This window comes from Arachis hypogaea, chromosome 19 (assembly GCF_003086295.3).
Source record: "Arachis hypogaea cultivar Tifrunner chromosome 19, arahy.Tifrunner.gnm2.J5K5, whole genome shotgun sequence".
NCBI classification, from domain to species: domain Eukaryota; kingdom Viridiplantae; phylum Streptophyta; class Magnoliopsida; order Fabales; family Fabaceae; genus Arachis; species Arachis hypogaea.
The window spans coordinates 43,580,848-43,652,936 of NC_092054.1; the positions used below are offsets into that span (position 1 = coordinate 43,580,848).

General features: G+C 38.1%; 2 non-coding genes across 2 annotated transcripts; both read right to left on the bottom strand.

The window, feature by feature from the left end:
• Positions 1–13,223: 13,223 nt before the first annotated feature.
• TRNAS-GGA (transfer RNA serine (anticodon GGA)) lies at positions 13,224–13,311 on the bottom strand. Its single transcript has one exon. It is a non-coding gene; the product is annotated as a tRNA-Ser (tRNA).
• A 23,033-nt stretch (positions 13,312–36,344) lies between these two features.
• LOC112780835 (small nucleolar RNA R71) lies at positions 36,345–36,452 on the bottom strand. Its single transcript, XR_003191646.1, has one exon. It is a non-coding gene; the product is annotated as a small nucleolar RNA R71 (small nucleolar RNA).
• Positions 36,453–72,089: the final 35,637 nt, after the last annotated feature.

The window sequence follows — 72,089 nt, forward strand, 5'->3', positions numbered from 1 at the left end:
TGCAGTGAAGGACCAGCAAAAAGGTGGTTGGATAACCAGCCTAAAGCTAGTTTAGAAACTTGGAAACAGTTAGTGAACAAGATTTTAAACCAATACTTCCCCCCAAGGAAGATGACCCAGCTGAGACTGGATATCCAAAGCTTCAAACAAGGAGATAGTGAATCTCTTTATGATGCCTGGGAGAGGTATAGGAGGATGCTAAGAAAATGTCCCACTAAAATATTTTCTGAATGGGTACAGTTAGACATCTTCTACTATGGGCTTTCAAACATGGCTAGAATGTCCTTGGACTATTCTGCTAGTGGTTCCGTACACATGAGAAAGACCATTCAAGAAGCCCAAGAGCTCATTGAGACAATATCCATTAATCAGCATCTGTACTCATCTCTTGAGGCCTCTATAAAAGGAGAGGTTAAGGCAGTAGTTTCTGGACCTAATCCTCCAAAGCAGGATGGCCCACTGACTCAGCAACTGCAAGCCCTTGCCCAACAAATGCTGGAATTGTAAGAGGCTCTGTGAGAAACTCAGGCTTCTAACAGAAATGTAGAAGCACAGTTGAGTCAAACAAGACAGCAGTTATCTAAGCAGATAACAAATGAATGCCATGCCATTCAACTAAGGACTGGAAAAACCTTAAGCTCCCAACCTCAGTCCAATAAGAACGAAAAGCCCATAAAAGATAACCAGATTTCTGCACAAGATGGTTCTGGGCATTCAAATGCCCAGAGAAATACAACTCCTGGAGTTGAACGCTAGGAAAGGGCAGAGACTGGGCGTTCAAACGCCCAGAAAGGTATCCCTCTTGGCGTTAAATGCCAGGATTGGGCAGGGACTGGGCGTTCAAACGCCCAGAGAGGTATCCTTCATGGCGTTGAACGCCAGGAATGGGCAGAGACTGGGCGTTCAAACGCCCAGGGGGCGATAGCTTGGGCGTTGAACGCCCCAGCAAGGGAAGACAGTCACCTAATGACAACAACCCTACTAAACAAGGTAGAACCCCCCTTCCAACATGCATGGAATTCGGCCTCCATCAACCAAGGTTGATGATTACAAGGCTAAGATGCCATTTCCTCAGAAACTCTGTCAAGAGAAAAGGGATAAACAGTTTGCCCGCTTTGCGGAGTATCTCAGAACATTAAAGATAAATATCCCTTTTGCAAAAGCTCTTGAACAGATATCTTCTTATGCTAAGTTCATGAAGGACATCTTAAGTCATAAGAAGGATTCGAGAGAGACACAAACAGTCCTCCTTACTGGGGAGTGCAGTGCAATCATTCAGAACAGCTTACCAGAAAAGCTTAAAGATCCTGGAAGCTTTATGATACCCTGCACTCTAGGTGATGCTTGTACAAGGACAGCTCTATGTGACCTTGGGGCAAGCATCAACCTAATACCTGCTTCACTAATAAAGAAGCTTAGTTTGACTAATGAAGTCAAACCAACCCGCATGTGCCTTCAACTTGCTGATGTTGGGCTAGCGTTAGTGGAAACAATAACAACTAACAACCCAAGAATTATCACTAAATGTTGGACATTATGGCTCTAGTAATCCATACAATCATTTTCCCCAAGCCAAGGGGTGGAAATTTACCCCATAATCACAATTGACATTTCATCGAACACATAATGGGCATAAACATAAAACATGGCAAAATTGGTACATTAATGAAAGCTGTGAATCATAAATGCTCAAAATCAATAAAAGCAACTCAAACAAGCATGCAATAATCAATCAAACATCAAATTAACCAACTAGAAATCCAAAATTGAAAAACTATGTATATATTGACAAGAGAGATGAAAATAAAAGAAAGTGTAGAACAAGTGGTATAGTAAAAGAGAGAATTAAAGAAATACTTACAATAAAATTGCTATAATCCCAAATCAAAACTTGAAGTATAAAATGCTACAAACCCTAATTAAACCTAAGAGAGAATTTCCTAATCTACACTACTCCTACTCCTAATGTGTTTTTATACCCTACTAAGACCTAATGCCTTCATATGAGATGTTGCCCCCTTCATATAGCCTTTGATTTCAGCCTCCTAGCCTTCAAAAATGGGCCAAAAAGCCCCTAAAACACGAGTCCACGTGACTTTTCAATGGAGGCATGCACTGGTACCTGTGCGTACGCATAGATGTGTGCGTACGCATACTTTGCTGAATTTGCACTTGTGCGTACGCACACATGGCTGTGTGCTTTTCCTTTGTTTTGATCATATTTTCTCCCTTTGTACATGCTTTCTTCCACTTTTGCCTTGCCAAACTTGCCTCTAGGACCTAAAATCACTCAACAAACATGTCATGGCATCGAATGGCATAAAAGTGGGATTAAATCACTAATTTAAGCTCAAAAACGCATGTTTTCACATTTAGGCACAATCTAGAGAGAAAACACAAAAGCATGCTATTTAGGTGAATAAATGTGGGTTTATATGATGAAATTGATGAGCGGATAATTTATACGCTTTTTGGCATTGTTTTTAGTATGTTTTTAGTAGAATCTAGTTACTTTTAGGGATGTTTTTATTAGTTTTTATGTTAAATTCACATTTCTGGACTTTACTATGAGTTTGTGTGTTTTTCTATAATTTCAGGTATTTTCTGACTGAAATTGAGGGACTTGAGCAAAAATCAGATTCAGAGGTTGAAGAAGGACTGCTGATGCTGTTGGATTCTGACCTCCCTGCATTCAAAGTGGATTTTCGGGAGCTACAGAACTCAAAATGGCGCGCTTCCAATTGCGTTGGAAAGTAGACATCCAGGGCTTTCCAGCAATATATAATAATCCATACTTTGGCCGAGTTTAGATGACGTAAAAGGGCGTTGAACGCCAGTTCTACGCTGCTATCTCGAGTTAAACACCAGAAACACGTTACAACCTGGCGTTCAACTCCAGAAAGAGCCTCTGCACGTGTAACATTCAAGCTCAGCCCAAGAACACACCAAGTGGGCCACGGAAGTGGATTTATGCATCAATTACTTACTTCTGTAAACCCTAGTAACTAGTTTAGTATAAATAGGACTTTTTAACTATTGTATTTGTCATCCTGGATTGTATTTTTGATCCTGTGATCACGCTTTGGGGGCTGGCCATTCGGCCATGCCTGGACCTTTCACTTATATATTTTCAACGGTAGAGTTTCTACACTCCATAGATTAAGGTGTGGAGCTCTGCTGTTCCTCATGAATTAATGCAAAGTACTACTGTTTTTCTATTAAACTCAACTTATTCCGCTTCTAAGATATTCATTCGCACTTCAACATGAATGTGATGAACGTGACAATCATCATCATTCCCCCACGAACGCGTGCCTGACAACCACTTCCGTTCCACCGTAGATTGGATGATTATCTCTTGGATCTCTTAATCAGAATCTTCGTGGTATAAGCTAGATTGATGGCGGCATTCATGAGAATCCGAAAAGTCTAAACCTTGTCTGTTGTATACCGAGTAGGATTATGGGATTGAATGACTGTGACGAACTTCAAACTCGCGAGTGCTGGGCGTAGTGACAGACGTAAAAGGAGGGTGAATCCTATTCCAGTATGATAAAGAACCTCAGATGATTAGCCGTGCTGTGACAGAGTATTTGGACCATTTTCACAAGAGGATAGGATACAGCCATTGACCACGGTGATGCCTCCAGATGATTAGCCATGCAGTGACAGCGCATCGGACCATTTTCCAGAGAGGATGAAAAGTAGCCATTGACAATGGTGATGTCCTTACATAAAGCCAGCCATGGAAAGGAGTAGGACTGATTGGATGAAGACAGCAGGAAAGCAGAAGTTCAGAGGGACGAAAGCATCTCTATACCTTTATCTAAAATTCTCACCAATGATATACATAAGTATTTCTATCTTTATTTTCTGTCTATTTATTATTTATTTTCGAAAACTCCATAACTATTTTATATCCGCCTAACTGAGATTTACAAGGTGACCATAGCTTGCTTCATACCAACAATCTCCGTGGGATCGACCCTTACTCACGTAAGGTTTTATTACTTGGACGACCCAGTGCACTTGCTGGTTAGTTGTATCGAAGTTGTGAATGAAAAACAATTTATTAAGACGTGCGTACAGAGTTTTTGGCACCGTTGCCTAAGATCACAATTTCGTGCACCAGAAATCCACTCAAATCAAACCAAAATATATCATTAAATATGGATTCATCATGCGTTTAAACGCCCATGGAGGCAGCAGGCCTGGTGTTAAACGCCAGCCAGGAGGCCCTGGCTAGGCGTTTAAACGCCCTGAAGGGAGCACATGCCTGGCGTTTAAATGCCAGCCAGGAGGTCCTGGCTGGGCGTTTAACGCCCTACAAGGAGGACTACTCTGGCGTTAACGCCAGAATGCTATCATTCTGGGCGTTTAAACGCCAACATGGCAAAATGGAGGTAACTTCAATTTTTCAATCTCATCTTGATTCAACTCATCTTCATCCAATTTAATTTCAAAAATGCTTTGATTTTTAAATCAAATTTTGTTCAAATAATTTAATTTCAATTTAATTTCAAAATTAAAACAATTTTTTTATTCTTTTCAAAATTGCATAACTTTTACAACTTGTTTTCAAAATCTTTCAAAATCTTTTTTTCACCTTGTTCATATCCTTTTCAAATCCTTTTCATATCTTGCCTTTTTCTATCCTCTTAAAATATTTTCTTATCTTTTAAATTTAACAACTCATATTTTTTATATTTTTCAAAAATCTTTATCTTTATCTTTTATCTTTTATCTTTTATCTTTTATTTTTTTTGAAAATCCCTCCCCCCTCCCTATTTATATGATTGATCGTGCCCCCTCCCCATTACTCATCACCTCTCATTCGAATTCTCCCCTCTCTTTCCCTCTTTTATTCTTTTTTCTACTTCTTCCTTTCTTACTCTTTGCTCGAGGATGAGCAAATTTTTAAGTTTGATGTGGCAGGAGCCCTGTTCTCTCATCAAGAATTCAATCTCATGGCTCCAAGAAGTGGCAAAACTGCCCCAAAGAACAAGAAAAAATGACAACTCAATAGTTATTTTCAAACTTGTTCGATTCTTCACCAAGCAGCATGAGGAACATTATCATAAGATAATGAGCAAAAGGCCAGTAATCCCTGAAGTGAGATTCAACCTTGGAGAAGAAGAATACCCAGAGATCCAAGATCAGATTCGAATGAAAGGCTGGGAGATTCTAAGTAATCCAGAATTAAATGTTGGATACAACATGATCCGGGAATTCTATGCAAATTTGTGGATGACAGATAAGCAAAAGAAAGATGGAACAACCATCCATACTTATCGTACCATGGTCAGAGGGAAGATCATATACTTTCACCTAGACAGGGTAAGAGAGGTCTTCAAACTACCTCTGCAAAGAGATGACCGTGAGTCATACAACAGGAGGGTTGTAGCCAACCGAAAGCTAGATCAAGTCCTAGAGGACATATACCTGCTTGGAACCCAATGGATTGAGAATACCAAAGGGGAGCCATGCCAACTGAAAAGGGTGAACCTCAAGCTTATTGCTAGAGGATGGCCAGACTTCATTGGGCATTCTATCCTCCCCACAAGTAATCGCTCTGAAGTCAATATTGCAAGAACTGTGATGATTCACCGCATCATAGTGGGGAATAAGGTGGAAGTCCACCAAGTAATCCCCCAAGAAATTTACAAGCTATCAAACAAAGATTCCACTAAGGCCATGCTGGCTTATCCAAATCTAATTTTCCGCCTATATCAAGAAGCTAAGGTTCTGATCCAAGTGGATAACTTTATTCCAGTAAAAAATCCAATCACCAAGAAGGTGATAGAGAGTTTCAAGATAGAAGATGAAAACCTAAAGAGGAAGGAACCTGAACAATCCCAAGAGATCCCTCAATGCAATATTAGGAACAGCTGAAGGCATCTATAATTCACCTACAGAGCACGTTGGATCAGCTCAGAGAGGAGCAGAGAGATCAGACTAGCATGATTTACAAACTGATAAAGGAACAGGAGAAGCAATAGCATGAGCTGGAGGAGCTGAAGCGCCAGAAGCTCTCTCCTGAAGAGCCTAGTGCCCCACAAGCTGAAGAATCATGCGCCCCTCAAGAAGAGCCATGCGTCCCACAGCCTAAAGAAACCAGCATCCCCCAAGCTAAAGGTTGTTGAGTTTTAACTTTGTAGTTATTCTAATTCTTGTGTCTCATATTTCTGTTATTCCTATTCCTGTCTCACGTATTTCCATCCTAATTTAGAGTTGCATGATCACTAGTAGTAATTGAGTCTTTATTATATTTTTATTAGTTTTTATGCAAAAATCACATTTCTAGACTTTACTATGAGTTTGTGAGTTTTTTTGTAATTTCAGGTATTTTCTGGCTGAAATTGAGGGACCTGAGCAAAAGTCTGATTCAGAGGCTGAGAAAGGACTGCAGATGCTGTTGGATTCTGACCCTCCTGCACTCGAAGAGGATTTTCTAGAGCTACAGAATCCCAATTGGCGCGCTCTCAATTGTGTTGGAAAGTAGACATCTTGGGCTTTCCATCAATATATAATAGTCTACACGTTTTCCAAGATTTGATGGCCCAAACTGGCATCTAAACGCCGGCTAGAGACCCTTTTCTGGAGTAAAACGCCGGAACTGGCACCAGAACTGGAGTTAAACGCCCAAACTGGCACCCAAGCTGGCGTTTAACTCCAAGAATGGCCTATGCACGTGAAAGCTTCAATTCTCAGCCCAAGCACACACCAAGTGGGCCCCTGAAGTGGATTTCTGCATTATCTGCACTTAGTTACTTATTTTCTGTAATCCCTAGTAACTAGTTTAGTATAAATAGCACTTTTTACTATTGTATTCGGAGACTTTGATCCTTGGAACACATCTTATGTTACGTTTTGGAGGCTGGCCATTTGGCCATGCCTAGACCTTTTTCTCTTATGTATTTTCTACGGTGGAGTTTCTACACCTCATAGATTAAGGTGCGGAGCTCTGCTGTTCTTCACGAATTGATGCAAGTACTATTGTTTTTCTTTCAATTCAAGGATACTTCTTCTCCAAGATATACTCTCGTACTTAATTCAGTTAAGTCAGAATGAAGGGGTGACCCGTGACAATCACCCACTATCTTCGTTACTCACTTAGCCAAGATCCGCGTGTCTAACAACCATAGGCGGTCTACATGATGTTCAACATAGTCATTGGACGACGGTCGGAGTATATTCTCTTGGGTCTCTAAGCCACGATTCGCATCGTCTCTCCTGACAACAGAGCATTCGAATCCGTGATTAGAACCTTCGTGGTATGGGCTAGAACCATTAGCAGCATTCCTGAGATCCGAAAAGTCTAAACCTTGTCTGTGGTATTCTGAGTAGGATCTGGGAAGGGATGATTGTGACGAGCTTCAAACTTGCAAATGTTGGGCGCAGTGACAGTGTGCAAAAGGATAAGGATCCTATTCCGACGCTAGTGAGAACCGACAGATGATTAGCCGTGCGGTAGCTGTACCTGGTATTTTTCATCCGAGATGAGAAATCCGACAGTTGATTAGCCATGCAGAGATCGTACCTGGTATTTTTCATCGGAGAGGATCATACAGCTTGCCATGGAAGGGAGCACGCATGGTTGGAAGAAGACAATAGGAAAGCAGAGGTTCATAAACAACAAAGCATCTCCAAACGCTTATCTGAAATTCCTACCAATGAATCACATAAGTATCTTATTTTATTTTATGTTTTATTTATCTTTTAATTACCAAAACCTCATAACCATTTGAATCCGCCTGACTAAGATTTACAAGATGACTATAGCTTGCTTCAAGCCGACAATCTCCGTGGGATCGACCCTTACTCACGTAAGGTATTACTTGGACGACCCAGTGCACTTGCTGGTTAGTTGTGCGAAGTTGTGAAAAGTGTGAATCACAATTTCGTGCACCAATTTTTTGGCGCCGTTGCCGGGGATTGTTCGAGTTTGGACAACTGACGGTTCATCTTGTTGCTTAGATTGGGTAATTTTATTTTATGTTTAAGCTTTTTATTTTTATTTTTATTTTCGAAAAATATACAAAAAAAATTAATAAAACCATAAAAACCAAAAAATTTTGTATCTCTTGTTTGAGTCTAGTGTCAAATTTTAAGTTTGGTGTCAATTGCATTTTTTTATTTTCTTAAATTTTCGAAAATTCATGCATGGTGTTCTTCTTTGATCTTCAAGTTGTTCTTGATGATTTTCCTTGTTTGATCTTTAATTTTTCTTGTTTTATGTCTTTTCTTGTTTTTCATATGCATTTTCGAATTATTAGTGTCTAAACATTAAAAATTTCTAAGTTTGGTGTCTTGCATGTCTTTCTTTTCTTAAAAGTTTTCAAAAATATGTTCTTGATGTTCATCATGATTTTCAAAGTGTTCTTGGTGTTCATCTTGACATTCAAAGTGTTCTTGCATGCATTATTTGTTTTGATCTTAAATTCTTATGTCTTGTGTTATTTTGTTGTTTTTTTTCTTTCATCATTAATTCAAAAAAAATAATATCTTTCCCTTATTTTACTCATAAATTTCGAAATTTTGGGTTGAATTAGTTAAAAATTTTCAAAATTTAGTTGTTTCTTGTTAGTCAAGTCAAAATTTCAATTTAAAAACTTTATCTTTTCAAATCTTTTTCAAAATAAAATCTTTTTCATTTTTTCTTTCATGTTTTTCGAAAATTCTTCAAAATAAATTTTCAAAATCTTTTTCTTAATTTTATTTCATATTTTCGAAAACTTTACTAACAATTAATATTTTGATTCAAAAATTTTAAGTTGTTACTTTCTTATTAAGAAAGGTTCAATCTTTAAATTCTAGAATCATATCTTTTAGTTTCATGTTAGTCAAGTCATCAACTTTGATTTTGAAAATCAAATCTTTTTAAATTTCTTTTTCAAATCTTTTTCAAAATAAATTTCAATCATATCTTTTTAAAAATTTAATTTCAAAATCTTTTTCTAACTTCTTATCTTTTCAAAATTTATTTTCAAATATTTTTCAGTTAACTATTTGACTTTTTGTTTGATTTTAAAAGTTTACTATTTCTTATCTTTTTCAAAACTACCTAATTACTTTTCTCTCTCTAATTTTCGAAAATCACTAACCACTTTTTCAAAACACTTTTTAATTAACTAATTGTTTTAAATTCTAACTTTATCTTATTCCGTTTCTTAAATTTTCAAATTCTAACTCATAATTAAAATAAAAATAAAAATATTTTTCTTTTCTTTTAATTAAAATTCGAATACACTCCCTCTCTCATCTCTTTCTATTTATTTATTTATTTACTAGAACTTTTCTTCTACTCATAATTCGAACCCTCTCTCTCTCTCTGTGTTCAAATTTCTTCCTCCTTCTTCATTCTATTCTTCTATTCTTCTACTCATATAAAGGAATCTCTATACTGTGACATAGAGGATTCCTCTTCTTTTTTTTTGTTCTCTTCTTTTTCATATGAGCAGGAACAAGGATAAGGACATTCTTGTTGAAGCTGATCCTGAACCTGAAAGGACTCTAAAGAGGAAGCTAAGAGAAGCTAAAGCACAACACTCTGGAGAGGACCTTACAGAAATTTTTGAAAAAGAAGAAAACATGGCAGCCGAACCCAATAACAATGGTGCAGATGCAAGGAAGATACTTGGTGACTTTACTGCACCAACTTCTGACTTCTATGGAAGAAGCATCTCATTTCCCATCTCATGGGAAACCCTTTTCGCTCCGCTTAGCCCTATCTCCCCCCCCCAGGGGTATTTTAGTGATAGGTTCTATAGGAACTGGACGATCCTATTTGGTCAAATACCTAGCGACAAACTCCTATGTTCCTTTCATTACAGTATTTCTGAACAAGTTCCTGGATAACAAGCCTAAGAGTTTTCTTTTTGATGATAGTGACGATATTGATGATAGTGACGATATTGATGATAGTGACGATATCGACCGTGACCTTGATACGGAGCTGGAGCTTCTAACTATGATGAATGTGCTAACTATGGATATGATGCCGGAAATAGACCGATTTTATATCACCCTTCAATTCGAATTAGCAAAAGCAATGTCTCCTTGCATAATATGGATTCCAAACATTCATGATCTGGATGTGAATGAGTCGAATTACTTATCCCTCGGTCTATTAATGAACTATCTCTCCAGGGATTGTGAAAGATATTCCACTAGAAATATTCTTGTTATTGCTTCGACTCATATTCCCCAAAAGTTGGATCCCGCTCTAATAGCTCCGAATAAATTAAATACATGCATTAAGATACGAAGGCTTCTTATTCCACAACAACGAAAGAACTTTTTCACTCTTTCATATACTAGGGGATTTCACTTGGAAAAGAGAATGTTCCATACTAATGGACTCGGGTGCATAACCATAACTATGGGTTCCAATGTACGAGATCTTGTAGCACTTACCAATGAGGCCCTATCGATTAGTATTATACAAAAAAAATCCATTATAGACACTAATATAATTAGATCTGCTCTTCATAGACAAACTTGGGATTTGCGATCCCAGGTAAGATCGGTTCAGGATCATGGGATCCTTTTCTATCAGATAGGAAGGGCTATTTCAAAAAATGTACTTCTAAGTAATTGCTCCATAGATCCTATATCTATCTATATGAAGAAGAAATCTTGTAACGAGGGGGATTCTTATTTGTACAAATGGTACTTCGAACTTGGAACAAGCATGAAGGAATTAACGATACTTCTTTATCTTTTGAGTTGTTCTGCCGGATCGGTCGCTCAAGACCTTTGGTCTCTACCCGGACCTGATGAAAAAAATGGGATCACTTCTTATGGACTCGTTGAGAATGATTCTGATCTAGTTCATGGCCTATTAGAAGTAGAAGGCGCTCTGGTGGGATCCTCACGGACAGAAAAAGGTTACAGTCAGTTTGATAATGATCGAGTGACATTGCTTCTTCGGTCCGAACCAAGGAATCCCTTAAATATGATTCAAAAAGGATTTTGTTTTATCGTTGATCAGAGATTTCTCTATGAAAAATATGAATCGGAGTTTGAAGAAGGGGAAGGAGTCCTCGACCCGCAACATATGGAGGAGGATTTATTCAATCACATAGTTTGGTCTCCTAGAATATGGCACCCTTGGGGCTTTCTATTTAATTGTATCGAAAGGCCCAATGAATTGGGATTTCCCTATTGGGCCAGGTCATTTCGGGGCAAGCGGATCATTTATGAGGAAGAGGATGAGCTTCAAGAGAATGATTCGGAGTTCTTGCAGGGTGGAACCATGCAGTACCAGACACGAGATAAATCTTCCAAAGAACAAGGCTATTTTCAAATAAGCCAATTCATTTGGGACCCTGCAGATCCACTCTTTTTCCTATTGAAAGATCAGCCTTTTGTCTCTGTCTCTGTTTTTTCACATCGACAATTCTTTGCAGATGAAGAGATGTCAAAGGGGCTTCTTACTTCCCAAACAGATCTTCCTACATCTATATATAAACGCTGGTTTATCAAGAATACGCAAGAAAAACATTTCGAATTGTTGATTCATCGCCTGAGATGGCTTAGAACCAATAGTTCATTATCTAATGGATTTTTCCGTTCTAATACTTTATCCGAGAGTTATCAATATTTATCAAATATGTTCCTATCTAACGGAACGCTATTGGATCAAATGACAAAGACATTGTTGAGAAAAAGATGGCTTTTCCCGGATGAAATGGTTGTTGCTATCTGCTCTAATAACGAATCATTGGTTTAACTGAATAACTAAATCAAATAGATAGACCTTTCTTTCTCTTTGTCTCAGGTCGATAGCTCTTCTCAATTGAAAGATACCCTATATTGATAATACACATTCCAGTTGACCGAGCCTAATTCTAATTGTTTTGTTCCGAAGCAAAGATATCCACGGGGAAATTCGAAATGATAATAAAAGAAATGAAATATATATTTTTTTTCTAATTTTATTTTAATATTCTATTTGTAAAAATTGAATTATGACATATTCATTATGTTCGGAATAGCAAATTTCAAACTGTTAATAACTAAGATCCTATTAGCTTATTTAATTCCTATGCATGCGCATTTTCTTTTATATGAGCCTGCTTAGCTCAGAGGTTAGAGCATCGCATTACGATTCCGATAGCCGGCTTTTCTCTTTTTGTTGTTTTATTTTTAAAAAATGGATAATGTCTTTTTTTTAGGAATCCAAAATTGGTGAAGTTTGATTTCTGTAGAACAACTCAAGAAACAAACCTCCTTTTTTCTCTATAAATAGAATAAGGTTCAGATATTGATAGAATTCATACAATTCTTCTTTGTACTACAATGCTTTTGTGAATTTCGCTTCATTTCTCATATCATATTTGTCATTTAGTTTAGTTTTAATTTCGATTTTTTATTTTTTAATTAAAATAAAAAGGGAGTCTTTATGTCACGCTACAGAGGGCCTCGTTTCAAAAAAATACGCCGTCTGGGGACTTTACCTGGACTAACTAGTAAAAAGCCTACAGTCGGAAGCGAATTTAAAAACCAATCACGCTCCGGTAAAAAATCGCAATATTGTATTCGTTTAGAAGAAAAACAAAAATTGCGTTTTCATTATGGTCTTACAGAACGCCAATTGCTTAAATACATTCGTATCGCCAGAAAAGCCAAGGGGTCAACCGGTCAGGTTTTACTACAATTACTTGAAATGCGTTTGGATAACATACTTTTTAGATTGGGTATGGCTTCGACTATTCCTCAAGCCCGCCAATTAGTTAACCATAAACATGTTTTAGTTAATGGTCGTATAGTAGATATACCAAGTTATCGCTGCAAACCTCAAGATATTATTACAGCGAAAGATGAACATAAATCGAAAGCTCTGATTCAAAATTCTCTGGATTCAGCCCCACGTGAGGAATTGCCAAACCATTTAACCCTTCATCCATTCCAATATAAAGGATTAGTAAATCAAATAATAGATAGTCAATGGGTTGGTTTGAAAATCAACGAATTGCTGGGTGTAGAATATTATTCTCGTCAGACTTAATACTAACTAAAAAAACAAGAGTTTTGATACGAGAATTTTAGCTCATTCAGGTATCATCTACATGGATACAGGACGATTTGCATTCCCTGTCCACTTTTTCCAGTATTTTGCATTTCATATTACCAAAAAATTGGAATTGAAAATTCATAGCAACTAAAGTTGGAATAATGGTATCCGTTGGCATTTGAGATATTGCAGATTGATGAATTAACGGAGAGAGAGGGATTCGAACCCTCGGTAAACAAACAGCCTACATAGCAGTTCCAATGCTATGCCTTGAACCACTCGGCCATCTCTCCCCCATGATGATTATGGCCCATAAACCGGAGCAATAGTGAATGATTCATATTCCATTTTTGGATAGGCGCCCATATAAAATAAATAATCAATTCGACCTATACGAAATAATTTTTTTTTATAAAAAAAAAACCAACTTCTAGGCCGTAGGCTAAAAAAATTCATTAATGAGTCCTTTTTTACGTTATTTCGTACTATTTGTATTGTACAATTCCTTTGTTTGTGGGATTCTTTTTTCTCACGCGATAAAGAATTCAATTTTCGAATGGATTCCTACCTATGCCTAGATCTCGGATAAATGGAAATTTTATTGACAAGACCTTTTCTATTGTAGCCAATATCTTATTACGAATAATTCCGACAACCTCGGGAGAAAAGGAGGCATTTACTTATTACAGAGATGGTGCGATTTGATTATTTTTTTTTACCGATTTCAGTCTTATGAGAAAGACACATTATTTTATTCGTAAAAAAAATGGAAAAAAATTGACGCTTGCTGAAGGTGAAGTTTACAAATAAAAAAGAAATTCCTTCTGTCGTGTATCTGATGAGCGGATATTTTATACGCTTTTTGGGGTTAATTTCATATAGTTTTGAGTATGTTTTAGTTAGTTTTTAGTCTATTTTCATTAGTTTTTAGGAAAAATTCATATTTCTGGACTTTACTATGAGTTGTGTGTTTTTCTGTAATTTCAGGTATTTTTCTGGCAGAAATTAAAGGAGCTGAGTAAAAATCTGATTCAGGCTGAAAAAGGACTGCTGATGCTGTTGGATTCTGACCTCCCTGCAATCAAAGTAGATTTTCTGGAGCTATAGAACTCGAAATGGCATGCTTCTAATTACATTGGAAAGTAGACATCCAGGGCTTTCCAGCAATATATAATAGTCCATACTTTTCACAAGGATAGACGACGTAAACTGGCGTTCAACGCCAGTTCTCTCCCCAATTCTGGCGTCCAGCGCCAGAAAAGGATCAAAAGCTGGAGTTGAACGCCCAAACTGGCACAAAAACTGGCGTTCAACTCCACAAATGGCCTTTGCACGTGGATTGCTTAATTCTCAGCCCCAACACACAACAAGTGGGCCCCAGAAGTGGATCTCTGCATCATCCATCATAGTTTACTCATTTGTTGTAAACTTAGGCTACTAGTTTAGTATTTAAACAACTTTTAGAGACTTATTTTGTACCTCATGACATTTTAGATCTAAACTTTGTATTCTCTGACGGCATGAGTCTCTAAACCCCATTGGTGGGGGTGAGGAGCTCTGCTATGTCTCGATGAATTAATGCAAGTATTTCTGTTTTCCATTCAAACACGCTTGTTCCTATCTAAGATGTTCATTCGCGCTTAACTGTGATGGAGGTGATGATCTGTGACACTCATCACCTTCCTCAAATCATGAACGTGTGCCTGACAACCACCTCCGTTCTATATACGATTGAATGAGTATCTCTTAGATTCCTTAATCAGAATCTCTGTGGTATAAGCTAGAACTGATGGCGGCATTCATGCGAATCCGGAAAGTCTAAACCTTGTCTGTGGTATTCCGAGTAGGATTCAAGGATTGAATGACTGTGATGAGCTTCAAACTCTTGAAGGCTGGGCGTTAGTGACAGACGCAAAAGGATAGTAAATCCTATTCCAACCGGATCGAGGACCAACCGGTGATTAGCCGTGCTGTGACAGAGCACGTGAGCGTAGTTTTCACTGGAAAGATGGAAGGTAGCCATTGACAACGGTGATCCACCAACACACAGCTTGCCATAGGAGGACGTGTGTGCGTGAACAAGAAGACAGAGGAAAGCAGAGATTCAGAAGACAAAGCATCTCGAAAACTCCAACATATTCTCCATTACTGCATAACAAGTAACCTTTAATCCATGCTCTATTGTTTATTTGCAATTCAACTGATAAACATAATTGACTTCCTGACTAAGATTTACAAGATAACCATAGATTGCTTCAAACCAACAATCTCCGTGGGATTCGACCCTTACTCACGTGAGGTATTACTTGGACAACCCAGTGCACTTGCTGGTCAGTGGTACGAGTTGTGAAAAGTGTGATTCATAATTCGTGCACCAAGTTTTTGGCGCCGTTGCCGGGGATTGTTCGTGTTTGAATAACTGACGGTTTATTTTGTTTCTTAGATTAGGAAAATTTTTCTTATTGGTTGAGAGTCTCTTATTATTGTTCTTGGTTAAAAAAAAATTTATTATATATATATATATATATATATATATATATATACTTCTTCAAAACAAGTGTTACATTCATAACTCATTTGGCTAGAGCGTTAATCTGTGTTATTGGTAATTGGGTTAGAATCTTTTATATTCTTTTCAAAACCTTCTTTTTCATAAATAATAATTTCTCTATTAAATTGTGTGCCAAACTTTAAGTTTGGTGTTTTCTTGTTGATTTCCCTTTGGTTTTCGAAAATTTTGGTTTGGTTTTCTAAAAATTTTAAGTTTGGTGTTCTTTCTTCATGTTCTTGTGTTCTTGTGAGTCTTCAAAGTGTTCTTGAGTTTTCCTTGTGTCTTGATCTTAAAATTTTTAAGTTTGGTGTTCCTTGGTATTTTTCCTCCAAAATTTTCAAAAAAACACAAGGAGCATTAGATCTAAAAATTTTAAATCTTGTGCTATCTTATTGTTTTTCTCTTTCCTCACTAAATTCAAAAATATCTTTTCTCTCTATTTTTAAAACAAATTTTCAAAAATTATTTTTTTTAAAAAAAAAATTTCAGATTTTTTTTAAAATTTAAAATCTTTTCCAAATCATATCTTTTTCAAAACTTCCTAACCACTTTCTCTCTCCTCACTTTTTTTCGAAAATCTTCACCTATTTTTATTTATTTTATTTTTGAAATAATTAAATAAATAAATAAATAAATAAAAATATTATTTTTTTTATTTTACATCATCTCCCTTTCTCCATCATGGATCTAAGTGGAAATGAACAGTCCAGGAGGACTCTGGGGTCATATGCTAACCCCTCTACTGCTTCATATGGGAGTAGCATCTGCATACCCTCCATTGGAGTCAGTAGCTTTGAGTTGAATCCTCAGCTCATTATCATGGTGCAACAAAATTGCCAGTATTTCGGTCTTTCACAGGAAGAACCTACAGAGTTTCTGGCACAGTTTTTACAAATTGCTGACACAGTACATGATAAAGAAATAGATCAGGATGTCTACAGACTATTACTGTTTCCATTTGCTGTAAAAGATCAGGCTAAGAGGTGGTTGAATAACCAACCTAAAGCCAGCATAAGGACATGGAAACAGCTGACAGAAAAATTCCTGAATCAATATTTCCCTCCAAAAAGGATGACACAGCTAAGGCTGGACATCCAAGGCTTTAAACAAGGAGATAATGAATCTCTTTATGATGCCTGGGAGAGATACAGAGAGATGCTACGAAAATGCCCCTCTGAAATGTTTTCAGAGTGGGTTTAGTTAGACATCTTCTACTATGGGCTTGCAGAAGGAGCTCAGATGTCTCTAGATTACTCAGCTAGTGGATCTATCCACATGAGAAAGACAATTGAAGAGGCTCAAGAGCTCATTGATACAGTTGCTAGGAATCAGCATCTGTACCTAAGCAGCAACCCTTCCATGAATGAAGAGGTTAAAACAGTAACTGCTGAACTCAGTCCTGTAAAACAAGCTGCTGAATTCAATTAGCAATTGGACTTTCTAACAAAACAGCTAGCCGAATTTAAAGACAGGTTACAAGAGACAAGGATGGCTAATATACATATGGATGAACAGTTTAAGCAAACAAAGCAGCAGTTGTCAAGGCAAAAAGCAGAAGAATGCCAAGCAGTTCAACTAAGAAGTGAGAAAACATTAAATACTTCACCTCAAGGCAGCAAAAAGCTTAGAAATTAGCAAACCACCCAAAATTCACCTGAGGACAGTAAGAGCCCAGGGAAAAATAATTCTGGCGCTAAAACGCCAGAAAATTGGTGGAAGGCTGGCGCTGAACGCCCAGACCATGGCCAAAACTGGCGTTCAACGCCAGAAACAAAGCAGGACTGGCGTTCAACGCCAGAAATGGGCAAGGATCTGGCATTGAACGCCCAAAATGGGCAGGATCTGGCACTGAACGCCCAAAAGGGGCACAATCCTGGCGTTCAAATGCCAGGAACAGACAAGGAGTTTGCTTCTCACGTCACTCCAGCTTCGAACTCTGGCACTCAATTGCCAGTGAGGGATCAGACACACACAAGTGCTGATGACAACACCTCTAAAAAGGCTTCTTCAACCACTTCTGTAGGCAATAAACCTGCAGCAACTAAGGTTGAAGAATATAAAGCCAAGATACCTTATCCTCAAAAAATCCGGAAAGAGGAGCAGGATAAGCAATTTGCTCGCTTTGCAGATTATCTCAGGACTCTTGAAATAAAGATTCCATTTGCAGAAGTACTTGAGCAAATACCTTCTTATGCCAAGTTCATGAAAGAGATCTTGAGTCATAAAAAGGATTGGAGAGAAACAGAAAGAGTTCTCCTCACTGAAGAATGCAGTGCAGTCATTCTGAAGAGCTTTCCTGAAAAGCTTAAAGACCCTGGGAGTTTTCTGATACCATGCATATTAGAAGGTAATTGCACCAAGACAACTTTATGCGATCTTGGGGCAAGCATCAACCTAATACCTGCATCCACTATCAGGAAGCTTGGCTTAACTGAAGAAGTTAAACCAACCCGGATATGTCTCCAACTTGCTGATGGTTCCACTAAATACCCATCAGGCGTGATTGAGGACATGATTGTCAGAGTTGGGCCATTCGCCTTTCCCACTGACTTTGTTGTGCTGGAAATGGAGGAGCACAAGAGTGCTACTCTCATTCTAGGAAGACCCTTCCTAGCAACTGGGCGATCCCTCATTGACGTCCAACAGGGGGAAATAACCCTGAGAGTCAATGATGATGAGTTCAAGTTGAACGCTGTCAAAGCCATGCAGCATCCAGACACATCAACAGACTGCATGAAAGTTGATCTTATTGACTCTTTGGTAGAAGAGATCAACATGGCTGAGAGTCTCGAATCAGAGTTGGAAGACATCTTTAAAGATGTTCAGCCTGATTTGGAGGATTCAGAGGACATGAAAGAGCCTCTGAACTTTCTTCTGAAAGAAGAAAAACCTCCTAAACCCGAGCTCAAGCCATTACCACCATCCTTGAAATATGCGTTTCTGGGAGAAGGTGACACTTTTCCAGTGATCATCAGCTCTGCTTTAAATTCACAGGAAGAGGAGGCACTTATTCAAGTGCTAAGGACACACAAGACAGCTCTTGGGTGGTCCATAGGTGACCTTAAGGGCATAAGCCCAGCTAGATGCATGCACAAAATCTTATTGGAGGATAATGCCAAACCATTGGTACAACCACAGAGGCGGCTAAATCCAGCCATGAAAGAAGTGGTGCAGAAAGAGGTCACCAAATTACTGGAGGCTGGGATTATTTATCATATTTCTGATAGCCCCTGGGTGAGCCCTGTTCAAGTCGTCCCAAAAAAGGGAGGCATGACAGTGATTCATAATGAAAAAAATGAACTGGTTCCTACAAGAACAGTTACAGGGTGGCGCATGTGTATTGACTACAGAAGGCTCAATACAGCCACCAGAAAGGATTATTTTCCTTTACTATTCATAGACCAAATGCTAGAAAGACTAGCAGGTCATGATTATTACTGCTTTTTGGATGGCTACTTAGGCTATAACCAGATTGCAGTAGATCCCCAGGATAAAGAGAAAACAGCATTCACATGTCCATCCGGAGTGTTTGCTTATAGAAGGATGCCATTTGGGCTATGTAATGCGCCTGCAACCTTCCAGAGATGCATGCTCTCTATTTTCTCTGATATGGTGGAAAAATTTCTGAAAGTCTTCATAGATGACTTCTCAGTATATGGAGACTCATTCAGCTCCTGTCTTGATCACCTGAAACTTGTTCTGAAAAGATGCCAAGAGACCAACCTAGTTTTAAACTGGGAAAAGTGTCACATCATGGTGACTGAAGGAATTGTTCTTGGGCATAAAATCTCAAACAAGGGAATAGAGGTGGATCAAGCAAAAATAGAGGTAATTGAAAAATTACCACCACCTGCCAATGTTAAGGCAATCAGAAGCTTTCTGGGGCATGCAGGATTCTATAGGAGGTTTATAAAGGATTTTTCAAAAATCACAAAACCTCTAAGCAATCTGCTAGCTGCTGACACGCCATTTGTGTTTGACACAGAGTGCCTGCAGGCGTGTAAAATGCTGAAAGCTAAGCTGGTCACAGCACCAGTCATTTCTGCACCAGACTGGACATTACCATTTGAGCTAATGTGTGATGCCAGTGATCATGCCATTGGTGCAGTATTGGGACAGAGGCATGACAAGCTTCTGCATGTCATTTATTATGCCAGTCGCGTTCTAAATGATGCCCAGAAAAATTACACAACCACAGAAAAAGAATTACTTGCAGTGGTTTATGCCATTGACAAGTTCAGATCATACTTAGTAGGATCAAAAGTGATTGTGTATACTGACCATGCTACTCTTAAATATCTACTCACAAAGCAAGATTCAAAACCCAGGCTCATTAGATGTGTATTGCTTCTGCAAGAGTTTGATATAGAAATAAGAGACAGAAAAGGGACAGAGAACCAAGTGGCTGACCATCTGTCCCGGATAGAGCCAGTGGAAGGGACGTCCCTCCCATTTCTTGAGATCTCTAAGACGTTTCCTGATGAGCATTTATTTGCCATTCAGGAAGCACCATGGTTTGCCGATATTGCAAATTATAAAGCTGCAAGGTTCATACCCAAGGAGTACAACAGGATACAAAAGAAGAAGTTAATTACTGATGCAAAGTACTACCTGTGGGATGAACCTTATCTCTTTAAGAGATGTGCAGATGGAATTATCCGTAGGTGTGTGCCTAGAGAAGAAGCACAGAGGATCCTGTGGCATTGCCACGGATCTCAATATGGAGGCCATTTCGGAGGTGAGCGAACAGCCACCAAGGTCCTCCAATGTGGCTTCTATTGGCCCACACTCTATAAAGATTCCCGAGAGTTTGTACGTAACTGTGACAGTTGCCAAAGAGCTGGTAATCTGCCTCATGGGTACGCCATGCCTCAACAAGGAATCTTGGAAATTGAGTTGTTCGACGTATGGGGAATTGACTTCATGGGACCTTTCCCACCATCATACTCAAACACTTATATTCTGGTGGCAGTTGACTATGTATCAAAATGGGTTGAGGCTATTGCCACACCCAACAATAATACTAAAACAGTGCTGAAGTTCCTCCGGAAACATATCTTTAGCAGGTTTGGTGTCCCTAGAGTACTAATCAGTGATGGGGGCACTCACTTCTACAATAAACAGCTTTACTCTGCCATGGTTCGGTATGGAATTCGCCACAAGGTGGCCACTCCATATCATCCACAAACCAATGGGCAAGCTGAAGTCTCTAACAGAGAATTAAAGAGAATCCTGGAACGGACAGTAAGTACCCATAGAAAGGATTGGGCACGGAGCTTGGATGATGCTCTGTGGGCTTACAGGACAGCATTCAAGACTCCTATAGGAACATCTCCATACCAACTCTTGTATGGTAAGGCATGTCACCTGCCCGTGGAACTGGAACATAAGGCCTACTGGGCAACCAGATTCCTAAACTTTGATGCCAAATTAGAAGGAGAAAAATGATTGCTCCAGCTAAATGAGCTAGAGGAATTCAGATTCACAGCTTTCGAAAATGCCAAGCTTTATAAAGAAAAATAAAAAAAATGGCATGACAGAAAGCTGTCATCTAGAATCTTTGAACCAGGACAGAAGGTCCTATTGTTTAACTCTAGACTCAGGCTATTCCCCGGGAAACTGAAATCCCGGTGGAGGGGACCATACGTGATTACAAGTGTATCACCATATGGTTATGTGGAGCTTCAAGATATTGATTCTGATAAGAAGTTCATTGTCAATGGACAGAGAATCAAGCATTATCTTGAAGGCAACATTGAGCAAGAATGCTCAAGGCTGAAGCTAGATTAAAAGCTCAGCAAGGTCCAGCTAAAGACAATAAAGAAGCGCTTGCTGGGAGGCAACCCAGCCATGGGGCATCAATCCTCTAAGCATTTTGCCCTATTTCTATTTTTATTTTTATTTGTTTATATAGAGTTCATTGATAACAAGGTAAATAATCATTTACAGAAGACCTCGGCACACAAAACAGAGAAAACGAGCTCACTGGCAAGAAAACGCCAGTAAAAGTGCATTTTGGGCGTTCAACCCAAAATGGGCATCCACTGGGCGCTGAACGCCAGTAATGGTAGCAATCTGGGCGTTCAACGCCAGAAATAGGCACCCACTGGGCGTTGAACGCCAGTAATGGCAGCAGCTGGGCGTTGAACGCCCAGGAAGGCAAGGAGGAGCCAAATTCATTTTTTCCACACGTATTTCCATTCTAATTTCAAATTTTATGTTTCAATGCATGATTTTTACATGAACATGTTAAGAACCCTGATTTCTAAAATCCTTAATTTCAAAAAATCCCTCTTTCCAAATTCAATCCAACTCTTTTCAAATCTTTTCTGAAAACAAATCTATTTTTTTCACTCTAAAATCTTTTCAACTAATCCATATCTTTTTCAAATCTCCATATTATCTTTTTCAAAATTCAGATTTATCTTTTTCAAAAATCTATCATATCTCTTCAAAATTAAACTATATCTTCTATCTTATCTTTTTCAACTCAATCTTTTTATCTTATCTTTTCCAATTTTTCGAAAACCCACCCCCCATCCCTTTAAATTTGGGTTCGGCCTCCCTCCTCCTCCATCAACAATTGCACCTAGCTCTCCTTCTATCCCTCTCCTTTCTTTTCTTTTGCTTGAGGACAAGCAAACCTCTAAGTTTGGTGTGTTTATCCGAGATCACTAAGATCATGGCTCCTAAAGGAAAACAACCCACTCCAAGAGGCAAGAAAGAGAGCGTTCCAAAACCACTTTGGAATCAAGGGAAGTTCTTATCTAAAGAACATTCAGACCATTATCTTAAAATAATGGGTCTGAGATCAGTGATCCCGGAAGTTAGATTCGATCTGAAAGAAGATGAATATCCGGAGATCCAGGAGCAAATTCGAATCAGGAACTGGGAAGTCCTAGCTAATCCTGAAACGAAAGTAGGAAGGAACATGGTCCAGGAGTTCTATGCTAATATGTGGCAGACTGACAAGCAAAAACTATCTAGAACTGCCTTCTATGAATTTTGGACCATGGCCAGAGGAAAGATTGTTCATACCAACCCTGACAAGATCAGAGAGATCTTAAAGCTACCTCAGCTAAAGGACGATCCAGACTCCTTCAACAGGAGGATGATGAGAGCAGACATTGACCTGGATAAGATCCTAGAGGACATATGTATCCCTGGAGCCAAGTGGACCACCAACACAAAGGGTGTCCCGAATCAACTCAAGAGAGAGGATCTCAAACCAGTCGCCAGAGGATGGCTAGACTTCATTGGGCATTCTCTGTTGCCTACTAGCAACCGTTCTGAAGTCACAGTTAAAAGAGCAGTGATGATCCATTGCATCATGATGGGAAAGGAAGTGGAGGTTCATCAGTTGATTTCAGCTGAACTCTACAAAATTGCTAACAAAAATTCTAAAGAGGTCAGGTTGGCTTATCCAAGCGTGATTTCTCTGCTCTGCAAGGACGCTGGAGTGAGGATGGGAATAACTGAGTATATCTCAATTGAGAAGCCAATCACCAAAGCATCAATGGAAAAACAACAAGCACAGGATGATCCCATCAAGAAGAGAGCACAGGAATTCCTCCCAGAGATCCCTCAATCTGAATACTGGGAGTATCTTGAGACGTCTGTTACCAAGATACGGGAAGCTATGGAGCAAATAATAAAAGAACAGAAGGAACACAGTCAAATGCTGACCTATATGTTTAAAGAACAAGAGGAGCAAGGGCGTGACTTAAGGGAATTGAAGCGCCAAAAGTCTTCTCTTGTAGGACTAAGCACCCCAAGGATCAGAGAAACCCCCGTGCCCCCAGAATAAAGGTTGTTAATTTCCAATTTCTGCCTTAACTCTGTGACAGTGTCCTTATAGCAGTTTACCTTAGGAGTCATATAATAGTAATTAGTATCTATTTTGATTTTATCTCCAATTAAGCTATAGTTTATTTTTTCTCATCATCAGCAAACATGAATAAAGTAGTAGATCTTTTGAATAAGAAGCAATAAAATTTCGAGTTTTAATAAGAGAAATTCTAATTAGTTAAATGTGGTGGCAATGCTTTCTGTCTTCTGAATGAATGCTTGAACAGTGCATATGTCTTTTGAATTTGTTGTTTAAGACTGTTAAATATGTTGGCTCTTGAAAGAATGATAAACATAAGACATGTTATTGATAATCTGAAAAATCATAAAAATGATTCTTGAAGCAAGAAAAAGCAGCAAAGAACAAAGCTTGCAGAAAAAAAAAAAAAGAGAAAAAGCAAGCAGAAAAAGCCAAAAGCTCTTAAAACCAAAAGGCAAGGGCAAATAAAAAGGATCCCAAGGCTTTGAGCATCAGTGGATAGGAGGGCCTAAAGGACTAAAATCCTGGTCTAAGCGGCTAAACCAAGCTATCCCTAACCATGTGCTTATGGCGTGAAGGTGTCAAGTGAAAACTTGAGACTGAGTGGTTAAAGTCAAGGTCCAAGGCAAAAAGAAGAGTGTGCTTAAGAACCCTGGACACCTCTAATTGGGGGCTTTAGCAAAGCTGAGCCACAATCTGAAAAGGTTCACCTAATTATGTGTCTGTGGCATTTATGTATCCGGTGGTAATACTGGAAAACAAAGTGCTTAGGGTCACGGCCAAGACTCATAAAATAGCTGTGTTCAAGAATCATCACACTGAAATAGGAGAATCAATAACACTATCTGAATTCTAAGTTCCTATAGATGCCAATCACTCTGAGCTTCAATGGATAAAGTGAGATGCCAAAACTGTTCAGAAGCAAAAAGCTACTAGTCCCGCTCATATAATTAGAATCTGAGCTTCAATCAAAAACTCTGAGATATTATTGCTTCTCAACCTATTAGTCTTCTATTTTATTTGTCTAGTTGCTTGAGGACAAGCAACAGTTTAAGTTTGGTGTTGTGATGAGCGGATATTTTATACGCTTTTTGGGGTTAATTTCATATAGTTTTGAGTATGTTTTAGTTAGTTTTTAGTCTATTTTCATTAGTTTTTAGGAAAAATTCATATTTCTGGACTTTACTATGCGTTGTGTGTTTTTCTGTAATTTCAGGTATTTTTCTGGCTGAAATTGAAGGAGCTGAGTAAAAATCTGATTCAGGCTGAAAAAGGACTGCTGATGTTGTTGGATTCTGACCTCCCTGCACTCAAAGTGGAATTTCTGGAGCTACAGAACTCGAAATGGCATGCTTCCAATTTCATTGGAAAGTAGACATCCAGGGCTTTCCAGAAATATATAATAGTCCATACTTTTCAAAAGGATAGATGACGTAAACTGGCGTTCAACGCCAGTTCTCTGCCCGATTCTGGCGTCCAGCGCCAGAAAAGGATCAAAAGCTGGAGTTGAACGCCCAAACTGGCACAAAAACTGGCGTTCAACTCCACAAATAGCCTCTGCACGTGGATTGCATAATTCTCAGTCCCAGCACACACCAAGTGGGCCCCAGAAGTGGATCTCTGCATCATCCATCATAGTTTACTCATTTGTTGTAAACCTAGGCTACTAGTTTAGTATTTAAACAACTTTTAGAGACTTATTTTCTACCTCATGACATTTTAGATCTAAACTTTGTATTCTCTGACGGCATGAGTCTCTAAACCCCATTGTTGGGGGTGAGGAGCTCTGCTGTGTCTCGATGAATTAATGCAAGTATTTCTGTTTTCCATTCAAACACGCTTGTTCCTATCTAAGATGTTCATTCGCGCTTAACTGTGATGGAGGTGATGATCTGTGACACTCATCACCTTCCTCAAATCATGAACGTGTGCCTGACAACCACCTCCGTTCTATATACGATTGAATGAGTATCTCTTAGATTCCTTAATCAGAATCTCCGTGGTATAAGCTAGAACTGATGGCGGCATTCATGAGAATCTGGAAAGTCTAAACCTTGTCTGTGGTATTCCGAGTAGGATTCAAGGATTGAATGACTGTGACGAGCTTCAAACTCCTGAAGGCTGGGCATTAGTGAGAGACGCTAAAGGATAGTAAATCCTATTCCAACCGGATCGAGGACCAACCGGTGATTAGCCGTGCTGTGACAGAGCGCGTGAGCGTAGTTTTCACTGGAAGGATGGAAGGTAGCCATTGACAATGGTGATCCACCAACACACAGCTTGCCATAGGAGGACGTGTGTGCGTGAACAAGAAGACAGAGGAAAGCAGAGATTCAGAAGACAAAGCATCTCCAAAACTCCAACATATTCTCCATTACTGCATAACAAGTAACCTTTAATCCATGCTCTATTGTTTATTTGCAATTCAACTGATAAACATAATTGACTTCCTGACTAAGATTTATAAGATAACCATAGATTGCTTCAAACCAACAATCTCTGTGGGATTCGACCCTTACTCACGTGAGGTATTACTTGGACGACCCAGTGCACTTGCTGGTCAGTGGTACGAGTTGTGAAAAGTGTGATTCATAATTCGTGCACCAGTATCCTCGATTAATGCAGCCTCATATGCTTCAATTATAGATTTTTAGTATTAAGCGAAAGGTTATACCTATACTATGGAGTTAGATTAACCTTACTCCACTAGTAGCAATAGGCGGCATGGGGGAAGAAGCACTACGATTAGGAATCGACAACACGAAAACTTTGTAAAAAAATTCTTCCTTTCTTTTCGGGATGGGAACTAACAAGAATGGTTGGGACAACAAGCATCCATCTCATTCGTATTTTTGGATACCCGTATAACCACCGAAGGGTGTTGAGGTGACTAATTCCGGGAAATTAAGCGGCGTTGAGGACAAAGATATTGTTGGAGTTATCCTTTTTATCCAGTACCAACAAACTTGATGTTAAGAAAAGATCTTTTACAGGAAGGTTGGCTAGAGATTTCTTGTAAAAACACTAGCCCTGCACAGGTGATAATGAGAGAGAATACTGGAATCTTTTTTTGATTTAATGTATTCATTTTTTTATCATTATACACATAAAGGAGGAGCCGTATGAGATGAAAATATAACGTACGGTTCTGGAGTGGAGATTCTTTGAACTGAATGACGACTGTAACGGATGTCGGCGCAATCTGAAGGAAATTATGCAGAAGCTTTACAGAATTATTATGAGGCTATGCGACTGAAAATTGATCCCTATGATCGAAGTTATATACTTTATAACATAGGCCTTATTCACACAAGTAACGGAGAACATACAAAAGCTTTAGAATATTATTTTCGGGCACTCGAACGAAATCCGTTTTTACCCCAAGCTTTTAATAATATGGCCGTGATCTGTCATTACGTGCGACTATCTCCACTATAGAAAAAAAGGCTTTGTACATATATATCGTTCAAAACTACGATTTTTATCAGCTGTAGCAAACAAAAAAACTTCATAGAATAAAAAAAAAATGAAGAAATAGAGATATGCCTAGATACTTTTTTTCTATGGATAAAAGATCCAATTGATAGAGGAAGCGCCGTAAAGATCAATTGGCGAGGTTTTAGGCCGAGACAATAAGAACTGCTTACAACTTATATCATGATACAAAATCTATCATGATATAAGAGTTAGGAATCCACTTATGTAATAAAGTTGATCCCCTACCCTAAGGTTTTGAGCAGCGGTGTAGTATCAGATCCCATAGATAGTAAGTCTTTTCTTTCTTATGAAAAATAAAAAGAAGTCTTTCTCAAAGATTCTATAGACCATAGAAATGTCATATTAGAAAGTATATGATATATGAAATTGAGATAGTTACCTTTCAGAAAATTAGAGAGTGTTAATGTAGATGTGTTATTCTTCGGAAGGTAGGAGAAAAGATAAAACTATAAAAATAAAAAGAAAAAGAGATGAAACCCTTTTTTAATCAAAATTCAAGTTTGAAACTCATGTAGTTAACCCATTCCATTTTCTTTTGGTTAATTCCAGAAAAATGGAACAATTGACTGCTGAGCCGTATGAGGCAGGAAACTCTCAAGTACGGTTCTAAGGGAAGGAATTTACTCACCTATTCCGACCGCGGAGAACAGGCCATTCGACAGGGAGATTCCGAAATTGCTGAGGCTTGGTTTGATCAAGCCGCTGAATATTGGAAACAAGCTATAGCCCTTACCCCCAGTAATTATATTGAAGCACAAAATTGGTTGAAGATCACAGGGCGTTCTTAATTTAATAAAAACACTCTTTTTTTTTAGTTCTATTTATATTATTCTATATACCCTTATATCTTAATATATATATATATATATATATTATTTCCATATTTATTTTTATATTTCATACTTATCTTACTAAATAATCTTATTTATATATTATTATATTTAATATTTAGTTTAGAATATTTAATGCATATTTCATATAAATGTATATTTAAATGTATATTTAATGTAATTAAATGTTTGTTGTCTACATCAGTCCATCCAATAAAACTGAAAATTTAGAATAATATTCTATATATCTATTATATAAATATATTAGGCTATAGTAATAGTCAATCCAAAAATTCCATTATATCCCTTCTAAAAAAATCGTTCTTTTTCGTCTCGTATTTCGTAGAGATAAATGGTATGTGGATACAGCAGAGAATTTGTCTTTTTTCTGTTATTCAAACTAAAAGTGAAACTCAAAAAAAAAAATAGAACTCAAAAAAACTAAAAAGAAATAGCAGTATGGCCTCTAGCAATGCTGATGACTGCTCACGTAATTGGAAATAAAGTGCATAATAATCTCTTCTATTAAATTATTTAATAAGACATAAAATGAAATAAATTCCATCTTTGAATTTCAAATTCAAATCTGAATCCCCTAGTCTAGGTTGCACAAAAAAATTATTGAATTGAAATTCAAAGTCCAGAAGGAGTTTTAGAGGATTCAAAAAGGTCCGTTGAGCGCCTATATCTTATGTCATAATAGATTCGAACACTTGCCCCGGATTAACTTCCGGATCATAATTGTTCTAGTGAATAACTAAAGAAAAAAATTGGAATAGATAGATGGGAGATAGAATAGAAAGAAACTCAATATAAAAATCTCTCAAAAGTTCACTAATCTTTTTTTTTATATTGGCAGGTCTCTTTGTATGTGTTGTCCGGAAGGAGGAGGACTCAATGATTATTCGTTCGCCGGAACCAGAAGTAAAGATTTTGGTAGATAGAGATCCCATAAAAACTTCTTTCGAGGAATGGGCAAAACCCGGTCATTTCTCAAGAACAATAGCTAAGGGACCCGATACTACTACTTGGATTTGGAACCTACATGCTGATGCTCATGATTTCGATAGCCATACTAGTGATTTAGAGGATATTTCCCGAAAAGTATTTAGTGCCCATTTCGGCCAACTCTCCATCATCTTTCTTTGGCTTAGTGGCATGTATTTCCATGGTGCTCGTTTTTCCAATTATGAAGCATGGCTAAGTGATCCAACTCACATTGGACCTAGTGCCCAAGTGGTTTGGCCAATAGTGGGCCAAGAAATATTAAATGGTGATGTTGGCGGGGGTTTCCGAGGAATACAAATAACCTCTGGTTTTTTCCAGATTTGGCGAGCATCTGGAATAACTAGTGAATTACAACTTTATTGCACCGCAATTGGTGCATTAGTATTTGCAGCCTTAATGCTTTTTGCTGGTTGGTTTCATTATCACAAAGCTGCTCCGAAATTGGCATGGTTCCAAGATGTAGAATCTATGTTGAATCACCATTTGGCAGGATTACTAGGACTTGGATCTCTTTCTTGGGCCGGGCATCAAGTACATGTATCTTTACCAATTAACCAATTTTTAAATGTTGGAGTAGATCCAAAGGAGATTCCACTTCCTCATGAATTTATCTTGAATCGGGATCTTTTGGCTCAACTTTATCCCAGTTTTGCCGAGAGAGCAACTCCATTTTTCACCTTGAATTGGTCAAAATATGCGGATTTTCTTACTTTTCGTGGAGGATTAGATCTAGTAACTGGCGATTTATGGCTGACTGATATTGCGCACCATCATTTAGCTATTGCGATTCTTTTCCTGATAACTGGTCACATGTATAGAACCAACTGGGGGATTGGTCATGGTATAAAAGAGATCCTAGAGGCCCATAAGGGTCCATTTACAGGCCAGGGTCATAAAGGTCTATATGAGATCCTAACAACTTCATGGCATGCTCAATTATCTATTAACTTAGCTATGTTAGGCTCTTTGACTATTGTTGTAGCTCACCATATGTATTCTATGCCTCCTTATCCATACCTAGCTACCGACTATGGGACCCAACTATCATTGTTCACACATCACTTGTGGATCTTTATTATATGATCATCAATGTTTAGTGTCTATATCTTAAAGCTATGAATGTCCTATGAATCCTTCACCTTTCTTAAATGAAAAATGTTTTCTGAAAAAGAAAAAGAAGTACATGAGTTTTGAATTCTATCTTGAAAATAGTTTAATTATTTTGATGTGGTGGTGATGAGCGGATAATTTATACGCTTTTTGGCATTGTTTTTATATAATTTTTAATATGATTTTATTAGTTTTTAATATATTTTTATTATTTTTTAAATAAAAATCACATTTCTGGACTTTACTATGAGTTTGTGTGTTTTTCTGTGATTTTAGGTAATTTCTGGCTGAAATTGAGGGACTTGAGCAAAAATTAGATTTAGAGGTTGAAGAAGGACTGCATATGCTGTTGGATTCTGACCTCCCTTCACTCAAAGTGAATTTTCTGGAGTTACAGAAGTCCAAATGGCACGCTCTCAATTGCGTGGGAAAGTAGACATCCAGGGCTTTCCAGCAATATATAATAGTCCATACTTTGTCTGAGTTTAGATGACGCAAACTGGCATTCAACGCCAGCTCTCTGCCCTATTCTGGAGTTAAACGCCAAAAACAGGTTGCAAAGCAGAGTTAAACGCCAGAAATAGGTTACACACTGGCGTTTAACTCCAAGGAAGATCTCTGCACGTGAAAGCTTCAATGCTCAGCCCAAGCACACACCAAGTGGGCCCGAAAGTGAATTTCTGCATCATTTACTCATTTCTGTAACCCTAGTAACTAGTTTAGTATAAATAGAACTTTTTACTATCATGTTAAGTATCTATCTTTGGGATCATCTTTTTAGATCTTTTGATCATGTTTTGATGATTGAACCCTCTTTGCGAGGCTGGCCATTCGGCCATGCCTGGACCATTATCACTTATGTATTTTCAACGGTAGAGTTTCTACACACCATAGATTAAGGTGTGGAGCTCTGCTGTTCCTCATGAATTAATGCAAAGTACTATTATTTTTCTATTCAATTCAAGCCTATTTCTTCTCTAAGATATTCATTCGCACACAAGAACATGATGAATGTGATGATTATGTGACGCTCATCATTATTCTCACTTCTGAACGCGTGCCTGACAAACACTTCCGTTCTACATGAAAGCAAGCTTGAATGCATATCTCTTAGCCTCCTGATCGTGAGATTAGAGTCTTCGTGGTATAGGCTAGAATTATTGGCGGCCATTCTTGAGATCCGGAAAGTCTAAACCTTGTCTGTGGTATTCCGAGTAGGATCTGGGAAGGGATGCCTGTGATGAGCTTCAAATTCGCGAGTGCTAGGCGTAGTGACAGACGCAAAAGGATTACTGAATCTTATTCCAGTATGATCGAGAACCGACAGATGATTAGCCGTGCGGTGACAGCGCATCTTGGAGCATTTTCACTGAGAGGACATGAAGTAGCCATTGACAACAGTGATGCCCTACACAAAGCTTGCCATGGAAAGGAATATGAAGGATTGGATGAAGACAGTAGGAAAGCAGAGGTTCAGAAGGAACAAAAGCATCTCCATACGCTTATCTGAAATTCTCACCAATGAATTATATAAGTATCTCTATCTTTATTTTATGTTTTAATTATCTTTTAATTATCAAAACTCTATAACCATTTGAATCCGCCTGACTGAGATTTACAAGGTGACCATAGCTTGCTTCAAGCCGACAATCTCCGTGGGATCGACCCTTACTCACGTAAGGTTTATTACTTGGACGACCCAGTGCACTTGCTGGTTAGTTGTACGAAGTTGTGACAAAGAATTAAGATTATGAACGTGCGTATTAAGTTCTTAGCACCGTTACCAAGGAATGAACGATCACGATTTTGCCACACCAGGTGGCAATACTTTTTATTTTCTGAATGAATGCTTGAACAATGCATATTTTTTATAGTGAAGTTTATGAATGTTAAAATTGTTGTCTCTTGAAAGAATAATGAAAAAAGTGAAATGTTATTGATAATCTGAAAAATCATAAAATTGATTCTTGAAGTAAGAAAAAGTAGTGAAGAACACAAAGCTTGCGAAAAAAATGGCAAAAAATAAAAAAAAAAGAAGAAAGAAAAAGAAAAAATAAGCAGGAAAAGCCAATAGCCCTTTAAACCAAAAGGCAAGGGTAAAAAGGATCCAAGGCTTTAAGCATTAATGGATAGGAGGGCCCAAAGGAATAAAATTCTGGCCTAAGCGGCTAAATCAAGCTGTCCCTAACCATGTGCTTGTGGCGTGAAGGTGTCAAGTGAAAAGCTTGAGACTGAGCGGTTAAAGTCATGGTCCAAAGCAAAAAGAGTGTGCTTAAGAGCTCTGGGCACCTCTAACTGGGGACTCTAGCAAAGCTGAGTCACAATCTGAAAAGGTTCACCCAGTTATGTGTCTGTGGCATTTATGTATCCGGTGGTAATACTGGAAAACAAAGTGCTTAGGGTCACGGCCAAGACTCATAAAGTAGCTGTGTTCAAGAATCAACATACTGAACTAGGAGAATCAATAACACTATCTGAATTCTGAGTTCCTAGGGATTCTAATCATTCTGAACTTCAAAGGATAAAGTGAGATGCCAAAACTATTCAGAAGCAAAAAGCTACTAGTCCCGCTCATCTAATTGGAACTAATCTTCATTGATATATTTGAAATTTATTTTATTTTCTCTTCTTTTTATCCTATTTTGTTTTAGTTTCTTGGGGACAAGCAACAATTTAAGTTTGGTGTTGTGATGAGCGGATAATTTACACCCTTTTTGGCATTGTTTTTACATAGTTTTTAGTATGTTTTAGTTACTTTTTATTATATTTTTATTAGTTTTTATGCAAAAATCACATTTCTAGAATTTACTATGATTTTGTGTGTTTTTCTATAACTTCAAATATTTTCTGGCTGAAATTGAGGGACCTGAGCAAAAGTCTGATTCAGAGGCTGAGAAAGGACTGCAGATGCTGCTGGATTCTGACCCTCCTGCATTCGAATTGGCTTTTCTGGAGCTACAGAAGCCTAATTGGCGCACTCTCACTTGCGTTAGAAAGTAGACATCTTAGGCTTTCCAGCAATATATAATAGTCTATAGGTTTTCCGAGATTTGATGGCCCAAACTGGCATCTAAACGCTGGTTAGAGACCCTTTTCTGGAGTAAAATGCCGGAACTGGCACCAGAACTAGAGTTAAATGCCCAAACTGGCACCCAAGCTGGTGTTTAACTCCAAGAATGGCCTATGCACGTGAAAGCTTCAATTTTCAGCCCAAGCACACACCAAGTGGGCCCCAAAAGTAGATTTCTGCACTATCTGCACTTAGTTACTTATTTTCTGTAATCCCTAGTAACTAGTTTAGTATAAATAGCACCTTTTACTATTGTATTCGGAGACTTTGATCCTTGGAACACATCTTATGTTACGTTTTGGAGGTTGGCCATTCGGCCATGCCTATACCTTTTCCTCTTATGTATTTTCTACGGTGGAGTTTCTACACCTCATTGATTAAGGTGCGGAGCTCTGCTGTTCTTCATGAATTAATGCAAGTACTATTGTTTTTCTTTCAATTCATGCCTACATCTTCTCCAAGATATACTCTCGTACTTAATTCAGTTAATTCAGAATGAAGGGGTGACCCGTGACAATCACCCACTATCTTTGTTACTCGCTTAGCCAAGATCCGCGTGCCTGACAACCACAAGCGGTCTACATGATGTTCAACGTAGTCATTGGACGACGGCCGGAGTATATTCTCTTGGGTCTCTAAGCCACGATTCGCATCGTCTCTGCTGACAACAGAGCATCCGAATCCGCGATTAGAACCTTCGTGGTATAGGCTAGAACCATTGGCAGCATTCCTGAGATCCGGAAAGTCTAAACCTTGTCTGTGGTATTCCAAGTAGGATCTGGGAAGGGATGACTGTGACGAGCTTCAAACTTGCGAATGTTGGGCACAGTGACAGTGTGCAATAGGATAAGGATCCTATTCCGACGCTAGTGAGAACCGACAGATGATTAATTAGCCGTGCGGTAGCTGTACCTGGTATTTTTCATCCGAGACGAGAAATCCGACAGTTGATTAGCCGTGCAGAGATCGTACCTGATATTTTTCATCGGAGAGGATCATACAGCTTGCCATGGAAAGGAGCACGCATGGTTGGAAGAAGACAATAGGAAAGTAGAGGTTCAGAAGCAACAAAGCATCTCCAAACGGTTATCTGAAATTCCCACCAATGAATCACATAAGTATCTTATTTTATTTTATGTTTTATTTATCTTTTAATTATCAAAACCTCATAACCATTTGAATCCGTCTGACTAAGATTTACAAGATCACCATAGCTTGCTTCAAGCCGACAATCTCCGTGGGATCGACCCTTACTCACGTAAGGTATTACTTGGACGACCCAGTGCACTTGATGGTTAGTTGTGCGGAGTTGTGAAAAGTGTGAATCACAATTTCGTGCACCAAGTTTTTAGCGCCGTTGCCGGGGATTGTTCGAGTTTGGACAACTGACCGTTCATCTTGTTGCTTAGATTGGGTAATTTTATTTTATGTTTAAGCTTTTTATTTTTATTTTTATTTTCGAAAAATATACAAAAAAAATTAATAAAACCATAAAAACCAAAAAAATTTTGTGTTTCTTGTTTGAGTCTACTGTCAAATTTTAAATTTGGTGTCAATTGCATTTTTTTATTTTCTTAAATTTTCGAAAATTCATGCATGGTGTTCTTCTTTGATCTTCAAGTTGTTCTTGATGATTTTCCTTGTTTGATCTTTAATTTTTCTTGTTTTATGTCTTTTCTTGTTTTTCATTTGCATTTTCGAATTATTAGTGTCTAAACATTAAAAATTTCTAAGTTTGGTGTCTTGCATGTCTTTCTTTTCTTAAAAATCTTCAAAAATATGTTCTTGATGTTCGTCATGATCTTCAAAGTGTTCTTGGTGTTCATCTTGACATTCAAAGTGTTCTTGCATGCATTATTTGTTTTGATCTTAAATTCTTATGTCTTGTGTTATTTTGTTGTGTTTTTTTTTTTATTTCGTCATTAATTCAAAAATAAAAAATAGTAACTTTCCCTTATTTTACTCATAAATTTCGAAATTTTGGGTTGACTTAGTTAAAAATTTTCAAAATTTAGTTGTTTCTTGTTAGTCAAGTCAAAATTTCAATTTAAAAACTTTATCTTTTCAAATCTTTTTCAAAATAAAATCTTTTTCATTTTTTCTTTTATGTTTTTCGAAAATTCTTCAAAATAAATTTTCAAAATCTTTTTCTTAATTTTATTTCATATTTTTGAAAACTTTACTAACAATTAATGTTTTTATTCAAAAATTTCAAGTTGTTACTTTCTTATTAAGAAAGGTTCAATCTTTAAATTCTAGAATCATATCTTTTAGTTTCTTGTTAGTCAAGTCATCAACTTTGATTTTGAAAATCAAATCTTTTTAATTTTTTTTTTCAAATATTTTTCAAAATAAATTTCAATCATATATTTTTAAAAATTTAATTTCAAAATCTTTTTCTAACTTCTTATCTTTTCAAAATTTATTTTCAAATCTTTTTCAATTAACTACTTGACTTTTTGTTTGATTTTAAAAGTTTATTATTTCTTATCTTTTTAAAAACCACCTAATTACTTTTCTCTCTCTAATTTTCGAAAATCACTAACCACTTTTTCAAAACTCTTTTTTAATTAACTAATTGTTTTAAATTCTAACTTAATCTTATTCCTTTTCTTAAATTTTCGAATTCTAACTCATAATTAAAATAAAAACAAAAATATTTTATTTTTCTTTTAATTAAAATTCGAATACACTCGCTCTCTCATCTCTTTCTATTTATTTATTTACTAGCACTTTTCTTCTACTCATAATTCGAACCCTCTCTCTCTGTGTTCGAATTTCTTCCTCCTTCTTCATTCTATTCTTCTATTCTTCTACTCACATAAAGGAATCTCTATACTGTGACATAGAGGATTCATCTTCTTTTTTTTTGTTCTCTTCTTTTTTATATGAGCAGGAACAAGGATAAGGACATTCTTGTTGAAGCTGATCCTGAACCTGAAAGGACTCTAAAGAGGAAGCTAAGAGAAGCTAAAGCACAACACTCTGGAGAGGACCTTATAGAAATTTTCGAAAAAGAGGAAGACATGGCAGCCGAACCCAATAACAATGGTAGAGATGCAAGGAAGATGCTTAGTGACTTTACTGCACCAACTTCTGACTTCTATGGAAGAAGCATCTCAATTTCTACAATTGGAGCAAACAACTTTGAGCTTAAGCCTCAATTAGTTTCTCTAATGCAGCAGAATTGCAAGTTTCATGGACTTCCATTGGAAGATCCTCATCAGTTCTTAGCTGAATTCTTGCAAATCTGTGATACTGTTAAGACCAATGGGGTTAATCCCGAGGTCTACAGACTTATGCTTTTCCCCTTTGCTGTAAGAGACAGAGCTAGGATATAGTTAGACTCACAACCTAAAGAAAGCCTGAACTCTTGGGAAAAGTTGATCAATGCTTTCTTGGCCAAATTCTTTCCACCTCAAAAGTTGAGCAAGCTTAGAGTGGAAGTCCAAACCTTTAGACAGAAGGAAGGTGAATCCCTCTATGAAGCTTGGGAAAGGTACAAGCAATTGATCAGAAGGTGTCCTTCTGACATGCTTTCAGAATGGAGCATCTTATGTATATTCTATGATGGTCTATCTGAATTGTCCAAGATGTCATTGGACCACTCTGTTGGTGGATCTCTTCATCTGAAGAAACTGCCTGTAGAAGCCCAGGAACTCATTGAGATGGTTGCAAATAACCAGTTCATGTATACTTCTGAAAGAAATCTTGTGAATAATGGGGTGAATCAGAAGAAAGGAGTTCTTGAGATTGATACTCTGAATGCCATATTGGCTCAGAATAAAATATTAACTTAGCAAGTCAATATGATTTCTCAGAATCTGACTAGAATGCGAGCTGTATCCGGTAGTAACAAAGAAGCTTCCTCTGAAGAAGAAGCTTATGACCATGAGAATCCTGCAATGGAAGAGGTGAATTACATGGGAGAATCCTATGGAAACACCTATAATCCTTCATGGAGAAATCATCCAAATTTCTCATGGAAGGATCAACAGAAGCCTCAACAAGGCTTCAATAATAATAATGGTGGGAGAAATAGGTTTGACAATAGCAAACCTTTTCCATCATCTTCTGAGCAATAGACAGCGAATTCTAAGCAGAGCCTCTCTGACTTAGCAACCATAGTCTCTGATCTATCTAAGACCACTCTCAGTTTTATGGCTGAAACAAGGTCCTCCATAAAAAATTTGGAGGCACAAGTGGGACAGCTGAGTAAAAGAGTTACTGAAATCCCTCCTAGTACTCTCCCAACCAATATAGAAGAGAATCCCAGAAGAGAGTGCAAGGCCATAAATATACCCAAAGTGGCCGAACCTATAGAGAAGGAAGAGGTAGTGAATTCCAGTGAGGAGGACCTCAATGGATGTCCACTGACCACTAAGGAGTTCCTTCCTGAGGAACCAAAGGAATCTGAGGCTCATACTGAGACCATAGAGATTCCACTGAACTTACTGTTGCCATTCATGAGCTCTGATGAGTATTCTTCCTCTGAAGAAGATGAAGATATTGTTGAAGAGCAAGTTGCTCTGTATCTAGGAGCAATCATGAAGCTGAATGCCAAGTTATTTGGTAATGAGACTTGGGAGGATGAACATCCATTGCTCATCAATGAACTGAATGCCTTGGTTCAGCAGAAATTACCTCAGAAGAAACCAGACCCCGGATGGTTCTTAATACCCTATACCATAGGCACCATGACCTTTGAGAAGGCTCTGTGTGACATGGGGTCAGGAATAAACCTCATGCCACTCTCGGTAATGGAGAAACTAGGGATCTTTGAGGTACAAGCTGCAAGAATCTCACTAGAGATGGCAGACAAATCAATGAAACAGGCTTATGGACTTGTAGACGATGTCTTAGTGAAGGTTGAAGGCCTGTACATCCCTGCTGACTTCATAATCCTAGACACTGTGAAGGATGAGGATGAATCCATTATCCTTGGAAGACCCTTCTTAGCCACAGCAAGAGCTGTAATTGATGTGGACAGAGGAGATTTAGTCCTTCATTTAAGGCTTAAGGATCTTCTTCTGTAACCATAGAGAGGAAGCATGAAAAGTGATAGATGAAAATTGCCGTGTCGATCTAGAATTTCTCTAGTAGAAATAATAACTTTGTTGTAAGCATAGCTCGAAACTAACAAACAATTTTCACATAAAAAATTTGAGTTGTCACATGTACAAACCCCAAATAAGAATTAACCGAAGTATTTAGACTTCGGGTCGTCTCACGAGGATAGCAATGAAGTGGTCAATTATTAGCTATGAAGGGATAAAAAGGGGGGTTTGATTGATACGAGGGCAATAAAGTAAATGACAAGGAAAATAACTCAAACAAGCAATTAAAATAAGCAAGGTAAAGGACTCTTGGCTACGACTTAGGTAATTGAGATCACTATCCTTGTCAACAATTCAAGAATTGGTGATCATGCGAAACCGAGCTCATTAGGTCTACTCTCTAAAGCCTTAAGTATGTAATGTCTACTCCTAGGCTTGGAGTACGTCAAATGGCTTGATCAACATCAATCCATAAGTCCCAACCTAGCTACTAATTGATTTAGTAGTAGATTAGAGTCAATGGTTATCAAATTGATCCACAAGGGTTCTAAAATTACCAATTCAACACAACCCAAGGACTTAAGATCACTCAATCCCCTTTAGCCTAGGCCAAGGGTCAAGAGAACTACTCAAAAACTATAGGAAACATTTTATCAAACACCTAGTAGGCAAGAAAAGTAAACATCCCAAATTGCTAAAATTAAAGAGAACCATGAATATCATAAGCAAGAACTTAACAATAGCAAGCAAGATCAATCATGAAAGAAACATCAACATCAAATTGCATTAATTGTAACCAAATCCACATGAGTCATCATCATAAAGAAGATAAAATGAGAAATTAACATTAGAACTAAGAAGATCAAGATGTAGACATGAGAAATCATAAAAGAAACAAGATGAAAGCAAGGAATTAAACATGGATCTATAACAATCTAACCTAATCCTAACTTAATTCTAGAAAGAAGAGGGAGCTTCTCTCTCTAGAAAACTAACTAAAGGCTCATGTTGACTTACTAATTGCTCTCCCTTTGCTTGGACTTCAATTCTGCATGAAATACACTCAGAAATCACCCCCAGCGTTTTGCCTTTAAGTGGGTCACGTGAGAGTATCGGCGCGTACGCGCCATGTGCGCGTGCGTGTCGATTGGCTGTTTCTTCATCCGCGTGGATGCGCCTTGTACGCGTGCGCGTCCTTATGTGAAATCACTTCTGCGCGTGCGTGCCTTGTACGCGTGTGCACCCATTGATGCATTCCTAATCTTTGTTTCTTCATGCATTCTCCACTTTGTATGCTTTTCTCCTCATTTCTTCCATCCAATACTTGCCTTATGAACCTGAAATCACTTAACAAACACATCAAGGCATCGAATAGAGTTAAAGTGAATCAAAATCACCAATTTAAGGGCCTAAAAAGCATGTTTTTACACTTAAGCATAATTCAAGGGAGAATTACAAAACCATGCTATTTCATTGAATAAATGTGGGAGAAGGTGATAAAATCTCCCAAAATAAGCACAAGATAAACCATGAAATCGGGGTTTATCAAATCTCCCCACACTTAAACCAAGCATGTCCTCATGCTAAAATCAAGAAAGAAGCAAAGGGTATCAACATTTATTCAATGCAAACTAACTAAATGCAATCTATCTATATGTAACCTATTTACATGAAAGCAATGGCTTAGTCAAAATAAATCAATCTCCAAGAATATACATGCAAGCACAATGGCCAATGCAATAGCAATCAAGCAAACCACAATTGGATCGAATCATTGAAAGATTTTACAAACTTGCAAGAAAAGATGATCATGGGTGGAAACATGTAATTGAGCGATTGAACCCTCACCGGATGTGTATCCGCTCTAGGCACTCAAGTGTATGGGGTTGATTCACTCAATTCTCCCCTAATCATGTTTTCCAAGATTTGTTTTTCATCTAATAATCAACAATTACTGTATGCATGCATATAAATATCATGAGGGCTTTCCCATAGGTTGTAATGGGGCTAGGGTCAATGTAGGATGCATATGGTCAAGTGAGCTAGAGATTTGAATCTTTGATTAACTTAAACTTTCCACCTAACCTATGACAACCTATACAATTCTAAACAAACCTAACTATCCATACTTCACTTTTTCACACACTCATGCATTTCCTTTAGATTACCACACATATGCATTGAATTTATGGAACTTTGTGATGACAAGTCATCTTAGCCTAGTTTCACTAGCCTTTTTCCGTTGTTTTCAATTGATTTTATGCACTTTCTTGAGCCATAAGTAAGCCAATTGGGTAGAATTTCATGTTTCCTTTGATTCAATCAACCATGGATAAATTAATGCAATTTCATGAGATTTTGTGTTATAACTGTCATATATTATGAAAGAATAACAATCTCATGATTTTGAGCATAGCTTTGATGTCTTTGATTGATTGATGATAGGTGAAAAGAGCTTTGAAGAAGGTTGAAGAAAGAAGGAATGACAAAGAGCAAGAGAGAACAAAAAGCTTGAGCCAAAGCTTGCCTCAAACTTTAGCTCAAACTTTTGGAGGAGCTTGACTACACCCTGGAGGGAGCAAAAGCTTGCGCCAACGTTTGACCTCAAGCTTTTAGGCAAACGTTGGCACCACAACAAACACACCCTGGAGGGAGCAAAAGCTTGTGCCAACGTTTGACCTCAAGCTTTTAGGCAAACATTGGCGCCACAACAAACACACCCTGGAGGGAGCAAAAGCTTGCGCCAACGTTTGACCTCAAGCTTTAAGGAAAATGTTAGTGCCACAACAAACACACCCAGGGAGCAAAAGCTTGCGCCAATGTTTGCCCTCAAGCTTTTAGGCAAACGTTGGCCAAGAGGCATACAAGAGGGATCCACGTTTGGCTCAAAGTTTGACCTCAAACTTTGGCTCAAACGTGGATGACAGCAAGGAAGGCTAGCTGATATGAAAAGCTTGAGTAAAAGTTTACCTCAAACTTTTACTCAAGCTTTAATAGTTCATGGCCCGGTTCACAAGTGGGTTTCTCTCCAACTCCAAGAGCAATCAACAGAGGCTTTTGTCAACCCAATTCCATCAAGAGCAAAGGCCCAATTCAAGGCTTGAAGATCATTTGAAGAGAGTGTATAAATAGCTTAGAATTTAAGTTTTTGAGAAGCTTTTTCCATTTTAGTTTTGCTGAGTGATTTTGGGAGAGCTTTTGGTTAGGAGTTATTTGGAGATTCTAAGTCTTGGGGAAGAAGAATTGAATTCTCTTTCTCTTAGTTTTCTTAATTTCAATTTCATTTACACTTTGTTTGAATCTTGGGTGTTGGAGAATTGAAGAAATTCTGTTTCAATCCCATCCTGAGATCTCTCTGTTTTATTTACTGCACTTTTTGAGAAATCCATATTTGAATTCCTTTCTTCTACTGCTTGATCTTTACTTTTCTTGCAATTGAATTCTGAATTTGGATCTAGGAAGGCATTGAGATCTAGACTTGGTTATCTAGTCTCTTGGGTCCTGAGATCTGGAGTTTTCATTTTAATTTCTCTGTTAAATGCGTCTCCTAGTTTATTTACATTTCCAGTTGAGATCTGTTTCATTTTAATTCCTTTTCTACTTTTCTGTTTATCGCAATTTACTTTTCCTTGTCTGATTTCTGCAATTCCAATTCCCAATTCCCGTTATAATTCAAGCCATTTACATTTCTTGCACTTTAAGATTCTGTAATTTACATTTCTTGCGTTCTAAGTTTCTGCCATTTAATTTCTTGTTCTTTAAGATTCAGCACTTTTATTTTTTTTGTTCTCTTTACTTTACTACAATTATCCCTCTCCCTTTAATTTTCATGCAATTTAAATTTCAGTTAATTACAAATCACTCAACCAATACTTGATTCGCTTGACTAAATCAACCACAAAAACTAAAATTGCTCAATCCTACAATCCCTGTGGGATCGACCTCACTCACGTGAGTTATTATTACTTGATGCGACCCGGTACACTTGCCGGTTAGATTTGGGTGTTTGGAATTTGTTTTTTTTTTTCCAAAAATACACATCAAGTTTTTGGTGCCGTTGCCGGGGATTGAAATAGATTGACAATGATTAAGTGAAGTGGAGATCTAGATCAAGCACTTTTTCTTTTCTGTTTCTTTAACTTTTTACTAACCCACTAACTGTTTGAATTTTTGCTTAAGCTAACTAACATTTCACTTCAGCCATGGATTGAAGTGTTATTGTCTTTCTGGTGTGTGATTTTTATGCTTTGGTTGTATGTCAGGTACAAGGAGAATTACACCCACTTTTTGTGAACAAGACGAAAGAACCCTCAGAAGATTAAGAAGAGCTGAAAGAGGGAAAAACATTGTTGGAGAAGAGGAATCAGAAGAAGAGTTCCAGGATATGGAGGAACACCTAACAAATCCACCAAATGGAACTGAAGGAGCGGCCAATAACAACAATAATCCACCACAGAGAAGAGTTTTGGCTTCCTACACGTGTGCAAATCCTAGACATTGTGGGAGTAGCATTCTGACCCCAAATGTTAATGCAAATAACTTTGAACTAAAGCCACAACTCATCACCTTGGTTCAAAACAATTGTTCCTATGGAGGAGGGCCACTTGAAGACCCTAACCAACACTTGTCCACCTTCTTGAGGATTTGTGACACTGTCAAAACCAATGGTGTGCACCCTGACAGTTACAAGCTACTGCTATTTCCATTTTCTCTTAGAGACAAAGCCACTCAATGGTTGGAATCCTTCCCAAGAGACAGCATCAATAATTGGGATGATCTAGTAACCAAGTTCCTTGCCAAGTTCTACCCACCTCAAAGAGTTATTAGATTGAAGAATGAAGTGCAAACATTCACTCAAATGGATGTTGAACCCTTGTATGAGGCATGGGAACGATACAAAGCTCTAATCAGGAAGTGCCCACCGGGAATGTTTAGTGAGTGGGACAGATTGCAGAATTTCTATGAAGGCTTGACATTGAAATCTCAAGAGGCTTTGGATTATTCAGCAGGAGGCTCTCTACAACTAATGAAAACGGCAGAAGAAGCACAAAATCTCATTGATATGGTGGCCAAAAACCAGTATTTTTTTGCTCACCAAAGGCAACGCCAACCATCACAGAGGAAAGGAGTGATGGAGTTGGAAGGAGTGGACTCAATCCTGGCTCAAAACAAAATGATGCAGCAGCAAATTCAACAACAATTTGAGCAAATGGCCAAAAGAATTGATGGCCTACAAGTAGCATCAGTGAGTGCCACAAGCCAACCAACAACCCCTTGGGGGCAGAATGAGGAGAACCATGAAGAACAACAACAAGAGCAAGTGCAGTATATGCACAACCAATGATCAAATGAGGTGTATGGTGACACCTACAATCCATCCTGGAAGAACCACCCAAACCTCAGATGGGGGGATAATCACAACCAGAACCAACAACCATGGCAGAGGAACTCAAACCAAAACACTTCAAGAAATAACCAAAACTACAACCAGCAGCAAACTAACCAAAACCCTTACAGAAAACCCCAAAACAACTACCCCAACTCCAACCATTATCAATCCAATAACCAACCCACTAACCAAAATGCCTACCATCCACCATCCACACCTCACAACCAACCACAAACATCACCAGAATCTCAAAGAATCACTAACCTGGAAACCTTAATAGACAAAATGTGGAAACACCAAGAAATGACAGCCAAGAACCAAGAAGCCTCCATAAAGAATATGGAGAGGCAAATTGGTCAGCTATCTAAACACCTTGCAACAGAGAGACCATCAAGTTCCCTGCCAAGTGACACAATTCCAAATCCTAAGGAAGAGTGCAAAGCGATACAGTTAAGAAGTGGGAGAACATTGATGAGCAACAATGACACCACAAAGAAGCAAGTAGAGAACAGCAAAAGGCCCATAGAGGAGGAAAAGCCAACACAGGCAGAAGAAGCCAATGATCAAGATGTGATGCCAAACAAGAGCACTGAGAAGCAAAGAAGGAAAGAAAACCAACCAACCACTTTACAAAAAGGAGAAGAAGAAGCGATTCAGGGACAACAGCAAGTGGGAAAAAGTATTACACCTCCACTGCCATACCCTCAGAGGTTCAGCAAAGAGACTAAGGACCAACATTTCCCAAAATTTCTTGAAATCTTCAAGAAGTTGGAGATCAATATTCCCTTAGCTGAAGCACTTGAGCAAATGCCCTTGTATGCAAAGTTCTTAAAAGAACTTATCAACAAGAAGAGGAGTTGGCTTGAGAAGGAAACCGTGTTGCTCACCGAGGAATGCAGTGCTGTGATTCAAAGGGGCATTCCACCAAAACTCAAGGATCCAGGAAGCTTTGTAGTCTCATGAACCATTGGCAGAATAGTTCTCAACAAAGCTCTCTGTGACCTTGGTGCCAGCATCAACTTAATGCCTCTTTCAATGATGAGAAAGCTTGCCATAGAAGAACTTAAACCCACCGGGATGTCATTGGTCATGGCTGATAGATCAATCAAAACACCCAATGGAATCGTGGAGAATCTGTTGGTAAAGGTTGGGGAGTTTATTTTCCCAGCAGATTTTGTGATTTTGGATACTGAAGAGGAAGGAAACAATTCAATCATTTTGGGAAGGCCATTTCTAGCCACAGCAAGAGCCATCATTGATGTAGAAAAAGGAGAGATGATCTTCAGGGTCCACAATGAACAAATGGTCATAAACGTTTTCAAGTCAATGCAACACATTCCTGAGCAAGAGGATTACATGAGAGTGGATATGATAGAGAGTTTAGTAGAAGAAATGTTGGAAGACAATCCTCAAGAGCAAGAAGGAAGTCAAGAGACAACAGAGGAACAAGTAGCCGGGATTTCCATTGAACAAGAGGAAAAACAAGGGAAGAAGGAAGAAGTACAAAAACAAGAACTGAAGCCATTACCCACTCATCTCAAATATGCATTCCTTGGCACATCAGAGAGCTTTCCAGTGATCATTAATTCATCCCTGACAAAAAAAGAAGAAGGAGAACTTCTTGATGTACTCAAAGCTCACAAAGATGCTTTGGGATGGACCATTGACGACCTGAAAGGCATCAGCCCTGCAGTGTGTATGCATAAGATCCTCTTGGAGGACAATTTCAAACCAGTGGTTCAACCTCAAAGAAGGCTAAATCCCACAATGAAGGAAGTTGTCCAGAAGGAAGTAATGAAGTTGTGGAATGCAGGGATAATCTTCCCAATATCTGATAGCTCATGGGTGAGCCCGGTTCAAGTTGTACCAAAGAAAGGAGGAATGACGGTCATCACTAATGAGAAGAATGAGTTAATCCCTACTAGAACAGTGACTGGGTGGAGAATGTGCATAGACTATAGAAGATTGAATGATGCCACAAGGAAAGATCATTTCCCTCTCCCATTTATTGATCAGATGCTGGAAAGATTGGCCGGCCATGCCTATTATTGCTTTTTGGACGGATATTCTGGGTACAATCAAATTGTGATGGATCCCAAGGACCAAGAGAAGACTACCTTCACATGTCCATTTGGAGTTTTTGCATACAGGAGAATGCCATTTGGGCTATGCAACGCCTCAGCCACATTTCAGAGGTGTATGCTTTCCATTTTCTCTGATATGGTCGAAAAGTTTCTAGAGGTCTTCATGGATGACTTTTCTGTTTTTGGTGATAATTTCAACGCTTGCCTGAACCATCTAACTCTTGTCTTGAAACGGTGCCAAGAAACTAATTTGGTTTTGAACTGGGAGAAGTGCCATTTCATGGTACCCGAAGGGATTGTTCTTGGTCATAAAGTTTCAAGAAAAGGGATAGAGGTTGACAAGGCAAAGGTTGAGATCATAGAAAAACTCCCTCCACCAACTAATATGAAATCTGTTAGAAGTTTCTTAGGGCATGCAGGATTTTATAGAAGGTTTATCAAGGATTTTTCAAAAATAGCCAAACCTTTGAGTAATCTATTAATGATCGATAATCCCTTTGTTTTTAATGAAAACTACCAGCATGCCTTTGAAACTTTAAAAAACAGACTCACAACAGCACCAATCATCACACCCCCGGATTGGGAGCTGCCTTTTGAACTTATGTGTGATGCAAGTGACATTGCAATTGGTGCTGTTCTTGGACAAAAGAAGGGAAACTTGCATCATGTCATATATTATGCAAGTAAAGTGTTGAATGAAGCTCAAAAAAATTACACCACAACAGAGAAGGAATTGCTAGCTGTAGTTTATGCATTTGATAAGTTTAGATCATACTTGATAGGATCCAAAATTGTGGTTTATACTGACCATGCTGCCCTTAAGTATTTGATGTCAAAACAGGATGCTAAACCAAGACTTATCAGGTGGATATTGCTCCTACAAGAGTTTGACATTGAGGTAAGGGACAGGAAGGGTACTGAAAACTGAGTTGCTGATCATTTGTCGAGGCTACCGCAAGAAACAATTCAAAAAGCCTCCCAGCCCGTGAATGAAAGCTTCCCAGATGAGCACCTCTTGCAGATTCAGCAAGCACCTTAGTTTGCTGACATAGCGAACTACAAAGTGGGAAGGAAGATACCTCAAGAGTTCTCTAAGCAACAAGTGAAGAAGTTAATCAATGAAGTAAGGAAATTCTTGTGGGATGAACCCTTCCTGTTTAAGAGATGTTCTGATGGAATAATTAGAAGGTGTGTCCCTGAGAGTGAAATAAGGGATATCTTGTGGCATTGCCATGACTCAGCTTATGGTGGACACTTTGGCCCAGAAAGAACAGCTGCAAAGATACTGCAGAGTGGCTTCTATTGGCCAACTATCTTCAAGGATGCCAGAGAGTATGTTCACCAATGTAACGAATGCCAGAGAGCAGGAGGACTGACAAGAAGGAACAAAATGCCTCAAAACTTCATTTTGGAATTGGAATTATTTGATCTATGGGGAATTGATTTCATGGGACCCTTTTCCCCTTCCTATTCCTTTAGATATATCTTGGTAGCAGTAGAGTACGTCTCAAAGTGGGTGGAAGCCATAGCCACAACCACTTGTGATGCACAAATTGTCCTTCAATTCCTTAAGAAGCATATCTTCACTAGATATGGAGTTCCCAAGGGTCTTGTGAGTGACGGTGGTAGCCATTTTTGCAACAAGTAGATGGAGAAACTCCTCCACAAATATGTAGTCATTCATAAAGTAGCCACGCCATATCACCCCCAGACCAATGGTCAGGCTGAACTAGCAAATAGGGAATTGAAGAAGATCTTGGAGAAGACAGTAGGAAGTACAAGAAAAGATTGGGCTCGGAAGCTAGAGGATGCACTCTGGGCATACAGAACGGCTTTCAAAACTCCCATTGGGAAGTCTCCCTTTCAGCTATTATATGGCAAATCCTGTCACCTCCCTGTAGAGCTTGAACACAAAGCGTTTTGGGCTACTAAACTCCTAAACCTTGACTTTGAAGCAGCAGGGGAGAAAAGGTTGTTGCAGCTAAATGAGCTGGATGAATTTAGGCTAGAAGCCTATGAAAGTGCCAAGATATATAAAGAAAAAGCCAAGAGGTGGCATAACAGAAGGATCTTGAAGAAAGAATTCAAACCTGGGCAGCAAGTACTCTTGTACAACTCACGACTCAAGATGTTCCCTGGCAAACTTAAATCTAAGTGGACTGGTCCATATTTGGTAACCAAGGTTTTTCCTTATGGGAGTATTGAATTGCTGGACGAAGTAACAAAGAGTCAATTCATAGCAAATGGTCACAGAGCAAAGCTGTACTTAGGAGGACAGTGGGACAAGGAAAAAGAGGTTCAGAGTCTACAGCCCTCTTAAAAAGAATGAAAGGTGTCAAGCTAGTGACATTAAAAGAGCGCTTGTTGGGAGGCAACCCAACCTGAGGTAGTTTTCTTTTCATAACCTTTGCAATAAAAATGTTGAATAATTGGTATGCATTGCAAGGAGCTAAGTTTGGTGTTGCACACCAAAACAATTTAAGGGAGAATGAAGGATTCTAAGTTTGGTGTTCCACCAAAACCTCATTTAAAAACACATTCTCACCTCCTGCACAATACTAGCTCCAAGCAATCAAACAGATTATTCAACTACTTAACTGCTTTCTAGTTTTAACTCCATAACCATTAGCGAGGATACAAGATTTTACATATAGTTAACATGTTGCATCAGAGGAAGTGGCAAGGAATTAAGTTTGGTGTTCCCACACCAAATTAAATCCAAAAGCCACACTCAATTCATACATACTAACCAGTCACCTAAGGGCTTAAGAAACAAGCAACTTTTGAGAATTATGCAGGGAACTAACCACCAATTGAAGACATCATGCACCACAACTAAAAAGGGGTACAACAGAAGGAAGAACAAAAGAACTGCAAACCAATAGGTTGTATCTATACTTAACTCTTGCGGTTGAAAAATGCTTCGACTGATGACTTGCTAAAGTGTTCATCTAGTATAGGCAGACTCACTCTTGGCAATAAGAAAGATAGTCTAAGTGTGTGCTTGTGTGTTTACTTTCACCTAACTAAATGCATGCTTTATCCCCTGCATCTTTAATTTAATAAAAGAAATGTTTGGAATGTGAAATGAGATAGTTCTTTGTTAGCTGGAAGTACAATAATAGTGAGTGGTGGTATGAATGCATGATTGTATGATAGCTCACTTTTAGTGAATAAAAGAACTAGACTGTCTCCTTTTAAGTAGAAAGTAGCTCACTGTCTATGAATCTCAATCAAATAAAAGTCCTAGATTAAAAAGAAAAACAAAAAGAGAAAAGAAAAAGCCAAAAATGGCAACAGAACAAAAGAAAAATAAAAAGAAACAAAGCTAGACACCAATAGCTTGAACCTTAGAATATATGCCTGTGGTGTCTTTGTACTAGGATCTGCTTGGATTATTAAGTTCTTTGGAGTGCATCAACACTTGGTGCCTTGGGTTAACTAACCCGGGATCATCAACTGAAAGTCCACTATCAAGAGCAACCTAACTACAAGGTATTTAGTAACCCAAAGAGGTGCTGGGCATCAATGTTCTAAGAAGGAATGTGAGCCAAGTGTCTATAGTGAATAATGTGTCAAGCATAAAGAAAGAAAAGAGCTTGTTACACATGACACTGAACTAAAGCTAATAAAGAAAATAATAGTCAAGGACAAAGGAATAATGAGAGGTCATAGCAGTGTGTTGCTTGATGCTTGAAGGAGACTTTCTAGGCCTAAATGTCAATAAGAAGTGAGTATTTACATATCTACATAGAATCCCATGAGCTACCAATATTACTCTGCTAGCATGAACATCTTCTTCCATTTCATTCTTTCTTCTCAATAATTCTTTTCTTGCTTGGGGACAAGCAAGCTTTAAGTTTGGTGTTGTGATGACAAGTCATCTTAGCCTAGTTTCACTAGCCTTTTTCCATTGTTTTCAATTGATTTTATGCACTTTCTTGAGCCATAAGTAAGCCAATTGGGTAGAATTTCATGTTTCCTTTGATTCAATCAACCATGGATAAATTAATGCAATTTCATGAGATTTTGTGTTATAACTGTCATATATTATGAAAGAATAACAATCTCATGATTTTGAGCATAGCTTTGATGTCTTTGATTGATTGATGATAGGTGAAAAGAGATTTGAAGAAGGTTGAAGAAAGAAGGAATGACAAAGAGCAAGAGAGAACAAAAAGCTTGAGCCAAAGCTTGGCTCAAACTTTAGCTCAAACTTTTGGAGGAGCTTGACTACACCCTGGAGGCAGCAAAAGCTTGCGCCAACGTTTGACCTCAAGCTTTTAGGCAAACGTTGGCGCCACAACAAACACACCCTGGAGGGAGCAAAAGCTTGTGCCAACGTTTGACCTCAAGCTTTTAGGCAAACGTTGGCGCCACAACAAACACACCCTGGAGGGAGCAAAAGCTTGCGCCAACATTTGACCTCAAGCTTTTAGGCAAACGTTGGCGCCACAACAAACACACCCAGGGAGCAAAAGCTTGCGCCAACGTTTGCCCTCAAGCTTTTAGGCAAACGTTGACCAAGAGGCATACAAGAGGGATCCACGTTTGGCTCAAAGTTTGACCTCAAACTTTGGCTCAAACGTGGATGACAGCAAGGAAGGCTAGCTGATATGAAAAGCTTGAGTAAAAGTTTGCCTCAAACTTTTACTCAAGCTTTAATGGTTCATGGCCCGGTTCACAAGTGGGTTTCTCTCCAACTCCAAGAGCAATCAACAGAGGCTTTTGTCAACCCAATTCCATCAAGAGCAAAGGCCCAATTCAAGGCTTGAAGATCATTTGAAGAGAGTGTATAAATAGCTTAGAATTTAAGTTTTTGAGAAGCTTTTTCCGTTTTAGTTTTGCTGAGTGATTTTGGGAGAGCTTTTGGTTAGGAGTTATTTGGAGATTCTAAGTCTTGGGGAAGAAGAATTGAATTCTCTTTCTCTTAGTTTTCTTAATTTCAATTTCATTTACACTTTATTTGAATCTTGGGTGTTGGAGAATTGAAGGAATTCTGTTTTAATCCCATCCTGAGATCTCTCTGTTTTATTTACTGCACTTTTTGAGAAATCCATATTTGAATTCCTTTCTTCTACTGCTTGATCTTTACTTTTCTTGCAATTGAATTCTGAATTTGGATCTAGGAAGGCATTGAGATCTAGACTTGGTTATCTAGTCTCTTGGGTCTTGAGATCTGGAGTTTTCATTTTAATTTCTCTGTTAAATGCGTCTCTAAGTTTATTTACATTTCCAGTTGAGATCTGTTTCATTTTAATTCCTTTTCTACTTTTCTGTTTATCGCAATTTACTTTTCCTTGTCTGATTTCTGCAATTCCAATTCCCAATTCCCGTTATAATTCAAGCCATTTACATTTCTTGCACTTTAAGATTCTGCAATTTACATTTCTTGCGTTTTGAGTTTCTGCCATTTAATTTCTTGTTCTTTAAGATTCAGCACTTTTATTTTTTTTGTTCTCTTTACTTTACTGCAATTATCCCTCTCCCTTTAATTTTCATGCAATTTAAATTTCAGTTAATTACAAATCACTCAACCAATACTTGATTCTCTTGACTAAATCAACCACAAAAACTAAAATTGCTCAATCTTTTAATCCCTGTGGGATCGACCTCACTCACGTGAGTTATTATTACTTGATGCGACCCGGTACACTTGCCGGTTAGATTTGGGTGTTTGGAATTCATTTTTTTTTTCAAAAATACACATCACTTTGCCTTGGGGCATTTTGTCCCCATTTTATTGAAAAAATTTTTTAAGCTAAAATATATATAAGAACATCAATGCATATGTTTTACACATGATTAATACATGAGTATGTACCCAATTCTTAAAATTTTTCAACCAAAACACAAACACACTTTTATTTCTACCCAATATTCCCAACTTTCCAAAATCAATTGATGAGCACCCTCTCACTAGCCTAAGTTAATCAAAGATCCAAACAAGGGACATTTATTGTTTTTCACTTAGGCTTGTAATGTGCTACAATTAAGAACAGTTGGGTTAAGCATAGGCTCAAGATTGGCTAGCAATAGAAGATAAAAGGTAGGCTATTTAGGTAAGTGAGCTATTTGAACAATGGCCTCAATCATATAAATGCATGTATACACAAAATAATGGACATAAAGAATCAAATAAATCAAAGATTACAATCATAGGAAGAGAATAATGTACACAAGAAGGAAAGTAAGTGGTTATGTATGATGTAACCATACAATTAGGCTCAAAACTCACATGCTTGTGTTCTTGGCTCAAAACATGATCCACAAAGTGTATAAATCAAGCAAGTTCTAAAAAATGTTTTTTAACCAATTGGGGTGGTGCCTTAGAAATGAAATTCTTGGAAATTTTCATCATATTGACTAAGCTTATTCTAGTGCAATGTTGTGATTTAGAAAATTTTAAAAATTTTCCCCTAGTTTACCCCTTTTTCAATCAAAACACATTTCTTATACAAAAAGGGTCAACTAAGTTTTACAATCCAAAATATTTTTCTAATCACAATAAAAAACTAGGATGCAATATACCTATGTATATAATAAAAGTGTGCAACAACCAAAATAAGGATATCCACAATAGCAACTATGTACAGTAATCCCAAAATGATCTCAAAGATAAAGTGCAAACTAAAATAAAGTAGCAGAAACAAGAAATAGATGTCTGAAAATTCACCACATAAATGCAAACACCGGTCACGAACGGTGACCTCCCCACACTTTAGAATTAAGCATCATTCTCGATGCTACTGCTGAAGCTCGGGATGGGGGTCATCAGCTGCGCCGGGTTGTGGCTCATGCTCAGGCTGTGGCTGTAGCTCTGGTACTGGCTCAGGTTGTGGCTGTGGCTCAGGCTGTGGGACTGGCTATGAATACTCAGGGGGGTGCTGACTGCTGAACCTCTGTGGTGACCTGTGTCTCTGGAGGTGCATCCTAATGTTTCAGCTCCTCATCATGCTCCTCCTCCTGATCCTGCTCGTCGGAGGTGGGAAAGTATGGGAGCGGAGGTAGCTCAATGCCTTGTGAGGCAAACACCTGGTCTATGCAGTCGAGACGTCGCATGATACGACACTCGAGGCACTCCATGAAGCGAAACAGGTACTGCACCAACAGGTAAGTCGACTCAGGTGCTGGTAGTGGTGGTAAGGATGCTGCGGCTGCTGAAGTAAAGGGGGGTCCTGCTGCGGCTGCTGACGATGAGGGCTGAGCTGCCTCCTCTACTGCTTTGGCTCGAGAACGGCGCTTGGGTGGGGGCTTTGATAAACCACTATTTTATGGTTTATCTTATGCTCAATTGAGTGGATTTTGTCAACTCTTTACCCACTTATTCATACTATTTGCATGAGTTTACGTTTTCCTTTCTAATTTTGTGCTATGATTGAAAACATGCTTCTTTGGCCTTATATTTGCTAATATTAATCCTCTCTTATTACCATTAGATTCTGTGATATGTGTGTTAAGTGTTTTTAGAGATTACAGGGCAGGAATGGCTCAGAGGATGGAAAGAAAGCATGCAAAAGTAGAAGGAATACAAGAAGTTGAAGAAATTGCTAAGCTGTCCAGCCTGACCTTCTGGCACTCAAACGATCATAACTTGAGCTACATAGGTCCAAATGACGCGGTTCCAGTTGCATTGGAAAGCTAACGTCCGGGGCTTCGAATTAATATATAATATGCCATAGTTGCTCTGACGCTAGATGACGCGAACGCGTGCTCCACGCGGATACATCGCAGTGACGAAAATCAGCATGACAGATTTCTTCTCCAGCGATTTTTGGGCTGTTTTCGACCCAGTTTGCGGTCCCGAAAACACAGATTAGAGGCTATAAAGTGAGAGAATCCATTCATTCATAAGAACAAGCTCATAATTCACAATTTTAGTTTTAGATGTAGTTTTTAGAGAGAGAGGTTCTCTCCTCTCTCTTAGGATTAGGATTTAGGATTTTTATTATGTTTAAGCTATGATCTCTTCATTCCAGGTTCTATGTTCCTTCAATATTTATTTTCTACTTTTATTTACTCTAATACTTTTATTTGTATTTGATTTATGTTGCTCAATTTAGTTTATAAACTTTTCCATGTTAGATTTGAATTTATGTTTAGACGTAATTTGTTGTGTTTCAGATTTATGAATGCTTTTAATTTAATTTTGAATTTTCCCTTTTGGCTTTGGTTGAGTCATTGGAGACTCTTGAGTTGTCAAACTCATTGTTGATTGAAAATTGAAATTCTTCAAGAATTAATTCGAGTTCCAATAACTCTAGCCTTTCCCAAGGAAAGACTAGGACCTGAGGAATCAAAATTAATTCCTCCACTTAACTTACCTTCATAGTTAGAGGTTAACAAAGTGGGAGAAAAAATCCAATTCTCATCACAATTGATAAGGATGACTAGGATAGAACTTCCAATTCTAATACCTTACCAAGAGTTTATTTTATTATTACTATTTTATTTTTCTTATCATTTAACATACTGGTTCCTTACTTTCAAAACCCCCAATTTACAAGACTTATAACCAATAATAAGAACATACTTCCCTGCAATTCCTTGAGAAGATGACCCGAGATTTAAATACTTCGGTTATCAATTTTAAAGGGGTTTGTTTCTTGTGACAACCAAAACGTTTGTACGAAAGGATTTTCCGTTGGTTTAGAAACTATACTTACAACGCGATTACTTTTATTCTTTACCAATAGAAAATTCTGATCGTCAAAATGGCGCCATTGCCGGGAAATTGCAAACGTGTGCCTTGTTATTGGTTATTGTAAATATTTGCTTTTTGCATGTTTATTTGTTTTTATTTTTACCTTTTCATAAATTAAGAGGTTATTGGTTTTTATTTAGTTATTAAAAATTTTTCAAAAATTTATTTTTGGTGTTCATCTTGATCTTCAAGTTGTTCTTAGTTGTTTTCTTCGTTTTGATCTAAAAATTTTAAGTTTGGTGTCATTTTATTATTTTTCTCTTTCCTCATTTAATTCAAAAATATCTTTTCTCTTTATTTTTATTGAATTTTCGAAATTTGCATCTAAAAAAAATTCATATTTTTTTATCTTAGTTTTAAATTTCAAAATTCAAATCTTTTTCAAAAATCATATCTTTTTCAAAATCTTATCTTATCTTATTTCAAAATCAAATTTCAAATTTCAATATTTAAATTCCAAAATTCAAATTTTAAAATTCAAATTTAAAATTTTAAAAATCAAACCTTTTCAAAATTTAAATTTTTTTCAAAACTTTATCTTATATTGTTGACTTTTACAAAATTCAAATTTCAAAATTTAAAAATTCAAATTTCAAATTTTAAATTTCAACTTCAAAATCCAAATTTCAAAATTTAAAATTCAAATTTCAAATTTCAAAATTCAAAATTCAAATTTCAAAATTTAATTTTCAAATTCAAAATTTAAATTTCAATAACCTTTTAATTTAAATTTGTTTTTATTTTCGTTTTTAATTTTTTATTTGCTATTATGAATTCTCACCCCTCTGGTTTCAAGTTTGGTTCCAATGTTGTTGTAAGGAATGAAAACTATAATGAAAATAGGCATCAAGGTTGGAAGAATCAAAGATGGGAGGAGCCATAAGGATTTGATCAACCCTCTTGGCAACAACCCCCTCCAATGCACTATAACCAACAACCATTCTGTGATGCATACCAAAATGATGACTATGGTGGACCCCTTGTAGTTACCAACAAGCCCCGCCATATGCTTATGAACCATCTCCTCAACATAACTTTGAACCACCATACTCACAAGCCCCCTACAACCAAACACCTCCATATGACCCTGATCCTTATCCACCACACCAACCACCATATGAACCATACCCAGAACCACCACCTCATTATTCACTATCTCCATATCCTTATCAAGAAGAACCACCTTCCTATTATGAACCCTTTCTCCAAAATAATGAACTCTCCTATCCACCCCAACCTCTATTGGATAACAACCCCCTTAGTGCTATTCTTCAAGGGCAAGAAAGGATGAATAAGAGTGTGCTAAATTTCGCGGCCGTCTTAGGCGAGTTAGTAAATATAATAGCCTCCCGACATCTGAGAACTCAAAATGCTCCCATGGCTGCATGTGGAGAATCTAAAGAAGAGCGTAGCATGAAGGAGACATTAGAAACTTCAGTGGACAATGAGGAGCATGGCTTTGTATTGGAACAAGTGGAGGAAGCCATGATAGTTGTAGAGGAAGAAGTGGTTGAAGACTTGGGAGATGCTGAACCTCCATGGGAAAGTCAAGACATAGAGCCTCCTTCCAAGATGGATACATTTGATGTTGAGGAGGGTGTACAACCTCCAAGGCATACCCTGGTTGAAGACTTGGAAGAGGTTGTTCAAGTGATGGAGATTAAAGAAGAAGAAGCACAGCCTCCCATGCCCTTGGTGAGCAATGAAGAAGAGATTGAATTGGAAGAAAGCTACCAAGAGGAAGAGGTTGATATTGAAGAAACTTGCAAAGAGGTGGAAGTTGTCAGAGAAGAGCCCAAGGGAGTGGAGCCTGCAAATTCGTTAGAAATACTTCCCCCTAAGTTGCCATCATCCTTCACAACATTCAAGTGGGTAAAATTCATATCCCTTAGCTTTCTAATTCCACTTGAATATGGGCTACTGGAGACGGATGGTCAACTTAGAGCTCTTTGTGGTATTAAGAGTAAGAGGAAAATGGTTAGTGGTTGGAGTTGTCAAGCAAGGTTCAACATGGTTGTGTGCTCAAAGTTTAAACGCAAAGGTTGGTGTAAAGCTCAACTGAATGGGTCTAGGAAGTTGTTTGGCCGCTTTAGTGAGAATTCAGATTGCTTGCTACCTGTATGGAATCATGATAATCAACAAGAAGACGGGTGCAAAAGCAAGGTTTGGGACCCCAAAATTCAGTCTAGAAATCAACACTCTTGGGGCCTTGTCACTTGCTTTAACTTGCTTGAAGGCTTTCTGCGCCTAGTTTGGGATCTCGGAGGCCATTGGAATTACAAACATTGGTGGAGATTCCTAGATGAGTTCAATCACAAGCCACCATAACAAAGGACTCACCAAATATCCAACTTAAGGACTCTAACTAAAAGTGCTAGGTGGGAGACAACCCACCATGGTATGATCGTTCCTTTTTCATTTTTAGTTAGTTTTATTTGTTTTCGAGTTTTATTTTATTTTATTGTATTGAACCTGGAGTTTTGCATAACATTCATATTAGCATTCCATTCTGCATTTTTCATGTATAAAAAAAATCGCACGCGACGCGACAGCGTCGCCGACGCGCCCGCGTCACTAATGCATTGGGAAGAAAAGAAAATTGAACAGAGAGTCATGCGAAAGCGTGGCTGGAGCCTTTGGTACAAATTGATCCATGCGACCGTATTGCTGACGCGGCCGCGTCATTTGAAAAATAGCCTCCCCATGCGTCCGCGTCACCCACGCGAACGCGTGGCCCTGTAAAATCGACGTAAATGGTTGTATGGAAGTATGTTGGGCTGGAATGGGGCTGGACTCGTGATAGAAGCCTAAGCCCTCCCACGCGAACGCATGCCCCACGCATCCGCGTCGTTTTTCAAAGTATGGCCATTCACGCGATCGCGTCCACCACGCGACCGCGTCACCTAGATTTTTGGCAAAATGCATTTAGAACAGAGAGTTGCGCGACCGCGAGGCTGCCCTCGTGCTAAAGGCACAAATCACTCCACGCGAACGCGTGACCCACGCGTCCGCGTCACTTCATAGAAGCACTATCCACGCGAACGCGTGAACCACGCGTCCGCGTCGCATGCGTCGCACAACTTATCCAAATCAGCGCCAAAAATCTTATCTTTTCTTCCCCAATCCTAATTTTTCTCCCTCCTTTCTTACTTACCTCTTCTTCCATTCTTTCCCTTCTCATTCTTCTTATCTTTCATTGTATTTTACTTAATTTAATTGCATACTTTCATTCATTGCATTATTTTCTTGGTGTTAGAAATTTATTTGGGTCATTATTTTCTATATTTTTGTGGATTATTAAAATGGTTTGACAATTATATATTACTTTTTAAAGGGTTGCTTGCATGTTCAATTTAATACTTTCAATAGCTTATTTACCATGCTTGCTATGTGTTTGTGAAAAAGCCCGTATGGCATTGTGCACTATTTTTCGATTTCTTTCTATCTACTACTCTAAATGCTTGCTTTTCACAAAACTTTTTTTATATTTTATTACTTTAATATAATTGTTATTACAAATATGTTGTTAGTTTGAAAGACTTGGTAATCTAACTTGGACATTGAATGCTTGATCTATGCTACTCATACCTTTGCCAGCATGCCATTAAATATCTTGCATTTAATTGCCATCACATGCACTTGCTATATTTCCATTGATGAACTTTTCACATGTAATCATGACCATGTGTTAACATCATTCATCTTTTAATGTGCATTGATTACCACCTTTCCCGCTCTCTTCCTTGCTCTAACCCTTAGCTTTAAAAGTTACCTTCTTTTTCCCTTTTCAGGATGGCCACCAAGAAGGGTAAAGAGAAAGCTACTCCCAAACCACTAGCAAGCAAAGGAACAAAAAGAGCCCCAGCTGAGGAACCACAAACCCCATCCACTTGCACATCTTAGCATGCATCGAGGACGGTACAATCTTTAAGTGTGGGGAGGTCGATATCGATCTCCATGGGTTAGTTACTCTTCTATCTCAACACCAATGGTTTATTTTCCTTGTTAGTTGTTGCATTTGCATATTTAATTGCATGTTTGTTTGATTTTATGCATTTAGTTACTACTTGGTTGAAGTGATATTTTCTTTTTTAAGAAATTTTTATAGTATTTTACTAATTTAAATTTAAAAACTTTCTATTAAAACTTGTTTGAAGTTATATTTGGAACATGGTTTTTGAGCTAAAGAACACACAACCTGTGAGATTTGAGCCTTTATACATGGTTACATTATTTAACCATAAATTTTTAGTCTTGTGTGTTTTCTTCTCTATAACTTCAATCTATATTTTGTTCCAGTCTGTATGTCCATTATTTAGTATATTTACATGCTTGCATATGATTGAGGCCATTATTTAAATTTTTACTCACTTATCCCAAATAAGCCTACCCTTTCAATCACCTTTGTTTGCCACCTTGAGCCTTTTTAATCCTATTTATTCTATATTTTACCACATCACTAGCCTTAAGCAGAAAAACAAATTAAAAACCACAATTGAATCTTTGGTTAGCTTAAGATAGAGATTGTGCATCAACTAAGTGTGGGGAAATTGTGGGAACATTTGTTAGTAAGGGAATGTATCATGTTTCTAATTTATTTGAATATTGGGAATTTGGGAACCTACTTATGTAAAACCAGAAAAAAATTAAAATCCATGTGCATTGATAAGTTATGTTTGCTTTTATGATTAATATATATATATATATATATATATATATATATATATATAATTATATAAAAAAAATCATAAAATAAATAAGGGGACAAAATTACCCCAATGCTAAGTTAATAAAAAGATCAATGCACATGTGATAAAAGTAAAGAAATATAAAAAAATTTTGGTACATGAGTATGGGAATCATACAAAAGTGGGAATTATGGGTAGCTAGGCATGAATTTAAAAGTACATAGAGTATATGTATATTAGGTGAGAGCTTAGGTTAATTAAAGATTCATATTATAGCTCACTTGGCCATACATATATCCTCACCCTTACCTTGGCCCCATTACAACCCTGAAAAGACCTCATGATGTTTGCATTGGTATACTAAATATTTGTTGATTGGATAGATGAAGAACAAAGTTTAGAAAGCATGACTAGGGAAGAGTAGAGTGATTGACCCTAGACACTTGAGAGTTAGAGTGATATACACCACCAGTAAGGGTTCAATGCTTGACTCTATGTTCCCTGCTTTCATGAGCTGTCTTCTTACAAGTTTACTTACTTTTTATTGTGTAATTTGAATTAGTGGAATTTGATTCATATTTATCTTGGAGAACTTATTTACTTTTAACCAAGTAGGTAGAAACATTATGCATATAGTTGCATTCATATAGATAGGTTGCATTTCATACATTTTACCATTCCTCTTCACTCCTTTATAGCTTCTCTTGAGCTTAGCATGAGGACATGCTAATATTTAAGTGTGGGGAGGTTGATAAACCACTATTTTATGGTTTATCTTGTGCTCAATTGAGTGGATTTTGTCAACTCTTTACCCACTTATTCATACTATTTGCATGAGTTTACGTTTTCCTTCCTAATTTTGTGCTATGATTAAAAACATGCTTCATTGGCCTTATATTTGCTAATATTAATCCTCTCTTATTACCATTAGATGCCGTGATATGTGTGTTAAGTGTTTTTAGAGATTACAGGGCAGGAATAGCTCAGAGAATTGAAAGAAAGCATGCAAAAGTGGAAGGAATACAAGAAGTTGAAGAAATTGCTAAGCTGTCCAGCCTGACCTCCTAGCACTCAAACGACCATAACTTGAGCTACATAAGTCCAAATGACGCGGTTCCAGTTGCGTTGAAAAGCTAACGTCTGGAGCTTCGATTTGATATATAATATTTTATAGTTTCTCTAATGCTAGGTGACGCGAACGCGTGCTCCACGCGGATGCGTCGCAGTGACGAAAATCAGCGTGGCAGATTTCTTCTCCAGCGATTTCTGGGCTGTTTTCGACCCAGTTTATGGCCCAGAAAACACAGATTAGAGGCTATAAAGTGGGGGAATCCATTCATTCATAAGAACAAGCTCATAATTCACAATTTTAGTTTTAGATGTAGTTTTTAGAGAGAGAGGTTCTCTCCTCTCCCTTAGGATTAGGATTTAGGATTTTTATTATGTTTAAGCTATGATCTCTTCATTTCAGGTTCTATGTTCCTTCAATATTTATTTTCTACTTTTATTTTTATTTGATTTATGTTGCTCAATTTAGCTTATAAACATTTCCATGTTAGATTTGAATTTATGTTTAGACGTAATTTGATGTGTTTCAGATTTATGAATGCTTTTAATTTAATTTAGAATTTTCTCTTTTGGCTTTGGTTGAGTCATTGGAGACTCTTGAGTTGTCAAACTCATTGTTGATGGAAAATTAGAATTCTTCAAGAATTAATTTGAGTTCCAATAACTCTAGCCTTTCCCAAGGAAAGACTAGGACTTGAGGAATCAAAATTAATTCCTCCACTTAACTTACCTTCATAGTTAGAGGTTAACAAAGTGGGAGAAAAAATCCAATTCTCATCACAATTGATAAGGATAACTAGGATAGGACTTCCAGTTCTAATACCTTGCCAAGAGTTTATTTTATTATTACTATTTTATTTTTCTTATCATTTAACATACTGGTTCCTTACTTTCAAAACCCCCAATTTACAAGACTTATAACCAATAATATGAACATACTTTCCTGCAATTCCTTGAGAAGACGACCCGAGGTTTAAATACTTCGGTTATCAATTTTAAAGGGATTTGTTACTTGTGACAACCAAAACGTTTGTACGAAAGGATTTTCTGTTGGTTTAGAAACTATACTTACAACGCGATTACTTTTATTCTTTAGCGATAGAAAATTCTGATCGTTAGGCTTCTCGTGCACCCACCCACCCCATGGAATGGTAAGCTCCTTGTCGTCCTCATCTGAGGGGTGGTGGTGTCACATCATTGTCCTCCCATGGGACATCTGCTAGCTCAATCATACTGGTAATCAGTGTAGGAAATGGCAAGAGGCTACGGATATGCATGCACCACATACTCTGCCTGATCAGCCGGGGAAAGTCTACCTCCTTTCCCTCCATCACACACCCTATCAGAACCAGTATATCCATCGGAATCTCTGGGAAGTGAGTGGTGGGCAGGACATAATGGGCGAAAATATGTTGCCAAGTCTTAGCCTCTCTTGACAAATAAGTGAAACGCATCCCCTTGGGCTTTTTGTTCCCAGAATCCATCACCCAAGGGGCATCAGGTGTGGCAATCACGTGCTTAAGTGCCTCATAATCAAAAGTCATGCAGTGGATGGCTACCTCTGCCTGCTCATAGGCGCATGTGTCCTCAGTGCGAGGTCGGCAAAGCAATGCCTCCCTAATAGCAGCTTTAGTGATCAGAATCTCTCTACCCTACACTTGGACTAAATCTAGAGTGGCACGAAAGAAGTTGCAATAAAATTCTCTCACCCATGAAGTGTTTATCCTCCCCAAATCTTTGTCAACAAAGTCCAATCCCAACTCCAAAATACGGGTGTTTATGGCACGCCTCACATCATTGGGGAGGACCCATTTTTTCTCAATGTTTAGGTTCTTCTTCCGAAAAGTGGGGAAGCGAAGCTCACAGTAAAGGTTTGGGAACTTTATTGGGTCAGTGGAGGGTAGTAACTGATTTTCCTTGTCCTCTTCATTTAGGAGATTCTTAGCATAGTTTGCATAATGTGAAGGGGTAGAGGTTTTAGAGCACTTTCTCTTCTTAGAAGTAGTAGCTATGGCTTTCCCTTTGTCTGACATCCTGAAAAACAGAGATGGTACAACATAAGCAGCCATGCAAGCAGATATAAAGCATTCAAAGCAAAGCATGTTCATGAAGTGAGTAAAGAAAAGAGAATTCTTGGGATGCAAATAACAAAATTCAGAATTCAAATCAAGTTTCAAACCAAGAATTCAAACCACAATTGCACATTACTTGTTCATTAAGCCTAAGAAACGCCATATCCAAAAGAATAATCAAAAGAGTTAAGTTGAAAACCAAAAGGGAAGTTAGTTGGATAGTTAAACAAATTAGAGTTAGAGATCAGTTGAGAATCAGTGATATGGTGGTTACCAGCTCAATTCAAAAGGAATGTACAAAATAAGAATGTAAGCATAATCACAATCATGAAATGCATATAGTCATTGATGATGAAATATAATATTGCTAGAAAGCAGCCAATAAGAAAACAAGTTATTAATCAATGTAGAGATCACTAGGGTTGTATGAATTTGTGTTGGTAAAGTCAAAATATTAAGAATGAGTCAATCAAGAAGCATTCAACACCAAATTCAATGATGCATAAAAGTCACAAGCTGAGACAAGAGTGGAAAACCTTATGATCTATGTGGCTTAATGTAAATTATGCATGAATAAAGTGAATTAAGTCAGCCACATAGATTGAAAACCTTCAACTTGTGGGTTTATGCAAAAGAGGCACAACATTTCAAAAGAGTTTCAAGTTATGGTCAATCTGAAAACTTACTCAAACCATTCAATGCATATAAGCAAATTAGCATTGCAAGCAAGCAAGAAATATTAGAAGCATGACTAAAACTTGTTCTTGAGGAGTTTCCGAAACCATTTAGCAAACAAAATCCTATTGACACAGAATTTTGTCAAATAGAAGTTTGTTGCCTCAACTAAAACAATGTCACTTATGAAATATGGTTAGGAAAAATTCGGCAGTATTTTAGCAGTAAATTGGCTATTTCTCAAGTTCAAACAGTCAAATCAATTTCCATATGAATTCATTAAAATCAAAAGCACAAAAAAACTATGTATGAGTTCATATGAATTGAACAAATAGCCAATTTTTCAGCAGCAAACATCAGAAAGCCATTTAAACTAAACTAGCCAGCAACAAATAACATGTTTCTTCAAACAATGAGCAAGAATGCTAGCTTAAAATACAGCACCAAATCTACCCAATGAACAGAGATAGTGGATTCAGGTAGCATGCCATTCATTGAAATCAAGTTGCAACTACCATTCCAAGACAGTAATTATTCCATTTGCAAGAAACATGAATTCTGACACTTGACATGATTGAATCCAACAATGAAGTGCAAATTAAATCAGGAATTTATCCAACAGCAATCAGCAAAAGCAAATAACCAGGCAGCAGCATCAATTCACACAAGCCTAAATCCACTACTCAGTCCAGGTTCTCTAACCACCTAATTAAACTAAACTAACTAACTAAGCTAATTACAGAATTAATATAAAATAGTAAAAGAACCAGAACAGGGGAAGGCAGAAACCTGGAAGACAGAGAAGAAGTAGAAATGTAGGAAGGGAGAAACGGACAGGGAAGATAGCACAGAAGCGCTGCCAACAGCGGTGCTCACGGCGGCACTCTGAGCTTGCAGAGGTGGGCGGTTGCTGGTGAGAGGGAAAACAGAGACAGAGCAGGGGGAACGGGTGAGATAGAGAGAGAGAGAGCAGAGGAGTAAGAATGGAGGAAGAAGGGGGGCGTATGGCGACGGCGGTGGTGTCGTCGGAGGTGACTGGGTGGGTGGTGGTGAGAAGCTTGTAGGTTGAAAATGGAGGGAGAAGAAGAGGGAGAGATGTTAGAGAAGGGAAGATGGGGGCTGCGTGAATGTGCTAGGATTTCGCGTCCCTGGGGTAAGTGAAAATTTGAATCCACGCGTGCGCGCACCGTGCGCGTCCGCATGGGTGAGGAAATAAGGGAGTGGCGCGGAAGCGCCACATGCGCTTGCGCGTAGATGGGAGAATTGGCAATGGACGCGGACGCGTATAGTGCACGTCCGCGCGGGTGAGCTGGGCCAGAGGCACAAAAAGGGCCCAGAGTTGGGATAACTCTCGGGTCTTTTTGCCTGGGTGATGCAAAAACGCATCGACACGCGCGTGCACTGTGCGCTTGCGCGTGGAGGGTTGACGGACGATGGGGCGCGAAGGCGCCAAGTACGCCTATGCGTGGTTAGGGAAACGCTAAGGGGCGCGGACGCGTACAGCGTGCGCCCACATAGATTTGGGCATAGAGTTGGCCCAAGAGTGGCACAACTCTCTGGTCCTTGGCCCAGAAAACTCAGATGCGCAGCCTGTGCGTGTGTGCACTGTGCGCTTGCGCGTGGCTGCGTTTTTTTTAAGAGCACCAAGAAGAGCTCATAATCTTCCCAACCTTCTCTAGGACTCTAGAACTAGCTAAGATGTAAAATCAAACATGTTTTTGAAATTTTGAGGATTTTTCAAACAATTTGAGGAAACTTGCAATCCAAGCAAAAACTCAAATTCAAAGAATCATCCCTAATCAAAGCATAGAATGTATAAATGAATCAGCAAGCAAGACAAAATGTACTGCGAAGGAAAGAACTATATACAATGGAACCCAATTTATGCGTTCATTATATCTACAAGAGAATGGAAAGAGTTTACCATGGTGGGGTGTCTCCCACCAAGCACTTTTGGTTTAAGTCCTTAAGTTGGACATTTGGAAGGCTCTTTGTCAAGGAGGTTTATACCGATATTCATCCTTGAACCTCCAAGAGTGCTTGTCCTTCAATTGGTTGTCAGAAGTTCCAACCATTTTCACCAAGCTTTGGTGAAGTTCTCTCCAAGATATGAGCTCCAAAAATTGGTTTTCATAGTGTGATCCAGGATCCCATATCATGTCTTCGCACCCATCTTCTAGTTGATCGCCTTGATTCTGTCCGGGTGACAAGAAAGTTGAATCCTCATGAAGGCACCAAACTATCCTCCTAGACCCATTCAATTGAGCATAGAACCAATCCATACTCTTCAATTTTGAGCTTCCAACCATAATGAGCCTAGACTTACAACGCCAACCACTAAACATCCTCCTCTTTCGCTTAATTCCACAAAGCGCCCTAAGTTGGCCATTCGTCTCAAGCAAACCATTCTCAAGTGGGATAATAAAGATGAGAGTTAGAAGTTTTAACCACTCAAACGAAAGATTGGATGACAACCTAGGCGAAAGAGTTCCCAAAGATCTTGACAAAGCACGCTCTACTCCCGTCCATCCTCTTTTAGAGGCTTCCACCATTTGGCAAGGTTCTTCGAGCTTTACCTCTCGCCAAGCTTCTTCAAATTTACACTCTTCTTCACCAATTTCTTCTATCTCTTCCACATCACTCTCATCATAAATAGGAGGTTTAGTGAAGTCTACCTCGTTGTCAATTCCAAGCACAGTGGGGAAGAACTCATCAAGCTCAAAAAGATCGCATGTCGATTCGAAATCTAAATAGGAGGGCTTGTTGCTTGGGACATTTCTTCCAATTCTTCATTCACAATATGCCTTGGAGGTTGCACGTCCTCCCCAGCATTGCTTTCCAATTTACTGGAAGAAGGCTCGATAAGATCATCAAGGGGATTGACCAACATGGACAAAAAATCACTAATGATGGAATCCACTTCTCGATCAATTTCCTTTGACTCTCTATCTACTTCCTCAACATCACTCTCCTCTTTAACATCCTTTCCAAACTTTGTGAAAGAGGGTTCTTCGACTTGAGATTCCTTTATGTGCTCAACATATCCTGGACATCCAACTACTACTTCCTTCTGTTCACTAATTTCTACCTCCTCCTCTGGTTGTATTTCTTGTTTTAACTCCTCCTCTTCACCATGGAGTTTCAAGCTTACTCCCTCTCTAAGCTCCTTGGTTGCTTTCTCCACATTCAATAATGGAAGCACCTTGATCGCATAAACTTAGGCAGGATGAGAGCATGTTACCAATGGCTTCTACCATGATAGCCATTTTTTATCTTAACTCCACAAACTTCTTTTCATCCTCCTCTTGTCGCCTTGAGATAAGAGATTTAAGATCTCTCAATTTCATCATAGAGGCTTCATTGAGAGGTGTTGGTGGAAGAGAAGACTCATTGTTTGAGGGAAGGTTGTTGTAATTGGAAGGTGGTTTATATTGGTGAAATCCTTGAGGTGGTGTGTGTGGATTTTATGGTTCATGGGAGTATTGGTATTGGAAAGGTGGTGGTTCTAGATATGGTTCATATGGTGGTCGGTATGGTGGGTATGAGTTGGGGTCATATGGGGGTAAATAGTAGTAGTAGGCTTGTGAGTAAGGTGGTTCAAAATTATGTTGAAGAGGGGGTTCATATGTATGTGATGGTTGTGGTTGACAATGACAATAAGGGTCATCACACACATTAGATTGGTATGCATTAGGATCAGGATTGTACCCATATGAGTTCGGAGGGGGTTGTTGCCAAGAAGGCTGTCCTTGAGCTTGGGGTTCCTCCCATCTTTGATTTCCAAATCCTTGATGCACATCCTCATTTAAGCTTCCATTTCCTACAACATAGTTTGAAACATACTCATAGCCAAAGTGATGGGAATTCATGGTGAGAAGAGAAAATAAAAAAATATAAAACGAATAAGAAACAAAGAGAATAAAGTCCTACAACTAGCAAAAGCCAACAAACCTAAAATTAAGCTATTCACAATATATACAATAGCTAATAGCATAGCACCATTGCTATCCCCGACAATGGCGCCATTTTGATAGATGAATATTGCCGTGTCGGTCTAGAATTTCTCTAGTAGAAATAATAACTTCGTTGTAAGCATAGCTCCAAACCAACAAACAATTTTCACATAAAAAATTTGAGTTGTCACATGTACAAACCCTAAATAAGAATTAACCGAAGTATTTAGACTTCGGGTCGTCTCACGATGATAGCAATAAAGTGGTTAATTATTAGCTATGAAGGGGTAAAAGGGGGGTTTGATTGATACGAGGGCAATAAAGTAAATGACAAGGAAAATAACTCAAACAAGCAATTAAAATAAGCAAGGTAAAGGACTCTTGGCTACGACTTAGGTAATTGAGATCACTATCCTTGTCAACAATTCAAGCATTGGTAATCATGCGAAACTAAGCTCATTAGGTCTACTCTCTAAAGCCTTAAGTATGTAATGTCTACTCCTAGGCTTGGAGTACGTCAATGGCTTGATCAACATCAATCCATAAGTCCCAACCTAGCTACTAATTGATTTAGTAGTAGGTTAGAGTCAATGGTTATCAAATTGATCCACAAGAGTTCTAAAATTACCAATTCAACAAAACCCAAGGACTCAAGATTACTCAATCCCCTTTAGCCTAGGCCAAGGGTCAAGAGAACTAATCAAAAACTATAGGAAATATTTTATCAAACACCTAGTAGGCAAGAAAAGTAAACATCCCAAATTGTTAAAATTAAAAAGAACCATGAATATCATAAGCAAAAACTTAACAATAGCAAGCAAGATCAATCATGAAAGAAACATCAACATCAAATTGCATTAATTGTAACCAAATCCACATGAGTCATCATCACTGGTGCACGAAATTGTGATCTCTAGCAACGGCGCCAAAAACTCAGTACGCACATTTATAATCTCAAATTCTTTTTCACAACTCCGATACAACTAACCAGCAAGTGCACTGGGTTGTCCAAGTAATAAACCTTACGTGAGTAAGGGTCGATCCCACGGAGATTGTCGGCTTGAAGCAAGCTATGGTCATCTTGCAAATCTTAGTCAGGCAGATTCAAATGGTTATGGGATTTTGATAATTAAAATATAAATAACAGAAAATAAGATAGAGATACTTATGTAATTCATTGGAGAGAATTTCAGATGAGCGTATGGAGTTGCTTTGTTCCTTCTGAACCTCTGCTTTCCTACTGCCTTCATCCAATCATTCATACTCCTTTCCATTGCAAGCTGTATGTTGGGGATCACCGTTGTCAATGGCTACCATCCGTCCTTGAAAGAGCGGAACTTTTGATGGTTTAGAGGTCATAATAAACTCTCGTTATAAGTATAGTTACTAAACCAAGCAATCAACCTTTCTTGCAAACGTTTGGTTGTCACAAGTAACAAACCCCTAAATAAATTGATAACCGAAGTATTCAAACCTCGGGTCGTCTTCTCAAGGAACTGCAGGGAAGTATGTTCTTATTATTGGTTATGGAGATTGTAAATTGGGGTTTTGAGGATGAGGAGTGAATAGTCTAATTAGCAAATAAAGTGAATGAAGAGCAAGCAATTTAAATGGCAAGTAAAATAAACAAATGACTGTAAATACTTTTGGCAAGGTATGAGAAATTAGAGGTCCTATCCTAGTTATCCTTATCAATGATGATGAGAATTGAATCTTAATTCCACTTTGTTAACCTTTACTAAGATAAAGGAAGGTCAAGGGATTAATTGGTTTGATCTTCGAATCCTATTTATTTCCTAAGAAAAGATTGGGATTATTGAAGTTCAGTTTAATTAACAAAGATAACAATTATCAATCATGTTTGAGTTTGATAACTCCTGAGTTACTGATTTCTTAACCAAGACCAAAAAGAGAAAAATAAATCTACTGGAATAAAAATGCCTTCAGATGGGAATAACAATAATGTAAATAAAAGAAAAGCAATAATAAACTGAAATACCTCAAATAACATTAATTCAAAAGAGTAATCTGTAACATGGAAGAATTCATAAATTAAATTGCAAAAGTAAATAAAAAGGAATATTGAACCTGATAAAGAGATAATCCGGAAAGCGAATAAAATCCTAATTATAAATCCTAATCCTAAAGAGAGAAGAGAGAGAGGAGAGAACCTCTCTCTAAACTAAATCTAAATCAACTAAAGTGGAGACTCCCCTTGAACAGATGCATTCCCTCACTTCATAACCTCTGGTCTATGCCTTCTGGACTTGGATTTGGGCCAAAAAGGGCTTCAGAATTCGCTGGAAGCATTTTCTACAATTTCTGGTGCGTGGCCTCTGTCACGCGTCTGCGTGGGTAACGCGGTCGCGTCATTCGGAGTTTTCCTTGTCACGCGGTCGCGTCAGTCATGCGACCGCGTCAATGCCTTTTCGCGCTGGCATGCAGCCGCGTCGCCCATGCGATCGCGTGGCTGCCAGTTTCTTCACAAACTCCGTTTTGTGCTTTTCTTCCATTTTTGTATGTTTTCTTTCCATCCTTTAAGTCATTCCTGCCTTAGAAGATCTGAAACTACTCAACACACTAATCACGGCATCGAATGGAAATAAAGGTAATTAAAATAATTAATTTTAAAGCATAGGAAACATGTTTTTCACATACATCACATAATAAGGAAGGGAAAGTAAAACCATGCAATTAATATGAATAAGTGGGTAAAGGATTGAATAAATCACTCAAACTAAGCACAAAATATATCATAAAATATGGGTTTATCAACCTCCCCACACTTAAACAATAGCATGTCCTCATGCTAAGTCCAAGAGTAATGTTAGGTTGAAGTGGTGGAATGTCATGCAATGCAATCTAATCTAAATGCAACTACCTAAATGAATGATGCATCATGCAATTCTTATTTTTATTCACTTGTATATAAAGCTTGCATGTAGTTGAATTAATTCACATTCTCAAGGAGTCATATATATATATATAGCCAAACCTTAGATAATGATAAAGCACTTTTACAGTTGAGATGGGAGAGAAAAACAAAAAAAAAAACATTTTATAAACTTGCAAGACAATTAATAATTTAAGCAGAGATATATGTTAATGAGCTATTGAACCCTCACTGGATTTTGTGTTTACTCTCTAGTCACTCAGTGTTTATTGGGTTAATCACTCTATTCTTCTTTTTATTCTTACTTACTATAACTTTGTTCTTCACCTAACCAATCAACAATTATAGAATATAGACATACCAAAAATCATGAGGTCTTTAGTTAAGGTTGTAATGGGGTCAAGGTAAAGGTAAGGGTATATGTATAAGGCTAAGTGAGCTAATTAAGCGAATCCTTGATTAGTCTAAGATCTCACCTAACATACATACTTTGTAAAGCAAAGCTTCTTTACCTATTTTCCCATATTTTCCCACTTTTGATGTTACATGCTCATGCCTTAATGTTTATTATTTCTATCCCATGTGCATTACTTTATTTCACATTTGGGGAATTCTTTTGTGTCCCCTTTATTTAAATACTGAAAAATAAATATATTTATAAATTTTTTTTAATGCACATGGTAATTCAATTTGATTTTACATGAGCATGCTTCCCAAAACTTTTATTTTGAATTATTTTATTCTTTTCAACTTTTCTACCTTTTGTTTTTATCATCCATGTTCCCAATAGGTTTCCCATATGTAAACCATACACAATTTCTATCTTAAGTTAACCAAGGATTCAACTTGGGATTTTTATTTTGTTTTTCTGCTTAAGACTAGTAATGTGGTTTATAGAATAAAAGGGATTTAAAGGCTCAAGGGGACTAACAAGGGTGATGTAAAGGGTAGGCTATTTTGGGATAAGTGAGCTAAAATCAAATAATGGCCTCAATCACTCTCTTGATATGTAGTTATATTCTATAATCGGACATATAGATTAAAACAAAGTAAAGAACATCAGAATAAAAAAAAGGGTGGAACACACAAGAATAAAATTTATGGTTTGAATGTAACCATACAATTAAGCTCAAAACTCACAGGCTGTGTATTCTCTAGCTCAAAAATCATTTATCACTTATGTATGTCATGCAGGTTTAGTTAAAAATTCCCATTATTCTCAATGTAAAACTTAAGGTGGCTTTAAAGTTCTAGTGTTTCTCCTTGATGAAATGTTGTTAACTAACTAACATGTAATGCTATATATACAAGGTGTGTGGATTATTTTTATTATGTTTAAGTTCCTAGTTTACTTCCTTTTTTATATATTTTCAATTTAAACTAAGCTATCTTATGCTAAAAAGGGTAAACTATACTAATTAATCCACAATTTCTATAACTAATAAGTTAGAATTGCTACTAAAACTAAATGGCTAAAATATGAACTAAAGTGCAAAATGTAGAAATAGAGTAAAAATACATAAAAATAGCAATATATATAAGTACTGAGAAAAATAAAAATAAAAATAAAAATAAAATACAGAAAAGGAGCAAAATAAATAAAAAGAGTATGTAGTGGTTCACCAAAAAAAGAACGCCAGAGAGGGCGACCTCCCCACACTTAAAATGTAGCATCGTTCCCGATGCTCACTCAAGCAGGGTGTGAAGGGGTGTCATCACTGGAAGGGTGGGTAGCTGGAGTCTCTGTGGTGGTGGTCTGAGGAGCTGCTTGCTGCAGAGGGGGTGCTGACTGAATAGGGATCTCGAGGTCAACAGCCTGAATTTGAGGCAGAGCCTCCTGATGTGATGCTGCTTGCTGGGTGCCTGCCTGCGCAGCCTCGCTCTGGGGATGGGTCTCTGCCTCGTGGTTATCCACCTCCTCCTCAGATGCCTCGGATGGTGTGTCAGGCTCGGAGGGGATATCGCCAGAGCGTATCATTAGCTTCAGGTGCTCATAGCGTCGCTTATTGCGACGCTCAATCTGGTCAAGCCGTCGAAACAGGCGGTGCACTAGATGATAGATGGGCTCTGGGGCAGGTGGAGGTGCAGTGGTGGTGGCAGGGGTAGCTGTGGAAGAAGAGGGGCCGGCAGATGGTGTGGCTGTGTCAGCAGTAGCAGTGAGGAATGGAGGTCTGTAGCCCAAAGCCAGAAAGTTCCTGCTGTGAGGGATAATCTTCTTGCATTCTGCAGCAGGTGGCTTTTCATCAGCATCCTCCCAAGGCACGTCAGCTCGACGGCCTAGCTGTGTAACCAGATAAGGAAAGGGAAGAGTGCCTCGGACGTGGACCCTGGCCATATGGTACTGGATAAAGCGTGGCAGATACAGGTCCTTACCCTCCATCACACACCAAAGGAGGGTGATCATAGCGGCTGGTATCTCAGTCTCGTGAGTACTCGGCATAATGAAGTTGCTAAGTATCTGATGCCATAGCCGAGCCTCATCATTCAGGTAAATCCGCTTGATTTCCTTTGGCATGGTGGTGTTCTGACCCATAATCTAAGGAACGGTCGGGTCAAGGGCTATCCGGGCCTTGACTGCATCCCAATCAAATCG